The 72,089-nt window shown below is 38.2% G+C and overlaps 3 protein-coding genes across 3 annotated transcripts; 2 read left to right on the top strand and 1 right to left on the bottom strand.

The window, feature by feature from the left end:
• The first annotated feature begins 29,646 nt into the window (after positions 1 to 29,646).
• On the top strand, positions 29,647 to 31,228 carry LOC149155664 (lysM domain receptor-like kinase 3). Its single transcript, XM_089444491.1, has 3 exons — positions 29,647 to 30,565; positions 30,612 to 30,694; positions 30,777 to 31,228. The coding sequence occupies exons 1-3, from the start codon at positions 29,902 to 29,904 to the stop codon at positions 31,104 to 31,106; spliced, it is 1,077 nt and encodes a 358-aa protein (XP_089300617.1). The 5' UTR covers positions 29,647 to 29,901; the 3' UTR covers positions 31,107 to 31,228.
• Positions 31,229 to 39,756: 8,528 nt separating this feature from the next.
• On the bottom strand, positions 39,757 to 41,070 carry LOC149155663 (uncharacterized). The gene has a single exon (XM_089444490.1). It carries the CDS (start codon positions 41,068 to 41,070, stop codon positions 39,757 to 39,759), a length of 1,314 nt encoding a protein of 437 aa, XP_089300616.1.
• A 27,287-nt stretch (positions 41,071 to 68,357) lies between these two features.
• LOC149155662 (lysM domain receptor-like kinase 3) lies at positions 68,358 to 69,557 on the top strand. Its single transcript, XM_089444489.1, has one exon. The coding sequence runs from the start codon at positions 68,358 to 68,360 to the stop codon at positions 69,555 to 69,557; it is 1,200 nt and encodes a 399-aa protein (XP_089300615.1).
• Positions 69,558 to 72,089: the final 2,532 nt, after the last annotated feature.

The raw sequence follows: 72,089 nt of genomic DNA, 5'->3' as shown, positions 1-72,089 counted from the left end.
GAAGATCAATGGTCACATTAAATATCCTCCCCTCGGGGTTAAATAATTTTACGTGGATAAAATAAGAATCCCTTAGAAGAGAGTCAATATCCCATATGGTAACCTGAATAATAAAACTTTTTAAGAGAATCAGAAACTGACCAAACTCACAATAGCATCCCGTTGACAAGAAATTGACATAACCATCAGCGTAGGATGAAGTGTCCTACTCACGTGACTTAGCTTTAAATCTTGAAAAAAAAATTATAATCAACCTGGGAAAACATCGTTAACTTCTTATCAAAACAAGAGTCTATATTTAAATCATGAAATTTAGAAGAAGACCTATCTTCAAGATTATTGCAAAAATCTTAAATGATAACCATATCATTTTCTTGATCAAACGAAGATATACCTAAAAGATATTCTTTGATGATTAACAAAAACTCCATTTGGAATTGTTGCAAATCCAAACATTCATGCAAGGACAAAGATTCATCCATATTACTTGAACAATCATGACCGTATAATTTAAAGAGGAGAAAAGAATCAGGTTCATGATCATCAAAGGGTTAAATTTGATTAACGGGAAAGAATCGACTAAATTTGATTATCTTCCAATTTTATGATCGATTGAGGTTCAAAAAATGGAACATCAAAAGGGGGAGGGAATGGAACAAAAGGCAGGTCTAGTTCTTCCTCAGGAAGTTGATATTATTTTGGATCAGGAGGACATGAGTTATAAGATTCTAAATATTTCCTTGATATTTGAACTAAGAAACTAAATTTCTCACCTAAGAACTTTTAGTCCACATCCTCGTATAGGAACTCATAGCAAAGATGAAGGAAATTATCATCGAAATATTCAAGGGATTCATTGGCTTCCATTCTAAGTTGATTGATTTCATTAAGAACATCTTGATACTCATACATGTAAAAAAAACAACAAATATATTTAACCAAATGATTGGAATATATGATAGAAGAAGTGGGTAAAGAGTAGCACCATTTCTTTACACGACCATCCAATGAAAGGGTAAACAATCATGCAATAATTTCTTTAGAATAAATTCCACTAGAAAAATGAAATTGGTTGAGTTCAATCACGTAATTAAGGATGGTTCTCTTACCCTTTCTGTTGAATTTAAGATATGACAAGTTACATAAAAATTCCACGAGGTTTGCAATACTTTAAGCTTCGATAAAACACCTCGAGATTATGATTTTGGATGAAGCCATTAAAGTTAAGATATTCAAACAAACTTCAAAGGCTCAACTTGTCATCTACCCTCATTTTAGCACTAGAAATGTTGACGGTGATGGATGCCACCAACATTGTAAGGCAATATCCCCGATGTGAAGTCCCAATTATACTACACACCATCTGGTGTAAAAAGTCCCATTCGGTCATATAGTCTCATCACTATTGGAATAATTTAAATATATGTCTTGAGTACCAACCATCACAAGAGAACACACACTACGTTGGGGCAGCAAAAATGTGATCTTTGTGAGACATTCAATGTAATGTGTACAAGGGAGATTTCCATGTTGGTGATGGAAACAAGCCCCATGTTAGAAAATTAATAGTAATATCCTAAAGGGGGACCCAATAATATAGAGAAAGACTTGCTAAATACCTGTAGATTCAACATAGAAAAAAACAATCGTCAATGTATAATAGTGTTAATTCAATAAGAGCCATTGCTAAGAAACAAATTATTTCATTAACTTATTATGTAAATTAAGCAACATATACCATAAACATAACCAAAATAGTCAAACTACATCTACGATATATGTATGAAGGAATGTTGGCTCATTGAGCTTCTGATTAAAAGTGTGAGTTCCCAATTACACAGTTACATGAATGAAACACTGTATCGAATAGGGAACATGAAGCCACAACTTGTGTCTCCAAAGAATGATCTATCTCCTATGTCTTACAAGAGAAATCAAGGAAAAATTTTGAGAATCTAAAGCCTTCCAAAAGCCTTCTGCTTGAGTTATGAGGAGGTATATATAACAATTGACAATGGGCTTTGAGCTTCCTCACGACTCTTTGACATCTATGACTATTCATATTCTATACATGACTCATTACATTCTAATGTGCGGCTTTTCATATTCCAAATGTGTCCCTTGCACTCTATTACATAACATTTATTACGTAAGATAGTTTATAAATGAGGCGGTGGCCTAATAAGACAAAAATTACAATGGGACAAAACTCATTAAATGAATAAATCATTTTCTTCCTCATGGATTTCACTTGTAATGTAAATGTACCATTCTCTAAACTCCTTTGCGGTGGCTTCAACACGAATTGGCAAGTCTCCTTTTTAGAACATCTTCACCTCTATTTTCTCCGTGAGTATGTTCTTGGAGCTTTATTCCACAACCATAAGAGATTCATGTGTGCTTTTATTGGTGCAAAGGCGTATTGTTGGATAATGTCTTTGGTTACCTCCAAGCCTTCTCGTTCTGTTTCTTTCTTGATTTGTTCAATATATTCCCTAATCTTGTGGAAGATGACTTCTCTGCCTCTGACTAATTCAAGAGATATGATGGATGGCATCACATGTTTTGTGTTAGATAATAACACCTATTATGCAGTTGATTGTACGTAGCCATAGTACTAATTGAATATCCTCTAAGATTCTAGTAATTCTTTACGTGGATTATCAACTAAACCCTATCTATTTCTGTAGAAATCTTGTTCTTATTTTCCAAATGTTGTGGAGCATTTGGATATTTGGTAGTCCCCTTCCTGCATCTCGTTAACTGCTCTATTTTCTTTCTTTAGGAGTTTCACCACTTCCTATGCATTTTTCTAAATGCCAATGAGGGGAGCCATGACTTCCTATATAAGTACCATCTCATCATATAGTCACACCATGGTATGCTCCATTTCCCCATCTCTTCATTCATGGTTGAATGCCATTATACAATGTTTAATTTTTGTGATGATTGTCACTAGTTCTCTGCTGCAAGACATTTTTCCTGTTTCTTCACCACAACATGTTCTCTCCTCAACCTAGAATTCTCATTCAACGAGTACTCAGAGTTATCATGTGCCATTTTAGTCAATGCAACATTTGCCGTCATGACTTAGAATTCTTCTAGTGTTGGCAGTGGTCACCTTCTACGTCGACACTAAGGCTAGATTCTAAGGATACTTTCAGAAATATCCATTCCTCTGTTGCATAATCCTCTTCTTAAGTTGATCTAATTTTATAGTGCATACATCCATGACCTTGTCTGTTGGTGGAGGTGTGATCCCCATCTCTCCAAATGGAAGTTGAATGTTTGTGAGAGGATGTTCTCCTGGACTATTTGGTTCTTCTTCCATTGGCTAGATGGTATCTTCTTCCTTGAACTACTCCTCTTCTAACTTTTGAATCAATTATTCTTCCTCCAATATTTTTGTTACTTCCTCTCTTCTTCTTATACTTCTCCTCTCTCTTGCACTAGTAGGATAGCTCCTAAGTTTAAGGAGTGAGCTTTCCATTTCTTGTTCCTCTCGCATTTCGAAGAATATTTGATCCTTTTCCTGGGAGCTAGTTTCCTTGCTTGAGGTGTTACCTCCTCCTCCTCCTACACTTGCAAGCCTTGAGTTGGTGGATGGTCGGATGAACTAGTCTCCATTAGTGGATGAGTTTTCATGTTGGTATTGTACAAGTTCTTTACTCTTAGAGGTAGATAATTTATTTTTTGTTACAATTTAAAAGTACCAATCTATAGTTTCTCCTTTATTTTTATTCTGGTTCAAGTCTAACCCGTGTTTAAAGAAATTTTATAGCTACTTTCACTTCCTAGGGCACATAAATCTTTCAGGGATTTTCGACAACGAACTAGTATTTCTTCTTCTTCTTCTCATTGAGCACAAATAATTTTGTCTCCACCTCCCAGGTTGGAATATTTTCTTCCACTCTATTGCTTGACAATGCATGCATATAGACTTGATGTCTTTGTTCTAGGTTATCTATATAATTTTTATTGTAACCACTGAGTAAGCACCCAGATTCTAAGCTCAAAATGACTCACTTGGTCTTGGTGAGAAAGGATAATGTTTTTTAATAAGAACCTTGGTTCTAATTTCTTATGAAGTCCTTATGCATTATAAGGCTTTGACTTTGTTGTCTTAATACAATTTAATTTCCTTCCAATATCAGATAGATATACTTTATGACATTGTTGTTTTCTCTATATGTATGTTTCTGGCCCGTTGGGTATATTTGTATTCAATGACTATTTATAATATGGGACATTTGATAAATTCTATACTTGGCATTACCTATTAAAATGTTACTTATTTTTGTACATGTTCTTCCTCTATTTTCATAACATATGCATAAGAAGTGTAGAAATTTTGAATAATATAACACTTAGTCACAGAGATTATCTTGATTATACACTATTGCGGAATGCATGCATAATACATAACCTCCTCTATGTTGATCATCAATTTTGCGGAATTAAAAACAATGAAACATCAATCGCATGCGCACATTAACACAGTATGTAACCCGGGGAAAGCATACAGCTGAAAACCCCCAACTATCTGTATATTATAATGATTGAGAACATGTAACAATACATAGTACAATACTCCTCACAAGTACTTAGTACTATCTCCACCTGTTACACACAAAACTAGCTCAGATCTGAATCAATCACAGGTTCAAATCTCCTCTGCTGCTTGCCTACCTCCACTGCGCAATCCTGCATGAGAATGGCTGATCCAAACTCGTATTTCCCTTGGCTGAACCACGCAATCCTCATTGGCAATACTCAATCCATTGATTGTGCAAATCTCATGCACAACTATAGTCACAACTGACAATTGTCTTGCCCTTTCACTCACCTCTAACACTTGTCTCCACTGAACTTTCCATGCACTGAGTTAACTGATGTATTCTTTAGTTGATTTATGAGTTAATAATTAGTGAATTAATTAGAAATTAATTCACATCACTCATCACTAGTGTATTCTGCAGTTAGACTAAATACAACTAGTTCAACTAAGTCAAACTGAACACAACTCCATCAACTACTCAATCAACTCCACCAAACTCAATCACTTGAGTTCTAACTGAAGTCCATCATGTAATAGCTCAACTGACGCATAAGAAAAGTGTATTTCCTTCTGGAAGTTGCATGTGCCACATCCGTAGCTCGAACTGAAGTGCTCCAAGAGGATAAGATAATGCTTATAGTCCAAATATTATTAAGAGCTAATAATATTCGACTGTTCTATTTTTAGCCTGGCAGTCTAAAAATAGACTCCGCCCATATGTCTAAAAATAGAAGTCCATCTATTTTTACCAACATGACCAATCATCCACAAATAGCATCCTACAACTCATAGACCATGATCCATATGTCTAAAAATAGACATAGTCTAAAAATAGACTTTGCGCCAAAAATAGCCTGCGGGCCCACTTAGCGAAGGCGACTCCTTTCCACTAACCTCCATCATCTTGTTGCATTTTCAACACTCCCTCTCAACAAGATATGGATTATCTGCAACCCCTATCCTACAACTTTGGAATGTTCTGCATGCAACACATTTGCCCGGTCCACTTGCTCCAACAACACTTGGAATAAAAACACTCCCAACTGACCACTCTGTTGGGCTAGGAACATACTCTGATGTTGAAGCTCTACCTGCTGCTGACAAGTGCTCCCTCCCTGACATCTGCGCTACTACAACATCTCCATGCATCTCGCACCATTGCACACTTCTCTGTGCCACATAGCACTGTGTAAAACACTTGTGCCTCTCGCATTGCTGCAGCCTGCTAGCTATGGGATGTCCTGGGATTCCTTGCACTGTCGCTCTCTCTGCCGCTCCATCTGCATCTGTCTCTACCCAATCAGTCAGTTCCTGCTACTCCACATTGGGGCTCCCGTAGCAAGGTCTCATCCAAGAGGTTGGGTACCTCAAGGATCCTACCCCTCCTCCTTGGGACGATCAATCCACATCACCCCACCTCCTACCTGGAGGTATGGCTGCATGCGATCCCTCAACCCACCTGGCTTGAAGTTTCCCCCTACTAGAGGTCTCTGCATGAGTAGATGTCTCTACTCGATCTCCTCTCAGCTTCTCTTGTTGTGGCTGCTCCACAACCTCTTGAAGTTGCTGCACCAATCGTGGCTCCTCCACAATCATCTGAGACTTCTTCTGGCTCTGCATGTTGAGAGGTAATATACGCTCCCTCTCAACTACCAAGTCTCCATTAGTTGCCCTGCTGCTCAACGCTTTGCATGCATCTTGAACCGCAAGAGCATACAAGTTCTTGACCCGTGAACCAATCTGCTTCACCTGTCTAGTGATGATGTGTCTAAGGAAAACCTTTCCCTTACTGAAGACTACATCATAGCCTCTGTCTTCCAGTATTGCGATCGACACCAAGTTTCTCTTCAGTCCTGGTACATATTTGACATCGGTCAAGGTAAGGCGAGCTCCATGCTCCCTCTAAAAAATAACCGTGCCTACACCTGAGACACTATACTTCTCATCATTACCCATTGCTATGAGTATATGGAGATCATTCTCCTCCAAAGTACTGAACAAACTCTTGTCACCGGTCATGTGGAAAGAAGCTCCACTGTCAAGAAACCAATCACTTCCCACCATGGATGAAACCATGCATGTGAAGAGTGTGAAATCCAACTCAAACTGTGAAGCAAGTGCCTCACCTTCAGATCCTTCCCTGGATCCCTTCTTGGATTTCCTCCATGGACAATTTGCAGCATAATGGCCCACTTCATGACAACGAAAGCATCACACTTCTGATTTGTCAACCTTCTTCCCATCATTGGAAGAACTGGATTCGGAAAGAGAACCCTTCTCCTTCCCCTTCTTTGCTTTACTCACTAAAGCACGATTCTCCTCATCATGCATGCATGAAGAACTGTCTCTGGTGCTCCGTCTGATCTCCTCCTGCACAAGATCCGACCAAAGTCTCTTCCATCCTGGCAATTTCTCCCGACCATTGACAGAGTCTTGATAGGAATGCCAACTCTTCGGAAGACCAAGGAGAGCCAAGCTCACCAAGTCCTCATCATCGACAGTCACCCCCACACTTCCCAGCTCATCCTGGCATTGGGTGAACTTCGTGAGATACCTGGGCATACTGTCTCCGTTCTCACACTTAATGTTTCTGAGTTTATCCTTGAGCGCCAACTTCCTCTGGTCGCTCTTGCTTTGGAATAAATCTGTCAAAGCTTTCCACATCAAGTATGGAGAAGCCTTTCCATGCAGGCTGGATACAATGTGATCCTTCATGCCCTCCAACAGATTCCTTCGACACTTTGTTGTCTTCTTTTGCCAAACCTCAACGTGAGCAGCATTAGTAGGCTTTGGGACCTCAGCCTCTATGAAATCCTTCAACTCATTGTCATCTAACACGGCATCCATCCTGTCTTTCCATGCAATATAGTTGCCTTCAAGAGCATACTCCAATCACAATCCGTTGAAAGACATTTCAACTTTGACACCAAGAAAACACTTCTGCAAATTCGAATTCCACCAGCTCAAAACTCATCCGCTTCTGATGTAAAATTCGTGAGAACAAAGTATTTCTCGTACAGAGATTGACTGTATGGGCTTTTACTGGATATCTCACCTTCCAAAAGAAGGATGAATCCAGAGGCTACTTGGCCCAATTACAGACTCTGCCTGAAGAAATAAAATGTAATCACTTTCTAAATAATAGATCTGATGATCAACTCTGCTCTGATACCATGTAGAAATTTTGAATAATATAACACTTATTCACATAGATTATCCTGATTATACACTATTGCGGAATGCATGCATAATACATAACCTCCTCTACGTTGATCATCAATTTTTCGAAATTAAAAACAATGAAACATCAATCGCATGCGCACATTAACACAGTATGTAACCCGGGGAAAGCATACAGCTGAAAACCCCCAACTATCTGTATATTATAATGATTGAGAACATGTAACAATACATAGTACAATACTCCTCACAAGTACTCAGTACTATCTCCACCTGTTACACACAAAACTAGCTCAGATCTGAATCAATCACAGGTTCAAATCTCCTCTGCTGCTTGCCTACCTCCACTACGCAATCCTACATGAGAATGGATGAGAATGGCTGATCCAGACTCGTATTTCCCTTGGCTGAACCACGCAATCCTCATTGGCAATACTCAATCCATTGATTGTGCAAATCTCATGCACAACTATAGTCACAACTAACAGCTGTCTTGCCCTTTCACTCACCTCTAACACTTGTCTCCACTGAACTATCCATGCACTGAGTTAACTGATGTATTCTTTAGTTGCTTTATGAGTTAATAATTAGTGAATTAATTAACAATTAATTCACATCACTCATCACTAGTGTATTCTGCAGTTAGACTAAATACAACTAGTTCAACTAAGTTAAACTGAACACAACTCCATCAACTCCTCAATCAACTCCACCAAACTCAATCACTTGAGTTCTAACTGAAGTCCATTATGCAATAGCTCAACTGACCCATAAGAAAAGTGTATTTCCTTCTGGCAGTGGCATGTGCCACATCCGTAGCTCAAACTGAAGTGCTCCAAGAGGATAAGATAATGTTTATAGTCCAAATATTATTAAGAGCTAATAATATTCGACTGTTCTATTTTTAGCCTGGCAGTCTAAAAATAGACTCTACCCATATGTCTAAAAATAGAAGTCCATCTATTTTTACCAACATGACCAATCACCCACAAATAGCATCCTGCAACTCATAGACCATGATCCATATGTCTAAAAATAGACTTTGCGCCAAAAATAGCCTGCGAGCCCACTTAGTGAAGGCGACTCCTTTCCACTAAGCTCCATCATCTTGTTGCATTTTCAACAAGAAGAACTAGTTGTAAGATTTGACTATTATGTAAGAGTTGCTGCCAATTTGAGATTTCATTTACAACTTTATGTAGTATACCACCAATGGGGTTTGTCTATTTAGTTTGGCTACATTATATCAATACAAAAACATACAAACTGACATTAAGTGTAGTACCGACTACCCTTTCTTCTCTTACTTAGTTAACTTCTCACATGAGTGTTAATAAGTGGTATGTTTGGGTCTCTCCTTCTTTGGATTCTGGACGCATGGTCCTGAGTTCTGATAAGATTAATTTATCACTTGAGGCTCGATGTCAAGTAATAATATTAGTGAAACATCATAGCACATAGTTCGTTTTATTTCCTTACCTTACACAGTCATCTTCTATGATTTCCTCTCATTTTCATTCAATATGTATATTACTTCTATTATGATTTATTTTTCTTCATTTATATCTACTATTTCCAAAATCAGGGAAAATTAGTTAAATATGATGTTTAACATTAAGAAAAGATGACAAAATGTTACTTTTCTATCAAATAACTATAAGGCTCTATGTTTGTGATCCCATAAACAATCTCTTGATTTGATATGTGTATGCTAAGGAATTTACATAAATAATTTCTTTCTCAAGTCCTACTTACCTCTAAATGGACAAGAATGTATTCACTTAAATCTTAAAATCTAGGCTGAATTCCACCCTCTGGGTGCAATGTTAAGTCCTTAAGATCTACTATATGCCCACACGATAATCTATGATATAATTTAACACTAACAATATTTCTAGTACTTGTTGATTCCTTTCAATTTATATAGAAAATGATTTATCCTTAAATGCACCTAATTTCATATGTAAGAAATTTCACGAATATCTAGTTATTTCTAAACCCAGGTTTTCCATACATGCAAAAAGAAATCTTTATTCAATTCACTATAACATATTAGGAGGTTTGTATATTATGCATGCATCATTGATCCTCGTCGAAATATCTACGATGCTACCTTAAGTAATCTACATTCATCTACCAATAATTGTCAAGAAGTAATAATATAACATATAGGGTATGTATAATAGTCAACATTTTCTATTAATAAAGTATTATAACCAAAATTCAAATTGCAATTGCTTCTTAAGAAATATTCAGGAACCGAGCACATTCCTCGTGACCATGAATTGCCTTTGCTATTTGCCCCAAAGCTAAGATTTCTTGGCCTCAAGAATCAACCACCTCATTGATTCCTGAGTGGTTTTCTTTTATAAGTTTCCTTCCCATAATATTTTAGCAGTGTCCCACTTTTGGATTTGCCAACCCATTTACCTAGGCCTTTTTGTTTTTTCTTTTTCAAAACAGGTTCTTCCTTTTTTCCCTAAAGTCTGCCTTTTTCTCCCACAATGCTTTATTTCACCCTGACTTAGTATATTTATTCAACTAAGTGATTTAATAAGATCTTTCTCCCCAATCATATTAAATCCATTTTTTTCTTTTTAATATTTCCTCCCAGGAATTTTTAGGATGTTTTTAGGGAATACTAATCTTGAATTTAACTGCCAACAATTACTTGTAATGGGAAGAGAAATATTCTAAATCTAGTGCTCCTTTCCTGAGTAATTTCCAACATTATATTTTATTCATAATAACTGATTAATTACATCACAATAATTACATTAATCACATCATCTCACAAGTCTAAACATGGATTCTATAGCCATCCAATCTATAAATAGACCATGTCTAAAGATAGTTAACATTAATCATTAACAGATAATAGAGGGTTGTTACATATTACCCCACTTTTTATTCAATGTCGTCGTCGATGTTGGATGTCTCATTCTCTTCCTTTTGGAACAATTTTGGAAAGGCCTCCCACATTTTGTTCTCCAATTCCCAGGTGGTCTCCACAAGTGTAAAGCGCTTCCAATGCTCTTTAACCAGAGTGATGGATCAATTTTGGAGCAACATATTTCTTTGATCTAATATGTGAAGTGGTTCTTCCAGGAAATTTCCTTCTGGTTCCACTTTTATCAATTTCCAATCAATTATATGAGATTTATTATGGACATATTTTTTTTAAATATACCTGAAAAACATTGCGCACTTTTATGTGGCTAGGAAATGCTAGCTAATATGCTACTGGTTCAACCCGAACAAAATTTCAAAAGCCCCACAGAATCATGGTGCTCATTTAGCATAGGTCCCCATACTCAAGGTGATTTTTCTTGGTTCAACTCTTTTGCATACATCCTCTTTGAATTTAAATTCCTTTTGTGTCCTCCTTTGGTCAGCATAACTTTTTTGTCTATATTCTGTAGTTTTTATGTTCCATTTGATCTTTTATACCACTTCTTTCATTTCCCATAATGCATTAGGTCCCAATATTAGCATATATTTTAGTTGGCTCTAGCTAAGAGGTGTGTGGCATTTCCTTCCATTGAAGGCTTGAAAGGGACTCATGTTTATAGAAGCTTGATAACTATTGTTTAGACAAATTTTGCTTGTTGTAGGAAATCTTCCCATTTAATCGGTCTACCCATGACATACATTCTTTGCGGGTACTTTAGAGTCCCATTGATCTTTTTTGTCTAACCATCAGTTTGGGGTTGATAGGCGATGCTGAAATTAAATTGAGTGCCCATAACCCAAAACAAAGTCTTCAAAAATATGGTATTTAATTTTGCATCCATATCAAATATTACCATTCTTAGTAATCCATGCAATCGAGAAATATCATTCATAAACATATTTGCAACTCGACCATACCAAATGTAGACTGTATCGGTATAAATTTTGCTTCCTTTCGTAGTGTATCTACAACCACCATGATAGAATCATGTTGTCAACTTGTTCTTGGCACTTCTGCAATAAAGTCTAAAAAAATCACCTCCTATTTCCATTCGGGAATTGCCAGTGGATTTAACAGTCCAGCTGAGTGTTGGTGTTATACCTTTACCTTTTGACACTAAACATTTAGACAAATATTTTGCTACTTCATTTTTAATACTCGTCCAATAATTCTCCTTTCTTGGTGCAGTTGTCATCTTTTGATGTCTTGGGTGTCAAACATATGACTTCTTATGATGTTCATTTAATATCATCTATTTTAAAGCACTTTCATTTGTAATGTACAATCTGTTTTTGTAGGTTAACATTTCTTTTCTGAATTTTCAGCATAGCCCATAACTTCTTCTTGCTTCTATTTATGTTGAATTTTCTGATAATTTTGATCTTCCAGGATTGAATTCATGATATATTCTCTATAATGACACTTCTATCAGATATTTATATAAGGGAAATTGCATTTCTACTTAAAGAATCTTCCGTTTTATTTTCCTTACCCTTAATATGTTTGAGACCAAATCCAAATTCACTGAGAAAATCCACCCACCTAGCATTCTAGTGTTAAGATCTAGTTGCATAAAAAGTATTTTTAACTAATGTGATATGTCACCAATTTTCAATTTTTATCCAACAAGTATTGTCACCACATTTTTGAAGCATTTATTACAACAACCAAATCTAAATTATATAGCGCATTGTTATTTTCATGTGGTTTTAGTTTCCTAGATTCGTAGGCCATTACAAAATTTTCTTGTATTACGAGTCCACCTAAACCCTCGAAACAAGCATCTGTGCATACAAAAAATTCCTTGGCTAGATCTACAATTCTAAAAATAGGTGATATTGTTAACAAATATTTTAGTTTGTCAAAAAATTTCTAAGACTTAGTTCACTAAAATTTTGTTCCTTTATTTTTCTCTAAAGTGACACGATAGGCCGGTTTTGAGAAAACTTCAATGAATCTTCTTAGTATTTAGTAAATCCCATGAAGGACCGAACATCTGACACATCCTTAGGTATGGGCCAATTCAAAATGTCCCTAACCTTTTCCAAATCAACATATAGTTCCTCCTTCGAAATAACATGGCCCAACAAGTATATGGTGTCTTTATATAATTTACATTTACTGAATTTTTCATATAATTGATGCTCTCTAAAATTTTGTAGTACAAGTCTCAAATTTTCTTTATGCTCCTCCATATTCTTGGAATACACTAGAATTTCATCTATAAACACCAACATAAATTTATCAAGGTACTTCCTAAGCACACTATTCATTAAACACATAAATGTTGTAAGTTAATTAATAAGACCAAATGGTAACACTACAAATTCATAGTGACATATCTGGTACGAAAAATTATCTTATGGATGTCTTCATTGTTTATTGGTAACTATTGATACCGATTTCTCAAATCAATTTTTAAGAATATAGTTGCCCCTCCTACTTGGTCAAATAGATCATCAATGTGGGGCAAGGGTTATTTATTTTTAATGACTAATTTATTTAATTATCGGTAATCTATGCACATTATAAAGGTGTCATCTCTCTTCTTCAAAAATAACACTAGGGCCCCCCACGGTGAAACACTAGGTCTAATATAGCCTTTATTGAGTAATTCTTGCAACTGCATCTCCAATTCAAATAACTCTGGAATACTCATTCGGTAAGGTGCTCTAGAAAATGGGGAATCTCCTGACACTAGATCAAGGGATAAATTTATGTCTCTGTGGGGAGGTACACTTGGAATATCTTTTGGAAAAACATCCTTAGAATCTAATAATTGGGAATTCCTCTAGTTTTTGTTTTTTTGTTTGATGTTCATTTGCTTCAACATTCACCACAAATAGTTGACACCCATTTCTAGCACTCTTTTTCAATTGTAATGTTGAAATTTGTCTAATTGAAATCGGTTTTGGAATACCTCTTATTAATTGTGGTTGTCCTTCTTGATTTACACAGCTCACTGTTTTCTCTAAACAGTTCATTACCTCTCTTTGCCTTTCCAGCTAATCCATACCTGTTAACACATCATATGACCCTAGTTGAAGTATATTTAAATTTACATCAGTGGAACATGCATTTAAATATATGGGACAATGTTTCACATGGTTGATTATCTTCTATTTTGTGCCAGTTTCTAACTATACATGTCATGCATTCTTAAATTTTTCAGTTTTTAGCTTATATTTTTCCACAATTTGAGGAATAATATAACTCAAACTAGCCCCAGGGTCAAGTAAGATAAAGACAAAATGGTTCAAAGTAGTACCTTCGATCTCAATCATAGTGGATTGATGCTCTACTTGCCTATCCTCTAATGTTGCACTTATCTTTGAAATATTCCTTGTGATATCATTTACTGTCGTCGCTTCATGTATTGCTAGTATATTTTGAATAGACCTGGGGTTATGCAGACAATTCGTCAATAAATTAGGTTCCCCATAACCCTAGTACTTCAAAGTTTATCTTTCTTCGACCCCACCTATCTTTTTATTATTTAAATCCATGGGCTTGGACCCAATTTTAGATTGTGCCAACTGAGTTGAATTTCCTCTACTGAATTTCTTCCATCGATGATCTCTTCTAAAGTTTTTAATATATGTAGGCTTTTTTCCTCCTCTCCCCACTGTAGGTTTATTTTTATCCTTACCTTGCTAATATTTTGAGCCTTCTCCTCTATTTTTAAACAGTTGATAACACAATCTTACTTCACTTGAGTAACTTATAGTCAACACAACCCATCATTCATATACACGTCTTAATCCTAATTCACAATTCTACTCATAGATATATTCCAAATGTGTTGTTTCTCTGTAGGCCAAGTTTTGAAATTGGTGCTTGGATACCATATGTCACATACCCATTTTATTCACCCAATTTTTTTTCTTGTCCAATTTTACTACTAGAGGTTTTTCCACACATCTATAGGTATTTCTAATAATATAGAAGTCCACATCATCAAATATCGTAACTTGGTTTTTTATATGCACCTACAAAAGTTTAATGTTCAAATTACTATATGTGAATACCATAATCATGGTTCCAAAGTACACACAGTCAATTTTGTTGAAATAATTGGTTATGATATAAATTATCTTATAGACTTATCTAGCTTGTTGCATGTCAATTTCATCATAGGAATTCACTTCGTACGACTTGGCATAACATAATTAATTTATATTTTGGTCTACCTTATATGGGATTTTTTTATATAGCGTGACCAATTACTATCATGGTTCTTAAATTTTACACATTGTAACTCTATTAGAGGCAATTATATGTAATTGAATTAAACATTTAGTGGAGCCCATATGGAGTTGAATGATAGGTTGTGGATTTTGAGGCTATGGTGGTTTTCCACTTGTACGCAAGGGATTGGTTGACAATCATTCGCTCATGTTATATTCACATCCTATTTGTACTTGACCTCTGTCAATGGTGGAGATTATTGTTGTTCTGATCCGAGGGTTGAGATCTCTTTAGCCAAACCCTAGTTTGGCAACCCCTTTGTGTCTAATATTTTTCTCTTTACTCATTGTGGTGTTTTCTCTTGGCACCACGTAGGGTAGAGAATATTTCTCTTGACAAAGAGAGTATGGAAACCCATCAGACTTGTATCATCTATATTACAAAATTCATCGCATGGAGGTAGCGAAAAACCAGGTAATGGAAGTTTCCTCTTACAGTACAAAGTTTTTCCTCTTATTTCTGCCTCATTTTGTGCTCTATTTTCCCTTTTTTCTGATCATTTCTGAGAATGCCCAACTCCCTATCATTAATTTTGTAGCAAGTACCTTACTCCTTGGTGGAATCTGTGTGGAATAGTTAATTAGCAAAGGAAGGCTTTGCATTTTTTGTCTTTCCTTCAGCACTCATAACACCTTCGTAGGTTGGTTAGTCTTCACCATTTTCTCTTAAAATTTTCAAGTTTGGTTTGATTGAATGTGAGTTTTAGATTTATTTCGTTTTTTCTTATTATTCGTTTATAAATAGAAGTATCCTAGCTGCTTTTTCCACCTATTTTGGTGTGGATTCCTCTTATTTCCACTAGTGCGCCTACACAGGTAATTGTAAAGACTTTAGTTCTTATGTATGACTCGTGATGAACAATGTTTTCGGGAGTTAAGGGTGTGGCTTGTAGTTGTCCCAGACCAACTCCTTGTTTATTTTATCATCTGCCAAACTTCCTCATTGCAATATCGCTTCCCTTCTTTCTCCCTTTTGATCATTCAACACAAATCTAAAATTATGGGGTTATTGTAATGTTACACTTTTTCTAACAATATTCATTCCCTGGTAGGAATGGAGGCTCACAAACTGCCTCTTCTTCACAAGTGTGTGGTTTTTTCCCATACGAGTTGGGTTAATTTTTTTTCTTTTATTCAAGTGAAACCCTTCAGGGTTTAATCCCTCAAGTATTCCCTACATTAATGGATTCATTTTCCTTTTGGGTTCTAGCACCTAGTGACCTCGGTCCATGTGTAAGCGAACACATTGAATTATGTTACTTTCTAGCATTTGGGATAGGCTTTTTTTTTTCTTTCTTTCTTTGCTCGAAAAAGGTTCTTTCTTTTTTCCTTAAAGTTTGTTTTCTCCTGCAATGTTTTATTTCACCCTATTTCTTGACCTTTAGAATATTTTGGGTCTACTAACCCATTTTTCTAGGATTTTTCTTTCTTTCTTTCTTTGCTCGAAAAAGGTTCTTTCTTTTTTCCTTAAAGTATGTTTTTTTCTCCTACAATGTTTTATTTCACCCTGACTTAGTATATTTCTCCAACTAAGTGATTTAATACGATCTTTCTTTTCATCTTAAATTTAACCACCAACAGTTGTTTCCAATCGAGCAAGAAATATTCTAACTCCACTGTGCTTTTTTTGAATAATTTCCAACATTATTATTTATTCACAATAATTGATTAATTACATCACAATAATTACATTAATCACATCATCTTATATTAATGTAATTATTGTGATGTAATTCAAATTAAGTCCATCAAAGATCTTATGGAGCTCATCTCTAATTCCTACATTAATATGAGCACATTTATTTATGTTGAATTTTAATTGAATAGCAATGTAGTTTTATTCTTGGAACTTTAAGCACCAATTTATTTATTTGATTTTTTGAAGGGCATTTGTTAAATCTAACCATGAACAATCAACCATAAAACCATTAATGTATAGTCAGCAACGTTCATAATAAAAGGTTTTGGTGTCAATCACAACATTATGGTGACCAACATTACATAGGAGGCTCAAAATGCTACATGTTTACTAACTAGCCTCGAGAGAAAGAATATGAGGGAAATTGACATCTGAAGTGTTTTTACAACACCTAGCACTAAAACTTTTATGAAAATTTACACAAATACATTTAAAATGACAAAAACTGGGCGAGCAAAGGGGGAGCGATCTTATTTGGTATTAAGATGGAGATTCAAATTATTTCCATCAAAGATCTTATGGAACTCGTCTCTAAGTGTAAGCTAATACGCTGCATACCCTCAATGTCCTGTACGCTGCCATGGGCTCAAACTTGGAGAGCGAATAAATAGGAAGACAACTTAGCGGCATTGAGCGTAAGATGTAACTTAGCTCAAGGTAGGTAGGGTATTTTTAGGTTGGTGGTAGATTTTAAGAATCTGTTGAAATTTGATAGTGAGGAGAGAAGTCAATTTGATTGTGAAGAGAAAAGTTTTTTATATGTTTTGGAAATGTATAAAAACTTTAGTTGGATTGAATATAACTATCTAAAAGTAAGTAGGACATTTTTGACATTTTTATGTTGATTGTAGATTTTAGAAATATCATAAAATCTAACTGTAAAGTGGGAGTTCAGCTGTATATTTTGGAAAACTACAAACAACCTAATGAATTCAGTCGTAGGAATCTCACCGCTAGGTAGCGGAGTAAACTCATACAAATTCAGTTTGTCGGACTCTGAAGTTGGAAATAAGCAGGCTTTTCATGGCATAATGGAGCCATGGCTATGTGAATCTACAATGCATACAGGCATGTAAGCTCCCTTTATGGCTATTAACAGCTCCTCAACTGCCGCCGATAATTTGGAAACAACTGCAGTTATTTCCTTCATTTACTGAAACCAACTGCAGTCATTTCCTTAAATTACGGAAACCAACTGCAGTTAAATTAATTTTTTGTTGGGAGCTCCTGGAGTGGTCCATTACTCCCTCTGCAGTTCTCTACCATGATCTGTGGAACACTTGACACATAGCCAACAGAAGCTTGATGGAAGCTTGGCTATAAATACTTCTGTTTGGTCCCCAAGCTCACTAACTCAATCCCCTTCAGCCTTACACCATCAAGTTAGAGTGAGCAGAGCTTGGAAGTGCCACATGGATGAGAGATTTTGGGTGAAGTTCTGTTACAAAATATTTTCTTCCCATTCCCTCTTGCTCCCCTTTTCTTTGCAGTACATAGCATGAACTTGGTAGACATTCCGAGGAGAAAGAAATTAGTAAATCTGCTCTTCATCCTTTTCAGCAGAACAAAAGGCGTAGGAAAGGGGTTGCACATTTTCTTTTGGTTGAAACAGATTCACAGCTGATAAATTTCAAAGCATAGCTCCGAGAAACGCGCATAATGGTGTTTGATTTGCTAGAGATTACTTCAATCTTAACAAAATATCGGCTATTCGTGTCTATCCGAGGAGCTTGTTTTGTATGGTTTTGCTAGTTGATTGGACTGCGAATTAGCGAGTTCTGTGGGCAGAAATCTGATTCAATCTCATTGATCAGCAACTGATTAATACTGGTACCCATTTTATTTCACTAATTTGGGTACAGCGGAGAAAACAAAAGGGAAGTGCACTGGGTCAACCACAGCGGAAAGTCTGGTATCGGAGTGTGAGTAGCATCAATGGTCGGAGGTATGTTTTCTTGATAATCAAGTTTTTTACGATTCTTTACAATTCTTTTAAGTATTTATTCCACATTAAAGAATCATTATTTAGTTATCATTTGGTATCAGAGCTTTTTTTTATCTCTGCCTTGGTGCTTATAGACATGTTATGTTTGGCTAAATGTCATATTTTGATAATTTTCTGAATTAAGACATTTATTTGGAAATATGTTTAATTTTTGCTCAATATTTATGCTTATAATATTTATTTAGTTTAATTATATGCAATTTGGATAATTATTGTGCAAAATTGATTCATTATGCTCTTATTTAATTTGCATGAATTGATTATTTCTGCTCTAATTAAAACATGTTATTTTGGATGAGTATATGAGACCCATCGTTAAATGTTATGCATGAATATTATAGTTTTATTTATGCAAATTATCATTATTCTCATATCAAGTTAATTTTTATGTAAGAAATAATGTCTAGTGATCCATATAATTTTAATTGATTAGAGAATAGCCACAACATCTCTAATTAAATAATATTATATATTAAGTTTGATTAGGATTACTTAAAGAATATTCAGACATTAATTGTAATTAGTTATACTAAATATAATAAATTTTATCCCACAAGAATTTTTATTATATTTATATAATTAATTAGGATAAAATATTAAATTATTCATAACTTACCCACAAGAATTATGAATTAATAGTTTTATCATAAAAGTTCAAATCTAAGATAGAATTTATATCAAATTATAATCATAATATACCCTTTAGAATTATGAATTAAGTGAACAATTTGATAAATTCTATCATAAAGAATAATTGAATATGCTTGAATTGAAAACTTAGCCCACAGGCAATTTTTATATTATTAGATTCAATTTTAAGCATGGTTTACATTGGTAAAGCATGAAATTTTTTTTTTAGGCCTCAATTTTAACATAAGCATGCGATCTTTAATTTTATACAGTTGTACAACCTGCAAATTTCTCTGAAATTCGTTGTGATATCCCTGAACTTAAGGGAGATAACTATAAGGTCTGGGAGGAGAGAATTCTCCTTCATTTAGGGTGGATGGACATAGACTATGCTATTAGGAAAGATGAACCACCAGCACTCACTAATACCAGCGCTGCAACAGACATCACGCTTTATGAACGGTGGGAGCGATCTAATCGTTTAAGCATGATCTTCATTAAGACTAAAATTTCAACTGGTATTCATGGTTCCGTTGATCAGCATGAAAAGGTCTGAGACTTGCTGAAAGCCATTGATGATCAATTCGTCACTTCAGACAAGGCACTAGCAAGCACCCTAATCATGAAGTTCTCATCCCTAAGGCTCATCAGTGTGAAAGGTGTGCGCGAGCACATCATGCAAATGAGGGACACTGTGGCTCAATTGAAGAAACTCAAGGTTGAAATATCGTAGTCCTTCCTGATGCACTACATCCTGAACACCCTTTCGCACCAATACGGACCCTTCAAAATCTCATACAACACACATAAGGATAAATGGTCAATTAGTGAACTCATGACCATGTGTGTTCAAGAGGAAGAGAGACTGGTGATGGAACTGGGAGAAAGTGCAATGTTGGCAACGCGCGGAAAGGGCAAATCTCAAGCCAATAAGAAAGGGAAAGGTAAAGTACCTCCCCAAGCTGATATCAAGAAGGATTCCAAGTGTTTCTTCTATAAAAAGAAGGGACACATGAAGAAGGAATGCGCCAAATTTCATAAATGGCTTGCGGACAAAGATAATCCAATCTCGTTTGTTTGTTATGAATCTAATATGGTTAATGTCAATATTAACACCTGGTGGATTGATTCTGGATCAACAATTCACATTTCGAATTCCTTGCAGGGTTTGCAAAACCTAAGGAAGCCAGTGGGAAGTGAGAAAAACATCTTATCAGGAAACAAGATGGGCTCACATGTGGAAGCTATAGTAACATGCTATGTAACTTTAAGTAGTGGCTTTGTTTTAGAATTAGAAAAGACCCTTTAATGTTCCAAGTTTTTCTAGAAACTTGATTTTAGTTTCAAGGCTTGTACCTTCTGGATATTCCTTTAACTTTTCAGAAACATCCTTCAGTTTATTTTATAAATCTGATTATGTTGGGAATGATATTTTGTCTAATGGTCTTTACTGCATTAATTTACAAAACAATGTCACTTATGATTCAATGCATGTTCACACTAGCACTAAAAGATGTGTTATTAATGAAGATTCCTCTAAATTATGGCACCGGAGACTAGGTCATATCTCCATAGAAAGAATCAAAAGATTGGTAAATGAAGGGGTACTTAATACTTTGGATTTTACTAATTTTGAGACTTGTGTGGATTGCATAAAAGGAAAGCAGATCAACAAGTCAAAGAAAGGTGCCAATAGGAGTTCAGACATATTAGAGATCATACATACTGATATATGTAGTCCAGACATGGACTCACATGGTCAGAGATACTTCATCTCTTTTATATATGATTACTCACGATATATGTATCTCTACATGCTTCATAAAAAGAACAAAGCATTAGATGCCTTTAAGATCTTTAAGGCTGAAGTAGAGAAACAATGCAGCAAGCAAATTAAGATCATGAGATCAAATAGAGGTGGAGAATATTATGGTAGATACATAGAAGATGGACAAGCACCTCGGCCATTTGCAAAATTTCTTCAAGAGCATGGGATTGTTGCCCAATACACTATGCCTGGTTCACCCGACCAGAATGGTGTAGCAGAAAGAAGAAACCAAACATCATTGGACATGGTGCGGAGTATGCTTAGCAGCTCCAATCTTCCTAAATCCTTGTGGACTGAAGCACTTAAGACGATAGTGTATATATTAAATCAAGTTCCAACGAAGGCTGTTGCTAAAACGCCATTTGAATTATGGAAAGGTTGGAAACCAAGTTTGCGAAATATGCGCATTTGGGGATGCTCGTCTGAAGTGAGAATAGATAATCCACAAGAGAAGAAGCTAGACCCAAGGACCATTAGTGGGTATTTCATTGGATATGCTGAAAGGTCTAAAGGTTATAGATTTTATTGTCCATCTCACAGCACTAGGATTATGGAATCAAGAAATGCAAAGTTTCTTGAAAATGACTTGATCAGTGGGAGCGATCAAACCAGGAACATAGTTTCTGAGAAGGATCATTCAGAATCTCAACCTTCCACCTCAAGTGATAGATTGGTTATTGTTCACAGCACCCCTCAAGTACAAACTGGTGTTGAACAACCAATTGTTGAAGTTCCACAAGCTGCTGACGACATTCCAGTAGATCAGGTAGTTCAAGAGTTGCTAAGAACTTTTGAACAACGATTTGAACCACATACTTCTCAGGAAGATGATGGTACAACATTAAGAAAATCTACTAGACCAAAGAGATCAGCAATTCCTAATGATTATGTTGTGTATCTGCAAGAATCTGACTACAACATTCGAGTTGAAAATGATCCCAAGTTCTTTTCACAAGCCATGAGTTGCAAAGAATCAGAATTATGGTACGATGCCATGAAAGAAGAGATGAATTCTATAAAGAGTAACGAAGTCTGGGATCTCGTTGAGTTGCCTAATGGTGCAAAAGCCATTGGATGTAAATGGGTCTTTAAGACAAAGAAAGACTCATTGGGCAACATTGAGAGATAAAGGAAAGACTTGTTGCTAAGGGATTCCCTCAAAAAGAAGGAATCGATTACACAGAGACTTTCTCTCCTGTATCTAAGAAAGATTCCTTGCGCGTTATTATGGCATTAGTAGCCCATTTTGACTTGGAGTTGCAACAAATGGATGTGAAAATGACATTTCTCAATGGAGATCTAGAGGAGGAGGTTTACATGAAACAACCTAAAGGATTCCCCTCTAGTGATGGTGAGCAATTGGTTTGCAAGCTCAAGAAATCATTATACGGTTTAAAACAAGCATCCCACCAATGATATTTGAAATTCCATAATGTAATTTCTTCTTTCGGTTTTGTAGAAAATATTATGGATCAATGTATATACCTAAAAGTTAGTGGGAGTAAAATTTGTTTTCTTGTTTTATATGTGGATGACATTTTGCTAGCAACCAATGATAAGGGTTTGCTGCGTGAGGTGAAACAATTCCTCTCTAAAAATCTCGATATGGAGGATATGGGTGAGGCATCTTATGTCATTGGCATTAAGATCCATAGAGATAGATTTCGAGGCATCTTGGCTCTATCAAAAGAAACCTATATTAATAAAATTTTAGAGATATTTCAGATGAAGGATTGTTCACAAAGTGTAGCTCCCATTGTGAAGGGTGATAGGTTCAATTTGAACCAATGCCCAAAGAACGACTTTGAAAGGGAATGTTGGAACGATATTAGAGTGATCCAGGTTTAGACCACTAGAGAGCTGCAAAGAAAGTAATGAGGTACCTCAAGGAACCAAAAACTACATGCTTATGTATAGACGGACGGACAATTTGGAAGTAATTGACTACTCAGATTCTGACTTTGCTGGATGTGTTGATTCACGCAAATCAACATCAGGATACATTTTTATGATGACCAGTGGAGCTGTATCATGGAGGAGTGCTAAGCAGACCTTGATTGCCACTTCCACTATGGAAGCCGAGTTTGTCTCCTGTTTTGAGGCTACTTTACATGGTGTATGGCTTAAGAGTTTCATTTCTAAGCTTAGAATTATGGATTCTATCTCTAAGCCATTGAGAATATATTGCGACAATTCAGTTGCTGTTTTTATGGCTAAAAACAACAAAAGTGGGAGTCGAAATAAACACATCGACATTAAGTATTTAGCTATAAGGGAACGTGTTAAAGAAAAGAAAGTGATCATTGAGCACATCAGCACTGAGTTGATGATCGCTGATCTTTTGACTAAGGGCATGCCACCGTTTAAATTCAAGGATCATGTAATGAATATGGGACTTGGTTCCATTATGTAGTTTCTCATTGTATGGACAATGTTATTTTAATGAAATTCTTAATTATTGTGATGTTTTTCTCATATTTATGTGCACCTTAATTTGATTTCAGAGAATTCATCTGTGTGGGACCAAGAATAAACATAGGGTTTATTCATTAAGAAATTGTTGCCACATAAATTATAATAGAAATAAATACATAGTAATACATGAAAGATAATACTCGTCATCAGAGGACTTATCCCTATGATTCATATATCTATTACTTAATACAGATTATCAATGGATTTTAAAATGAGACATTAAGATTGAAAGTATGGACCAAGTGGGAGAATGTAAGCTCCCTTTACAGCTATTGACAGCTCCTCAACTGCCACCAATAATTTGGAAACAACTGCAGTTATTTCCTTCATTCACTGAAACCAACTGCGGTCATTTCCTTAAATTACGGAAATCAACTGCAGTTAAATTAATTTCTTGTTGGGAGCTCGTGGAGTGATTCAGAACATGATGAGCCCCAAAAATGGATAATTATATGGGCTCATTCAACCTCCTAATTCGACTTAATCCACCATTCTCATTAGTTTATTGCATGTTTTTTATTATATTTATGCTAATAGAGTGAATTGGGTTAGTCATTATGCCAACAAGCCTAATGGGTGCTTTGTGCAGATTTTTAGTCAATTTTGAGACAAAATCAAAGGTTTAAATGAGCACTTGACAGCGAAATTTTTGGAGAGGATTTTTAGGAAGGTGTCCCCTTCATTTATGGGCCCTTACCTCGAATTCTCCACCATCAGCTCGGAGTTCAAGGGCCACCAAATCGATTATCACAAGGGCAGCCGAGCAAGTGCTAGTAAAAGTGTTGTTATCTACAAGTTTTGGCAATCGAGTTCCTAAAGTTTAGGAGGGTTGTTGGGGTCCTCAATTTGTATAAATAAGAGGGCTTAGGGCCTCATTTCATTTAGTCACTTTGTAGGTATAAGTTAGCTAGTTTGTAGTTCGATTTTAGTCATTTTTAGGCAGTAGATCAGCTCTGCATTTCAGCACACTTTCAAGCTTTCCCTTGTGGACAGTTTTTGATGTAACTATTATTTCTTGCTCAATAAAGATGAATCCAGCTTTGCACCAGCTCTAATCTCTTTTAGGAGGTTGTAGCTCTTGGGGTTGGGCCCAACTCAAGTGCCCAGTACCTCCTTTGTTTACTGTTATGTGTTTTTTGTGCATTCTTAGAATAAAATATGCTATTTAGATTTAAATCTTGTTTAGTTATTTAGGTTTCTTTTGATGATTAAAAAGGTTTTTCATGTTCAGATTGATTTGATAGGTTAATGACAGAGAAGATCTTCAGAAAAAGGCTATCAAGCACCTCTGATCTCACCTCTCCCTCAGTGGGATCGTGAGCTGGGACAAAGGTGACTTTGCTGCCAACAAAAACACTTTCTTTGCTTCACCGTGCAACTGTTAGTGTTGTATTCTCGTTTGCAGAAGTTGATACCAGTTTTGGTTAGATGATCAGGTCAATGATTGCTTAGTTTGCATAGCATTTCACATTATTTCGTTGCAAATAAACTGCTCTTCATTTTCCTTGTTGTTCTTTAGGTCAAATTAGGTCAAGATAGCTAGATATTGGGTTTGCATAGTCTTTGTTTGGTCAGTTTTAGAAAATCGTGTGCAGATCACCTGTATTACCTCTTTATCTACCTTTCCTCCACCAGATAATCTACTCCAACCCTTAATCCATGATTCCTACCCTTCATTTGCCATACTTTTCCCACCTTGCCCTAATTTCTACATTCTTGTGCATTATCGCTTCCTCCATCCTCGAACAAATCCAATAGCTCATCAGCCCCATTCACCAGGTCCTAGAACCCTTAACATCATTATCCAACCTCCATTCCCACTTTCCCACCATCTTTCCTCCATCAACCCTCCAAAATCCTCTTTGCGGAACATCCTGTAGAATAATTACAGAACATCCTGTAGAAATTTCAGAACATCCTGTAGAACCTCTGCAGACTTCCTGTAGAAGCTCACGAAAGCGGTTTCTTGAGATACGATCACTGTGAAACTCTATGGAAGGGTGCTAGGGACCCCTTAGGCCCTCTTCTAACCTTCCCAACCTCCTGCAAGCATTTCCTTTTGCCAATCCACCTCTCCACAGTAAAAAACAGTTAAAGCACATGCACAATAATTCTGCCAACTTACTCAAAAATACAAAAAGATGTTTCTTTTCAGATGTTACTGTAGAAGTAGCTTAGACACATGCATTTTACCTTCCTAGAAGTCAATGGCATCTCTTTCTATAGCTTTCATCATTCTTCTTGCACCAGTAGGGTTATTCGGTAAAATTAAGGTTTGCTAGGGTTTGCGTTTCCTTTCCACTTTCAATTTCTTTCTGCAAGTAGATTAGCCTCCTTTGAGTTAGCTTTCATCCATCAGTTAAAAAGATTCTTCTAAGAGCTCATAGAAGTTGGCTTAAGCTCCTAGTGGACTTGTGCCAGCTGATCAAGTGACAGCCGCGACAAGAGCTAGTACTTGTGCATACAGCACCATCGCTTCCAAGTTTGTTACGAACTACCGGGTTGATAAAATTAAAAAAGGGAGTCTCAAGAGTTGCAGCATTATTGCTGCAATACTGGGGCCCACCAGAACACTTGACACATAGCCAACAAAAGCTTGATTGAAGCTTGGCTATAAATACTTTTGTTTGGTCCCCAAGCTCACTAACTCAATCCCCTTCAGGCTTACACCATCAAGGTAGAGTGAGCAGAGTTTGGAAGTGCCACACGGATGAGAAATTTTGGGTGAAATTCTGTCACAAAATATTTTCTTCCCATTCCCTCTTGCTCCCCTTTTCTTCGCAATACGTAGCATGAACTTGGTAGACGTTCCGAGGAGAAAGAAATTAGCAAATCTGCTCTTCGTCCTTTTCAGCAGAACAAAAGGCATAGGAAAGGGGTTGCACATTTTCTTTTGGTTGAAACAGATTCACAACTGATAAATTTCAAAGCATACCTCCGAGCAGCGTGCATAACGGTGTTTGATTCGCCAGCAGATTAGTTCAATCTTAACAAAATATCGGCTATTCGTGTCTATCCGAGAAGCTTGTTTGGTATGGTTTCGTTGGTTGATTGGACTGTGAATTAGCAAGTTCTGTGGGCAGAAATATGATTCAGTCTCATTGATCAACAACTGATTGATACTGGTACCCATTTTATTTCACTAATTTGGGTACAGCTGAGAAAAAAAAAGGGAAGTGGACTGGGTCAACCGCAGCAGAAAGTCTGGTATCGGAGTGTGAGTAGCATCAATGACCGAAGATATGTTTTCTTGGTAATCAAGTTTTTTACGAGTCTTCTTTATGATTCTTTTAAGTATTTATTCTGCATTAAAAAATCATTATTTAGTTATCAGGGCACACTGATAGCAGGCGATCCACTGACAGTAGGCGATCCAACATTGACAACAGACTTCAAAAATATCCTACTCGGTTGATGGTGTTGGTCTTCATATCTATATGTTTGGCAGAGCCCCATGGGCGTAATATAAAGTAATATAAATGCTTATCAAAATGAAAAGCAAAAGCCAGTTCCCTCTGCCATCAGAGAAAATGGCATTGCATAAAGAAAGCAGGTTTTCGCTTTTTACAAAAGTTATTTTTATTAAATTTTATTATTTTCAGAAAAATATAAATATAAAAGTTAATATAATTTTAATTTAATAAATTTAAAATTAATTTAATTAATTAATTAATTTTAAAATATGAAATGAAAGTTATTTTTATTAAATTTTATTTTAAATGAAAATAATTTAATTTTATGTTAAGCTCCCTGTTTGTAAGAGATGAAATTTTTGATTCGTACAAGATATAGATTAAATTAAAACATCTTTTGATATTCTATTTTTTAAATATTAATTTTTTATTATATTTATTATAAAACTTTTTTGTTTGATAAATTTAATACTTATTTTAAATTAAAAGAATTCTTAAAAGCCAAATTTTTACTTAATTAATATCATATATATATAGATCCTAAACATAATTTAATAATTTGTTGTGTAAAAAATAATAGATTTTTTTTTTCCATTTCCAAATATAAATAAAAATTATTTTTTCTTAAAAGATTAAATAATAAATTAAATCACGAATATTGATTAACTTTATCATAAGAGTAATAATAATAATAATATCTATTTTTAAGGTCACAACCAAGCCAAAAACCAAATTGGTGTATGAGACCCCCTTGTTTGTGGGACAAGGAGGTGGACCCACCTCCGTGCAGCAATTTGACTGCTAAGTCTACGAAGGCATACATACTCTACCCCCCTCTAGTTTTGAACCTGTGACCTCTTAGGAGGAAACACATGCTCTTAACCATTAGGCCCACTCATGCTCTATAAAGGTGTTAGGGAAAAAGAAAAGTTAGATAGTCTACCCTTCACATTATAATGACTGTAAAATTACTTCGAAAACATTCATAGATGCTTCTTGATTTTGTTAATTTGGATAAGGTAACATCATATGATGCCCTAACTAAAATGAGAAAATGACACTACACTAATAAAGAGAAAAAAAGCTTCTCCACTTATTAAATAGAGAGGAGATTTAGGAGGTAAATTTTGACTCATAAAACTAAAGAAAATGTTATGATTCCCATAAAGGAGTGGAAATCCTTCTTAAGGAGTCTTTAAGAATCCACAATTGTGATTGACAACAATCTAAATGTTCATATAGAGTATGAAGTATTTTCTATATAAGAAATAAACTTTGGGGTCAAGTGACTCATGAAAAGGAAATTTATGGAGAGTGAAGGCTACCAACTTGAAAATATTGAAAAGTGTAGGACTTATCATCATATCTCTTATGCATAACGTTTCTAATCTTGTAGTTAGGAAAGGATTCCCTAAACACGAAACTCAAAGCATCATTATTCATACCTTTAAAAGTCAAGTATAAGTAATTCATCTATGTATAGGATCGTCATGATTAGCACCATGTTAATCACAATCTATGGAAATATTGTGGGAAAATAAACAATCATATGGCTTGAAAGCCATAGGGAAAGTGTTAAAGGAGAAGTTTGATTAAGGGGATATCAATTCAATGTGGACCACCTTATGACATTGAGTATCATTATGGAAATCTTGCAATAATAAAATCATTTTTCTTTGTTGTTTCATTGATTTCAGAAAAGATTTTGTTACTATGCCGAGGATTATCCTTTGGAGTAGGTTGGAAGGGATAAAAATTCCTTATTTGTTGGCAATTGTTATGATAAGGCTATATGAAAATGTTGTTTCCAAGGTTATGAGTACTTAGGGGTGGTTAAATGAAATTAATTGTAATATAGGAGTTAAGCAAGGTTGTTCACTATCTCCTACTCATTTCAGCTTTTACATTGCAAAGTTATAATGTTGGCAGGATGAAGTTTGTTTTAATGGTACTACTATCATCGATATATAGCATCATCCTTATTTTTTATGTTCGTGATATTTTTTCTTATGGAGAAAAATATCTATGACCTTAATAGTTATCTAAAGATCATCAAGGTCTCTATGAGGATAAAGAAAACAAAGGTTATGTTAATCAAATCCTATAGTATCACTATTGACACTTTCATAGATCACAATTATAATTTGGTGGAAGTTCCTTCATCCAAATATCTTGGGATCCATATTTATCATAAGATTAATTAAAACTATTGTGTTGAAAAAAGGATAACCAAGAAGGTGGAAAGCTTATTATGGGCTTGGAAAGTGTATATTAATATATATTTAGCTTTGGAATAAGATAAAACTCCCATTTGATACATGCATCACTCTTGTTATCCTACATGGATGTAAAGTTTAAGGATGTAACATCTCTTAAAAATCCTCGCACGCGAGTGCATGATATGATGGTTGGGGCTGTCGGTTGCCACACTCCCCACCAGGTTTCGATCCCCGACGCTGCTCAACAGCGTTTATTTGCTACAATGTGATTTGTAATATATATGCTACAATGTGATTTGTAATGTGAATGTAAATTACAAAAAAAAAAAAGCCCATAATGCTTCTTCTGACCACTAACCCCTCCCTAAAAAAAACATCTCTTAAAAATCCTCGAAAATAATCATCATCGCTTATCGTGGCTCGTACGAAACCCCGTCCACAGCCGAACCGATGTGAAGTTTAGGGATGTAACATCTCTTAAAAATCCTCGAAAATAATCATGGCTAGTACGAAACCCCGTCCACAGCCCAACCGACCTAACCCATAGTGGAAAACACACACAGACGACCGACGGGATGCTCCAGGACAGTGAAGAAATGTATTATCATAATGTTCTGCCCAATGGCGCATAAGTTGGGTGTTCGTTTCTGTGGGGAATGGGGAGCTAGTCTGAGCAGGGTGTTTATTATGCATCATGTGCCGAACCAAACCCAAAATGGTGGCACAGCCAATTCCCTTAAAATCTCCAAGAAAACCCCATCATTCAGACGAGGTCCTTACCAGCAGGACCACGGACCCTGGAAGCTCCACCCAATTCTCAAAAGAATCCGGAATCTCTACTAGCAGTGCTCAATCTCTGGCCGGCCTGAGAGATTTGCTGCCAGAGAATCCCCACCTCTATCCATTTCATGAAATCAAGAGGGCAACCAAGAATTTCCGCTCTGGAAAGCTCGGGAATTCTTCTGTCTGGAAGTGCACGCTGAGAGGTAAATCCGTTGTCGTTACAGAAAGGAGCCGAACGGATTCGATTGATTTTAGGGCAAGATTGAAAGAAATCTGTAATCTTCACCATAGGAGCATTATTAATCTTTTGGGCGGGTGTGGGGAGGAGCGGCGTCTGTATCTTGTGTATGAATATGTAGAGGGTGCAAACCTGAGGGAATGCTTGAGGGGTAGCAGAGTTCCTGGATATACTGTGCTATCTTCATGGCTTTCTAGGGTTCAGATTGCCCTTGATGTAGCTCAAGGGCTTGAATATCTTCATCATTATACAGGTTTGCGTTATGTTCACAAATACATGAAATCCAGCAGTGTAATCGTTGTGGAGCCTGATTTCAGGGCAATGATTGCCCATTGTGGTACCTATAAGTTAAGCGGTGAATCCGCTGTTAGGGCATCTTCCAGTACAGAGATTACAGGGTGAGGGTTCTGGGGACACTGGTGGGGATTACTGGCGTTCGTCCAGTAAGAAAATTGTTGGTACACAGGTTTACATGGCTCCAGAGTATGCCTCAAATGGTGTTATTTCTCAGAAGACCGATGTGTTTGCTGTTGGGGTGGTGTTGGCAGGATCCTGTGAAATTACATTATGATGGGGCGAAGGAGGAGTACACGAGGGTGTCGCTCATCGAGGGTTTGTCTTCGATTGTTTCTGAGCCTGACTGTTTGGGCAGACTGAGATCGTGGATTGACCCTCGGCTTAAGGATTCTTACCCTGTTGACGGTGCTGAGAAAGTTTCACGACTTGCAGCGATGTGTTTGGATGCAAATCCCAGCAGTAGACCTGATATGAGGCATGTAGCTGGCGAGTTATCTAAAATTTTTCTGATATCCAAGAATTGGTCAGAAAAATTGAATGCCAATAAAGCAATCCTTACAAGCACATTTGAGGCCAGGTAGTGCAGCAGACAATTGGTTTTTCATATTCTAGCTTTTGCATAGCTATGCATTCAGCATGCTTCATCAAGAATCTCTTTTTAACTTTCATTATTTTATTAAATGAGTAGCTTTCAAGAATCTCTTTTTTGGCTTATTTTATTAAATGAGTTGGCTGATAGGCTTGGCTAAATTTTGTTGAATACCTGTATATCACATTTCAAAATATTATTGAAATTTACAATCAAAATAAGAATGGTTTGTTCACTCTTTCAAATGATTATTGGTGGTTCAAATTAGAGTTGTACCTAATAGTTTAAATTAGAGGTTCAAATTAAAGTTGTATCTAATAGTTTAAATAGTTTAAATTAGAAAATTCTAATGGGTGGTTCAAATTAGAGTTACAACTAATAGTTTAAATTGGAAATTAGAATTGTCTTGAGTACGACTTTTCAAAAAAAACCACCATTGAAAAAATTAAACTATCCTAACAACCTAACTCAGTAGCTTGGCACAATCATTCCTTGCTGCTCAACCTGACTGGAAAAAAAAACACATGGTGACCATTCTAGCGATTGCGGGTCCCATTTCTGATGCAGTCACACCGTTGTATTATATTTTGATACAGTTAAGAGTCACATGATGCAAATTCAAAAGCAGAGAATTATTTTATGACCACCCAAGGATTTGTGTAAATGGATTTTCAGTTTTGATTTCTGTAAAGGATTTTCAATTTCAAATCGTTAGTGGGAGTGTTTTAAAATTTATATAAAAAGTTTGTATTTTTTTTTTTTTAATTTATGTATTTCAGATTATATTTAATATAAAAATATATAAAATTTAAAAGAAATAATAATATATTATTTAAATAATTTGCAAAATAAATATTAAAAAAATATTTAATATATCCAAAAACTAGAATAATATAAAAATTAGTATGCTTTCGTAATTAATTTTTTTTAATCAAAATTAAATTCAGTTTTAATAGAAATAATATTAATATGTTAGTGGTAAAGTCAACTAATATTTTACAACTACTTCATAACCTAATAATAATAACACTTCACAACTTAATAATAATAGACCATTTTTCCATTTTGATCAAGAATATTTATATAATATATGCAATATTAGTATGTAAGTATTATTTAATCACAATTAATAAAGATTGTGTGGTATATTTTATGGGAAAATTTAATTTGTGTAATTCTTGAAATTAAAAAAAATATATGGGCATTGAGCAACCTTGATGCACGTGAGGGATTATGGTAATGTGTATGATTTATAAATGGTACATGTCATTTATGGCAATGAGTAAGAGGGAACATAGTTTGGTCATACTATTGTAAACAAGGAGGTCATGTGGTTTTTGTCAAACCCAAGCTCAGGGAAACGTGCAAATCCTGGAAATGAAGGACCAAGAGGCTTCACATGGAATCACTAACTAGTTTGCACACTGCTAGTTGTTCGTTTAATGCTTGGGTTGAAGGAGCACGTGATTCAAATGGCTCCTCAAACTACTCGTGGTTGGATTTTGACTGTTCTTCTAGTATGCATTACTGGTCGAGAGGCAAGGGAATGACCCACCCATGACATTGGGCATTTCTATGACTACAAATCGAAGAGTCTCCATGTTCAGGTTCAATGCTTGGAAGGTTACCATTTTAGGGTTCATTTCTTTGTGGCCTTCACTCATAGAATTGTTCATTATGCCACATGATAGGCAAGTTAGGAAAGGTTGACATGTAGGGAGACAATTGACTCATTACCAAGCTTGCCAAGGCACAAAAATAGTAGCAGAGATGTATTGGGGCCAAATTCAATGAAATGTTCAATAAGAGATTGAGTTCATGGAGGAGGAGGCACCACTAGAGCATGGATTTATCCATGACACTGGTAGTGATGAGGAGATGAGGGATTGGGTACTTGATACAGGTAGCACTCATGCCTGGGAAATCAAATACCTCGAGACAATGAACCTATAATTGCAGTTGAAGACCATAGTTTGTAAAGTGTTGATGGAAAGAAATGAATCATATCAAAAAATAATGTCGTGGTTTGATGATATGTAGCTCCATCTCAAAGCCACGGATGCCAAACTCATAACCTTAGCTAAAAGGCCCATGGCTTGGAATCTATTGCTACTTAAAACAATCTAGGATAACACACCTCCAATACCTCTATTTGCATCACCTCAAAATGATTCTCGACAAGTTTAAGTTCCTTGTCTTTTTGTTTTTATATCACAACATTAACACTTAATTTCATATAGGTTTGGCTTTAGTCATCTGAGCAATTTAGTTCTACAGGAATTTCTAATAGACAATATGAGTTATTCAAGATGGACTAAAGATCTTTTTTTTTGGATGCTAGTATAATTTCTCAAGTGGGAGACCAATAGACTCAATTTATGTACAATTTCTTATGTTTTAGTTTAATATAATTCTTGTGCTATCTTGAAATTTTTTTAACCAATCTAGTAAAAAAAGCTAGATACTTTACAATAGACTTTTTCAAACTTTTAAATACTTTTAATGGCATTCTAATACCATCGCTAAATTCCATGGACCTATAAACCACACCTATTTCTGTTAGAAATATGAAAGAGAGCTCGATTAAACACAACACCAAACAAAATATTGTATTGATCTTACGAACATTACATATATAGGAATACATGATCTTTCTAGATTCGAGAATGGTGGATCTAGATTACTAAAAATAGCTAGTATACCTATTAACCTAGGAACTCACATAATACAACTCAGGACAACTTGGAAGTCATGGAAGCAATACTTCCAACACCCTCCCTTAATACTTACATGTAGAAAAAAAAAACCACATTATAACAATAGATAAATCTTTATCAAATTTGTTTGATATGGTCATCATCAACACCTACATCCACTCTGGAATCTCGCAAACTCCACTCCTTCAGCACCACATCTTTGAGTTGTCACTTGACCTCCATTTAAAATGTAACCGCCTCTGACCATCGTTGATGATGCTTCTCAACCTCCCGAAGCACAACGAGTCAATCTTGATATTAAACCATCCTATGGAACTGCCACCATCTGTGAATCCACGACCCTCCGCAGCCTTCATCAGTATCTAGGATAGCATTCTGGGTGCAGAATGTCTTCAGCAAACAATTCTACAACTTGACCTTGTATAAATAACTTGTACTGAGGCTCCTGGAGCACGACGGGTCAAACCAACTTGAACTTATTAAGAACTACCTATGACTAATGCTCCTGGAACATGATGGGTCACATTAATCTGTTGAATAATTGGCATGTTCTTTGCAGTTCTGCATCATTTGATTCTTACCAACAACTCCTTTTTACATTAAAATTTCTACCCACAATTACTCCTTTTTCCATATAAATTAAAACTCCTCACACCAATCAAATATATCTCAAACCAATTATTAAAATAACCTTAAAAAATAAAGGTAAAAAAAAAGGTAACTATTTCACAAATCAAAAGAAATGTGCCCAATTCATGCGTTTGTCTTTAAAACAATATCCCAGGAATAAAGTTTTTAAATCAATCTTGTCGTATTCCACACCACCCCTGGCTCAGCCAAATAAATCAAACGATCCACAACTATATGCCGCAAGAATCAAGGGGCTAATCACCACTCTGCATGCACAATCTGAGACTGATCGACCTGTTGTCCACATGAAATGTCGGAAGAGGAACTCTCAAGCTACCTGAGAAAAATCGGCTAGTTAATTCAACAATGGAAAATAATGAATTTTGATTCCACAAACAGGGTAATCAATAAAATCAGCCAACCTTTTAAATATATCAGATCTGAAAAACAATGCTCGCACATAGATATAAATAGGAAAAAATAAATCTCACTTATATCAGATCTGAAAAACAACACTCACACATAGATATAAATAGGGAAAAATAAATCTCATAATAGAAATCAAATGTAACACACTTATATTAATTTATATATGTACAAAACAATAATACTCAAGACTCTCTCACATCTTCTTGGCTTTCCTGTGAGGGAATCAAGCCAGATTTAGCTCTGATACCATGTTAGAAATATGAAAGAGCCAAATCTAGCTCTGATACCATGTTAGAAATATGAAAGAGAGAGATATCGATTAAACACAACACCAAACACAATATTTTATTGATCTTACAAACATTACATATATATGAATACATGATATTTTTAGATCAGAGAATGGTGGATCTAGATTATTAAAAATAGCTAGTACACCTATTAACTTAAGAACTAACACAATACAACTCAGGACAAATTGGAAGTCATGGAAGCATTACTTCCAACAATCTCCAAAATTTCCTATAAACCACACCTACATCCTTCAAAAATTATTAACCAATTATTCAACAATAAAACATGCCCCATCAACTAAATCTACTTCTCAACTTTACACCAATCATTTATCAAACTTGAAACACATCAATATAGATCTTATACCAATTTACATGTGATTAACTTTTTTTTTTTTTTTCTGTAAATCAGCTTGTTATATTAAAAATGTACATAGATTACAAAAATTCTGCTCGTGCAGACAACAGGCTGCCAAACCACATTGCAAGACCCCACAATATTACCAAAAGAGTTCACCTTACGACCCCGAGCACACCACGCAGGGTGGCAGAACAAAAAGGTGTTTGACTCAGACCATTTAACTAAACAAACACCTAACTGAAACATCAGATAGAGACCACTATCGACATACCAGGTAGAGAGCACCAATGACCACCCAAAAAACCAACCAAAGCAGAAGCCAAACCAATTACTTCTTGAGCACAGTATGTTTCTTGGAAGCTTCCGGAGCTGATTCAGTCATCGAATTGCCTGCCTGCGCAGGCATGGGATGATTGCTCTGAAAGTTGCCCGCGTGGTCGTCCCTTCTGTTCTCAGCCAGCCTAGCATCCTGCTCAATGGTTTGCCTTAAGAGTTTAATTAGGACCGTGAGCTTCTTCGTGATGGTTTCAACCTCTTGTTCCAGGGCACTTATCTTGAAATCCAGGCTCTCTAGGATAGCTATGTGTTCCTTAGACATTGCCTCAATATTATGTTGGATTTGACGCAGTTGGTCTTCATAGCTTCCCTGCATATTTAGGGCTTTGGCTAACAGAGTTTTCATTCTCCAACTTTCAGCTTGCGTTCTTACAAATTGGATGAAGCGTGTGGTAACAGAGCCTGGATCCTGGATCCAGTCCACCTCCTTCTCCAGTTCTTGCTCTTTCAGATTCCTTTCCTCTTCAGTGACCTTAGCCTCCAGGTCTTCAATCTTCCGCTTGTCCTTCCGTGAAGTGCAGGCCTCATATGCCTCCCTGGCTTTCTTTAAGTCCCTATTGGCAGAGGCATTTCAGCTTCCTTCCCCTTCCATGATCTTACTAACACACAAGAGCGCTCTAAGTTCTACCAGTGAGAGAGACGGGTTCAAACTTACAACATGATAAAATAATACTTTTACCCCTGTCTGTTGTTGTGACTATATAGATGTCGAAGGAGGAGTTACCGACAGAAGACCGTTCCTTCCCCTTTAGCTTGCACGTCTTGTCATCATTACTTCTGTGCGGTGACAGTTTGTTTTGGTTATGTCTCGAATTCTTTCCCTTGCTATCACCTCCTCTCTCCTCCTCCGGATCATGCCAAGTGTCCCATTGCTTGACGGGGCGTCGGCGGCGCAAATCCTTAGTAATCATATCTGGGATGAGCCTCCCTTCCTCCTGCTTGAGCATTGAATGCTCCTGATCTGCTTGTCCTTCCTTAATAGTGTCTACGGTACGCACAAATCTTTTCATGGAATGACAAGGTTTTAGAATACTGACCCAACAGCCTCATATTTCGTTGGCCAAATCCTGCCTTGAGAGCAAGGTACACTTCTCTTTTAATTCGGGGCATGCGACGTCCTGCCAACGGCTGTCCCACATGCTAGTTGGGTGCTCAATTCCATAATTCGCCAGATGGTCCGCAACCATATTGGCTTTACGTCACACAGCCTGAAAAATCAAGCCTTTCAGCTCCCCCAGATGTTCTGCTATGTTTTCATTCACCTTGGCAAGTCTCCAGTGTTTTGTTACCTTGCTTGCTTTTGTTCCCGCATATAACTTTCTTGCCGCTGTTATCGCCAGCTGAGAATCTCCCTCAACCACCGCTGCGCCACCCTGAATCTTTCTGAGAATTCTGAGACCTTGCTCCATGGCAGCGAACTCCATCTCGTTGTTTGTTCCTTCTCCTAAGGCTCTGCTGTAGATATGTTGAATCTCGCCTGCACTGTTCCTAATGATGCCCCCGATACCTGCCAGACCTGGATTGCCTCTTGACGCTCCATCGAAGTTTAGCTTGAGAAAGCCTGCAGGAGGTCGTTTCCAGAAAGTTGACGTGGTGTTCGGCTCCTGTTGACAGTTCGTTGTGACCATGCTTCTTCCATCATCCAGTTTGAAAGCTTTTAAAATACGTAAGTCTCTAACCGAAACTTGGTTATCTTTTTCTGCTTTGCATCTGACCAGAATTAATTGTCTCACATTTTGGGTTATTGTTTCTAGCGAATGATTTATGTCTCTGTGTTCGCTTAGAAAAATTCTTCTATTCCGTTCCTTCCAAATTGTCCAGGTAATAAATCCTGGCAGTGTTCTCCATATACTGTTGATTCTCGAATTGCTGGAATAAATGCTTCACCAATTCATAATGGAGTCCTGGATAGAGTCTTCGGTTCTGTCTGTCTGTTGCATTATGTTTTCCGCCCAGTTCCATAGGTGACAAGCCCAAGCGCATGTGTTGAAGAGATGATTCATCGATTCTTCAGCCAAGTTGCACATGGGGCACCTAGATGGGCCGTGAAACCCTTTCTTACGGAGATTTTCCCAGGTGAGTGTTTTTCTACGCATCAGGAGCCAGAGGAAAGTTTTAATCTTGGGCCAAAACAAAGAATCCCAGACTTTGCTGCTCCATTGAACCTCCTCAATTAGGTTATCTCTGGCTTCTTTGAGCGTGAAGTTGCCACTTCCTTTCTTGCCCCATCTTAGTTGGTCTTTGTCCTCAGCTTTCCTGATTTTCCTTTTGTTTAGAAGGTTAAGCAGGTCCCTGACATTGTTGTTCACCTCAGTTGTGTTTTCTGTTTCGTTAATCATCCATTCTCTCCATTCCTGGTCCCTGCTACTGTGGTTCCAGTACTGATTTACTGTGGTTTTCCCCATCCCCTGACATTGTCTTTGAAGGTTTGCAAACTCGGGTCCTCCCAGCTTCGGGAATTGTTGCCAGGCATCCTCCCAGAATAAAGCTGTCTCCCCATTGCGAATTTCCCAGAAGCTATGTTCCTGAACAATTCCTCGATTTCTTCTGGCAAGGTTCCAAATTGGAGAACCATCTGGACTTTCCTGCATTCTGATTAAATCTTGATTGCTGTACCTTGGAGCATACTTTTCCTTCCAGTGTTTTGCCCACGGAAGATTGGGTTCCTTCAGCCATCTCCACCAAAGCTTGGCACCACAAGCTCTGTTGATCGTAGACGGGTCTAACAAATTTAAACCTCCCAAGTTCTTAGATTTGCACAACTTATCCCAAGCCACTAGTGCCCATTTTTTCTTCTCTGCATTGCCAGACCATACGAAGGATCTTTGAATTACTCTCATCTGTTGTAATACTCCTTTTGGAGCAGGGAGTATGGAGAGCAGGTAATGGGGAATGGCTTGCAAAACTGCTTTTGTTAGGACAAGCCTCCCTGCAAAATTGAGAGCTCTGTGGGTCCAGTGTTGACATCTCTTCTCCATATTAGCTAGAATCTTCTCCCAATGCTTTTTTTGCCAGGGTTTATCTGTAAGTGGAGCACCTAGGTACTTTGAGGGGAGATTTCCCCTGCGGAAGCCTAAAATTCTAGACAGATTTTTTTGAACAGCTAAATGCGTATTGAAGAAAAATATGGTAGATTTAGAAAGATTAATTTCCATACCTAAAGCTTCACTGAATAGATTGAGAATCTTTTATAAAACCCAGGGCTTCTTTGACGGTCGGTGACCCGTGCAGCGTTGTATCATCAACAAACTGCTGGTGAGTAGTCGCTGGAATTGACGGTAAAGGCTGTAATCCTTTGATTTTTCCTTCTTCCTTAGCTTTGCAAATGAGTCTGCTCAGACCTTCCATCAGGATCACAAAAAGGAAGGGAGAAAGTAGATCTCCTTGTCGAATGCCTCGGGAGGGGGAGAAAGGATTGGCAGGGGAGCCGTTGACAAGGATAGAAAACTTAGTGGATTTAATCAGTGCCAAGATCCATTTGATCCATTGATTGTCAAAACCAAAAGGTTTCAAGATGGCTTCAAGGTAGTTCCAGTTGACCTTATCATAAGCCTTAGTTAAGTCCAATTGCATCATTATCCCTACTGTTTTCCTGGTGTGAAGAGTATGAATCATCTCCTGGACCAGTAATATATTGTCCATAATCTGTCTTCCTTCAACATACCCAGATTGCTCTTCAGAGATTAGGCCAGGAAGAATGGGTTTCAATCTGTTGGCAATAACTTTAGAGATGATTTTATAAATTACATTACATAGAGCGATAGGCCTAAATTTCGCTGGGGTGTTGGCTTCTGCTTCTTTGGGAATCAGGGCGAGGAAGGTAGAATTTAGCGATTTGAGAATCGATCTAAATCGCCGAGAGTCTTCCACCACTTCCTAGACATTCCCAGCATGCTTTATAAAAGTTGATGGTGAAGCCATCAGGCCCAGGTGCCTTGTCATTCGCATGCTCTTAATAGCTACTTCCACTTCCTCCAACGAGATTTCCCTCACTAGAGCCAGGTTTTGCTCATTGATGATTGTTTTAGGAATGGACTTGGTAAGCTCCTCAATTGCTTTTGTTCTGTCTACTTCCGGCTCTTGAGCTATGTTATTGAAATGATTTGTTAGCAGGGTAGCCACTTCTTGATGATTCTGAAGAGTTCCTCCTCTTTCGTTGTTGAGACTAAGGATTTTGTTGGCCCCTCTATAATCCAGAGCAGACCTGTGAAAGAACTTAGTGTTCTGTTCCCCTTCCTTGAGCCATTGTATCCGGGACTTTTGTTTCCATAGTGTTTCTTCCTGTTGACAGCGGAGTTGCCATTGTTGCATTAGGATTTTTTCTTGGTCTGCTGAGTCTTGGTCACTGTCCCCATTCGTCCAACCTTTGTGAATTTGTTCTAATTTCTCCTCAATTATGGCTTTCTCCTTGAATATGTTCCCAAAGACTGTGACATTCCACTCCTTGATTCTGTTTTTGATGTATCTTAATCTGCTTTCTATTTTGTACATTTTGGTTCCTCTTAAGTCCGTCGATTCCTGCCACCACTTCTCCACAAGTTGAATGAAATTCGGGTGATTAAGCCAAAATTTCTCGAATCTAAATGGCTTGTTTCTAGGAGTCCCCTGGATAGCAGCCACAAGAGAGATGGGCCAATGATCTGACCCCCCAGTTGGAAGAATATCTGATTCCACTGTTACTCCCTCCAACAGTATGCTTTCAGAAACAAGAAACCTGTCAAGCCGAGAGGCTATCTGTTTCTCACCTCCTCTCCTATTATTCCAGGTGAAGGCTCCACTTTTTGGTAGGATGTCCACTAGTTTGGCTGAACCAATGAAATCAGTGAAAACTTCCGAGTCCTTGTAGAGTTTTCTAATCCCTCCTTTCTTTTCCAAAAGCGAAGTTATCATATTGAAATCTCCACCCATGATTGTCTTCGTACTGGGATATCTGAGCTTTAAATTTGTAAGAGAACGTAGGAATATGAATTTTTCTTCTAGTTTTTGAGGTCCATAAACGTTGGTGCATAGAAATGTCTCAGAATTGCCAATCAGTTGAGTTTCTATAGCTATAAAGGATCTGGTCGCTTCTGCTGAGAGAATGTTGATCACCCGGGTGTCCCATAGGGTAACTAGACCTCCCTCCCAGCCATGACTGGCTGTTTCCATATATTTTATATGTTTACCAAGCCTTTTGCTGATAGTCTCCATGGTGTTTCTTACACATTTGGTTTATTGTACAAACATGATATCTGGTTTCTCTTTTTGGATCTTCCTTTTCAGGAGTCTTTGTTTCGCTTGGCTATTGAGCCCTCTAGCGTTCCACGAGATGACCTTCATTTAAAACTAAAAAGATTATTGGTAAGGAGGGAAAGCTTCTAGAGCTTTCATCTTACCAGAGTTTATCATTAATATTCCCAGGTCCTGCAGTGTCTCACTATTTGTTCTGCGACCTCTCCTTTTCCTTTGTATCGAGCTGGTTGATGAATAAAGTGGGCTTTTTGTGTGGATTCCCAGTCCTTTCGCTATACCCAATTTCTTATTCTGCCTATCCAGCTCTGCCTTCTGCCTTGCAATAAATATATTATTGATTTTTCTAATCTCCTCTTCCGGGACGTTTTCCATTCCTTGCATTTTCCAGTTTTCTGCCATTACTGGTAGGTTAACACCTTCCTGTTCCAAAACCTCATTCAGTTCCATTTCCTCACTTCCAACATCACTAATCATCATTTCTGCATCTTCATCTGGCCCTTCTGTTATTCCTTGCATATGAACTTCTGCGTTGTTAAGATGCTCCTCCACTCTTTTGGTTGTATGATCTGTTGTTTCTTTATTTCCTTCATCAGTATTTGGTTCCTTATTTTGCTCTTCTGATTCTGTTTCCGTATCTAATATTTCAAAGGCATTATTGGTGTTGCCTTGTGCTGTTCCTATTCTGTTTGGTCTTTTTCTGTTTGCTCTCTGTCTTGCTTTGGGTCTTATGAAGGTATCCTTGTTCTTTCCTACCTGCTCTCCTCTAGGTTCTTCCTCTTTCTTGTTTAATGGACATTCTCTTATTAAATGTCCATGTTCATGACATTTTCTACAGCGAAAAGGGATCTGCTCATAGTCAATAGCTTGGAAATAGTCCTCATCCCTGTATTCCAACCACAGTCCCTCATGTAAAGCTCCTGAAACATCCATCTCCACACATATTCTAGCACAGGAAGTGTACCTTCTCTGCAGCGTGGCTTCCGAAGCTTTTATGAAAGTTCCTAGCTGATCTCCTATCTGCTTTAGAGCTGCATAGCCCCAATAGTCTATTGGTAGGGAGAAAAGGCGTATCCAGACTGGGACCTGAGTGAAGGTTTCTCTTTCTGGCACAAAGTTGGGTTTCCAAGGTCTCATATAGAGACCTGCCGAAGCAAAGAAGAAAGGTCCCCCATCAAATATTCTATCCTTATCTTCTAGATTCGAAAAAACAACAGTAAAAAAACCTTTAGCTCCTAGGTGTAATCTAACATCACCTTTGGGTTTCCATTGCTGTTTGATCCATTGACATAGTGCTCTTTCTGTTGGCCAGAGTCCCATGAACTTGCAAATCACTGCGTGTTCAGCCATATGTTCTCTGTAGGCTTGAATTTTCGAATCTGTGATCACCACCCTCAGGGCCTCTGCTTTTTTGGGTTTGCAAGTTCCCCGCGTTGTTTTATCGTCGCTGGTATTTGGTTCATTTCTTTCCTCCTCTCCTTCTTTTGTCCGGTCTTCCCCCTCTCCTTTCTTCTCCTTCTCTATTTGTTTAGTTTCATGGACAATATGATTCTGCCCTGCTTTTCCTTCCCTTCTGTTGTTAGCATTTTTGGTGTTCTCTTTTCCTTTCATTTTTGAATTGCTGGTTTCCTCCTTGTTCTCCTTTTGTTTCCTCTCCTTGCCTCTGCCATCTTCTTTCAGTTGCTTTCCATGCCCTATTATCTTCACACCTTCTTGTGCTGCTTGTTTCTGCATGACTATTTGACTGAAAGTTGGGGTCCCTATGGACCCCTTGTTTACCATCTGTCGGGTCAATCCCTGTCCCCTCCTATGAAGTTCCGCTATTCTGATCCTATGCGCCTCCAGTTCCGCCCCTGGTTCAGTAAGCTCTGAAAACTGAAACCCTAAGCTTCGAACTAGCTCCCCGCCATCCCCTTCTTTAACAGTAGTTCTACATGTGATTAATTTATATTAAAATAAAAATATACAATATAATTTACTATTTTTAAATTTCTAGTCTATTTCTTAACTTTACATCAATCATTTATCAAATTTGAAAATATATATCAATATAAATCTTATACCAATTTACATATAATTAAATTACATTAAAATAAAATATACAATATAATATAATATTTTTAAATTTCTTGATTAATACTTCATTCTTATACCAATTTACATATAATTAATTTACATTAAAATAAAAATATACAATATAATATAATATTTTTAAATTTCTTGATTAATACTTCATTCAAGATTCTTGCACTCAACCTCCAAAAAAACAAAACAATACCCTGTATCATTTTTTATTTACTGAAAAAAAAATTATAAATATATTTATAAATATAAATAAATTATTAAATATTCAAATTTAATTTAAAAAAAAAACTAAATTACTTAATTATCGAAAAGTGGATTATTTTATTTATTTATTGAAAATGTCTAAAACTCAATTTTTTCTGGCATCTTTTTTTCCAAAGAAAAAAACTAACTTTTTATAATCATAATAAAAAGTTGCATATACATGCCGCAACTACCTTTCGCTGTATGATAGAGCATCATAATACCTGTTGGAAGGCTATTCTACCTTCCTTTAATTGAGTGGTATGGGTCATTCTGAGCGTAAGCAGAGCCTCCTCTAGAGAGGAAAACAATTCCCTTCCTCAGTGTTATCAAAAAGAGTTAATAGTTTAATGTTTATGGTAACAAAAACATTTACTGGCATCTTTCCCCGGGTTTCCTCTATCGAGGAAAACAACCCAAGACGAAAAAGAATGCACAACACTATCATAAAATACTAGAACAGATTTCAATAAGCAGACTTTCCAACTATAAACAAAAAGAACCTAGAATGACCAGCTCTACTATGTGCATAAGCATGCAAACTACACATAAGGAGGCTGGTCCGAGAGGTGAGTGCCTCCATTGTTTTCCTCCACTATTCTCCAGCTGCCCATATCTTGTTGTAGACCTTCTTTAGAAAGCTTGTTTGCAGCGTCATTGCATTCCCTGTAGATGTGATGAATAGAGAAGGCATTAAAACATAGTTTTAAATGTTGAATATCTTCTAATAAAAGATACAATATGTAATTTTGACATCTGCTTTGATCATTTGCCCATTTGATAACATTTGATGAATCCCCAAAAATCTGAACTGTGAAGATGTTCCTGTGAATCAGCCAACATAGGAGAAGCTTAAGAGCATATAATTCTGCATAGTTATTCGAGCCACTGCCCAATCCTACAAAAGCTTTTAGAGAATGTATTTCAGTTATATGGATGATTAGACCTGCTCCAGCTTTGTTATTTTGAGAGGCTCCATCAAAGTAAGCCCATGGCACTCCTTCCTTGATTTGTTCTTCTCTAATCTGCTTGGGCATCCTTTATTCCTCTGAATCCGGTATATTTGAGTAAATTGAATTACTCTGAATGGTAATTGATTCCACCGAAGTTTCCTTTTCCTGAAAGATGACTCTGTTTCTTGCAATCCAAATGCCCCAACAAATAATAGGCGGCAGATTTCTTAATTTCCAAGTTTGATTTGAGTGCCACCATTTGTGCCAAGCTACAGATATATTATCCCCTTCCCAGGCTATCGGTAAATGAATTACCTTCTCAACCTCTCTCCATACTTTGTTAACTACAGGACAACCAATAAAAAGGTGCGTTATGGTTTCAGAGTCATTTTTTTTTCTGGCATCTTAAAAAAAACTTCTTTTAACTTTTATTAAATGCATATGCCATATTAAAAGTATAATTAGCGTATTTATTCTATAATTTTTTCAAAGTGGATTCTATTTGTAGTTGAATCTTATTGTATGGTTGACAAATAATATAAGAAGTTGATTTGCATAAATCCAAAATGGTTACTCTCTGCAATTAGGAAGGATTTACAGATTTGAAATAACATTTCCTTGCGTTGTGATCTTTTGCTTTGGGATGATATAATGTGGGGATAAAATTGAATTAAATTAAAAATGAGATTCTTCAAATAAAAGTAAATATATATTTTTATTTATTTTGGTTAATTTAGTTGAATAATGATGGAGTGATAATTATATCTAAGATTATCGTGATAACTATGGCTTTGGCTTTGTTGATCATTGTAGCATGTTTTTTTTGTATAATTGCGAGATTTGCAATCCATAATGGTGAATACACGCATATTAGAGGAGAAATCAATTAATCTTGAAGAAATGGCAACTAGTTCTACAAGTCTTCTTCAGGGAAATCAAGCTAGGGTTTCTTATAGTGCCGCATTGAAATCTGGAAATGTCCTTTTGATTGTATGTGAAGCACCTACTTTTAATGTCCCTATGGGGGATGAAGTCCTTAACAATGAGTCGTATTTTTTAGTTGGTTTGATCTGCAGTTTGAATGGCTTTTGGCTGCGGTTGATTGACCTATATAAGTGGATTTTTGACACGTGAAAACCCATTCTATCTCAAGATCTGAATATTTTCCTCATGGCTCAGGTTTTATTTGTTGTTTTCTTTGCAAATCAAAAGGATAAGAAGATCATTTGAGATTCTAGGCCCTGGTTCTTGGGTAGTGTTGGCCTCTGTATGCAGCCTTGGTCCCCTTCTTTTGACCCAATTACAACGACAATCTCCTCGGTTCCAGTGTGGGTAATGCTTTCAAACCTTCCCCTGCATCTTTGGAATTTCTCTATGTTTATTGCTATTGGAAATGCAATAGGAAAATATTACTGTTGTAGCCCCAACTTAGAGCATTTCCCTAAATCCATGTATGCTCGAATATGCGTGCAGATGGATTTCAACAAGGGTTTTTGTGCCGAGATCAATTTATATACACTATATTATGTATGGTTTCAGAAGTTTCATACAGAAAATGTTTCATTTTGATGTCGAGCATGTTATGGAATAGGACATGTAATCAAGAATTGTCCCAGGAGGATGCAGAATAAAGTAGTTCGGAAAAGTAGTCGGAGGCCCAAATGGTGGGAAGGTGCGCAAACAAAACATTGTTTTGTTCACAAGGAGGAAGAAACTCAAGGCATGGAGGAAGTAAAAGAAACTCAGAAGAAGATAAACAAGATTCACCAGAGGAAGAAAAAGACAATACAAAAGAAACACAAGTCAAAGAGGATCCACCGAATTCAGAAACAGAGAAGGACCAAGTCCAACAAACACTGTGAATTCGGGATCCCCCATTGAATTCTCAAGAAATAAGCCTAAAAAGGAAATTTCTTGGACTGATGGGGCACATGGACAAAGTAACAAAGATAGAAAAGACCACTCTCAGTAGAGAAACACTACAGATCCATTAGAATACAAAAACTGGATCCAAATTGGAAAAAAGGGAAAAAATATCTCACCAAGGAAAATGAGAAGTCAATCAAAATCCAAACGATAAGTTGTAATGGAATGTAAGTTCATTTGGATTCTGGGAGTTTTTTGGAAAATTTTCAGTTGGAATGGGAATAAAATTATTGTATTGCGGGGATCTTGCTTGAAGGTTTAGATTGATTCACCATGCTCAATTTCAAGCCCACGAGGGATGCTAGCAATTCTGAAGAAATATAATGGTTCTGGGTCGAATCCTAGGTTTCTATTTTTTTAATAAAAAAGTCATGTCTGCTCCTTTGAAAAAAAAGATAGTCAAACCTACCTTCGGGTGGAGTGTTAGAGGTGTGAGAGCGCTCAAACATGAGGCACTGTCAATGCACCACATCGCTTGGCTTGCAAATCGATGGGACAAATGACTGTGTTAGAATAATGATTTCACTGAGGGCGAGGGTCAATCAGTGTAGTGGAAAATATTAACAAATTAAAAAATTTCACAATTGATCATGATTGTAAACATATCAGTGCATCAATAAAGACCATCATTACCTCAATACATGAAAAGACCAGATGTACGTGGAAACCCTTGTGGGAGAAAACCAAAAATATGTTATCTTCTTCAATTTTTAATTACATCAATTTACAAACACCAACTTGTTGGAGGCACTGACCCACAAAGATTGCAAGCACCAACTTGCTGTAAGCTCCAACCTGATTAAGGCACCAACCTCTGAAATATGCAAGCACCAACTTGTTGTAGGCTCTAACTTGATTGAGACACCCGCCTCCTTCACCAAAACATAATGGGCCACTTTTCACAATCTTTAAAACTAGAACCATAGGCTCAAGGAAAATTAGATCATTTCAATTCAACATGTTCTTCAATATTCGATAGTAGCATATTCTCCTTTTCTTGTACTTGCTCATAATCCCAAAATATTTTGACAAGAACAAAATAGCTTCTTGCTCTAAAAAACTTATCCTCATGAATTTTCATTTCCCCCTTTCAGATTACAAAAAAATTATTGCCATTTTCCCCTTTTCAAAAATTAATGTGCACCTCAAACTGACCCATAAAACATTATAAAAACCAATTGATAAAAAAAGTTCACTTTTTTGGGGTGCATTCGATAGAATGCACTCTGCTGGTTTAATTAAAGATTATGGCATAATGCGCTTTCGATTAAATAAAAAATATTTTATAAACCTAACAAGTTTCGAACCCATGACCACCCATAGTGTAACCAAACCAATTACCAATTCAGCTACAATGTTCCTTGTTCATTGTCATTCATAAAAAATTGCTTTAGTTTCCGATCAAGCCATAGGTCGAAAGTTTCACTTGGACTCGAATTTGTGACAAAACAAAAAAAATGCATCTAGGCTAAACCATAAAGCCGAGAGCCACACTGTGTATATATTTTAGACCAAATCAATTTGTTTGGATTTAAACTCATGGCATAAGCAAATACGCCTTCAAGATTTAGCATAGAGCTAAGAACCATGCTATATATATCTCAGAACATATGAACTTGTGATATAACCAAATACGCCTTTAGCTTCTCCATAGAGCCAAGAGCCACACTATTTAGAACCAAATATGCCTTTGAGCCTCATCAAAGTGCTAAGAGCCACACCATATATATCTCAGAAACAAATACACCTTTGGGCTTCATCACAGTGCCAAGATCCATGCCATATTTATCTCATAACCAAATATGCCTTCAAGCTTCAAAACAATGCCAAGAGCCACACCATATATCTGGGAACCAAATCAATTCACTTGAAAGTAAACCAAATAGGCCCTTGGGATTGTATGCATGTCTCAGACTTTATTGATCGATCAATTGATTTTCTATGAGTCCACCAACAAATACACACATGTGTGTGTGGGTTCCCTTAGGCTATTGTTAGGGCTAACATCAATTTGAATTTTGGGTTGATGATTATTTGAGTTTAGGGCTAATGTAAAACTTCCATATGACTTGATTTTGGTGCCTGGACCGTGATTGGGGTATTCCCTAGGGATTTCTAAATTATCCATATGATCGTGCCATGTGACATGGTACTTAGGGGTCCATCGTCAATCTAATGTTGATGTCAACATGATGTCATCATGCGACATAGCACTCTCTGAGTCATGCCATGTGTCACTCAGATTTGGATCGATTGACCACCCAAAACTATTGATTAGACATGCCACGTGGCACCTTGCCGTGCTGCTACATCATCATCAACCATGTGTACTTGTGCTACCACTTGTCACCACTATTGTGTTGCCACATCATCACTCTCCTGGATAATCGTGTCTTGTCATTGAAGGGTCCACATGACATCTAGTTGAAGATCCACTTGGAAATTGGCATGTGTCATGTGTCCATTAGTCCAATTTGGTGTCAAAAGACACGGGCAACACAACCTCCATTATTTGTTGAGCAAGTTTGTGCTCCATCTACCATTCATTTTCAACAAATCATCCATAACTATCGAATCCGCTCGGAGTTGCACATTGTTTAACATCATTAAACAATGCATATGTCTACGCACCAAACTATCATTTATTACTCACCTAATCATGGATTTGTCCTGAAGATGTATAAACGTTAAGAAATTTGGTGTTTTTTATAACAAATTTGGTGCTTTCACCATGTTACTTTCAAATTCACTTATCTTTTCATTCGAAAGGATTTTAACCAAGTGTAATACAACATTGGAAAGGTCTTGGAGATGGCTATCCAACTAGATCATCTACATATTCACTTGATTGTCATAACTTCAACAAAAATTCTCAATAATATCTAAGCCATCATATCTTCTTGACATCAATGATAACATTATGCCCGATAATCTGCTTCCTTTGGAAACCAAAACATCGTACCTCCTTTGACATCAATGACAACATTATGACAAACAATATCCCCCTCTTTCATTGATGGAAACACCACTAAATATTGATGGCCATTGATGGCAATGGATTGAACTCCCCCTATCACGTTGTTGGTCCAGAATTTGCTTCCTCACCCATTTGTCAATGTTTGATTTTTCTCTCCCTTTGACGTCAATGGAAAAGGGACCTACTGAAAATGACTGTTGGTTTAGGAACTGCTAATTTCTTAGCCAAAGTTGCATAACTACTCATGTATCTCCCTGTGGACCTGCGCCCCCTGTGAAAGAACTCTTCCCCTATGGATAAAATATCCTCTTGTAAATGCTTCCTTTCATGTGGCTACAATCATACTCCCCTTATTGGAAGTCATCCCTATGTTCCTTTGTTTAATTTAGTGAGCCATTCCTTCCAGTGGGGAAGAAATTAAGACTCCCACTTTCTATCTAAGATATTCAAAGCTTTCCCTTGGTAAGGTTTAGTAAATATATTGTAGAAATTTAGTATGTAGATTCAAAAAATTCTCATGAAATTTATTAGATCACAAGACTTGAAGCTGCTCTACTCATATGTGGAAATAAAATCACGATCTAGAACAAAAATCATTAACATGCATCAAGATTCAACACACATAAACAATGATTTATCTAGGGGAAAGCAATTTCTCAAAACCCCTTACTATTTGTATTGCAGTAATCAAAGAATATGTATGAATACAATATGCTTTTCTCAAGCTTAAGTTCAACCTACACCTATATCTTCTATCCTCTGGCCGACTAATTGACCTTGGCCAATACTTAGCCAAAATTTCGAGCCTCCAAGCCCCTATTTCCTTGCGATTTTCCCTTGGGAATTAGACCCCTATTAGTTAGGAAATTCTCCAATTTGGATTGCACAATTCTTATAGGTCCTTCTCTGACTGCATGCATGACTTGTACAACTTTAATTAGTTTACAACTGATAATACACTTCCCTTGAAATCCAATCTCAACTGGGTAACTCAAATTATATGCATGCATGAGTTAATTTAGGTTGATTGATCAGTTAATTGGATTATTACTCAGTGTGAAAAAAGTTACACACCCTTGACAGAACCTCCACTAGTTCTACTAACAGTTCGCGGTTCCATTTGTTAGCGACTAGTGTTGAGACCCTCTACCATGGCGCTTTCCTGGTGTGTGAAAAATATTATCAGTTTGCTCGTGAAACTAGATGTTGCGGAGAGGTGATATATAAGCAATAGAATTGTTGAGCGCCAAGGGTTTGTTGAACAACCCAGATCTGAAATTCCACTGCGAAAATTGGTACTTCGAAAAGGAGTTTGAAAACTATCAACAGTTGGTATTGCATGAATATCTGTGGGATGTGAACGAGGTGCATGATCGAGCCAAAGTTACGATTTTCATAAAGTATGCAGGTTCGAGCCATTCTTTGGTGGCAATGACGTATACATTCAAATTCCTCTACCTCCCTTTGATTGTGCATTTCACTATTGTTTTGAGAGAAGTTGTTATTTAATTGGATATTTGTGCGAGGATATGATCCTTGAATGATTCCATTGATCTAACCGGTCTCTGTGGGAAAGAACCAAATGTTGGATTCCTGTATCAGAGTATGTAGTTTTATTAAATATGCGTTGGCTTCTTATTGCCCGTCGACTGGAATTTGAGTCGTGGATGGGAAAGAGCCTGAGCGTTGAGTCATTGACTAGAATTTGAGTTCCGATTTGTTGATAGTAGCCTATGGAGCCAATGACTACGTGCTATGTGAAGAGAGTTATTGTCATGCCCCTACACTGGCGGTACTCTTCCAACCGCACTATAGCGAGGTGCAGCACTACCAACCGTTTTCTTTTCACCAATACTTACGATTGTAGACTATGCCTAACATTCCATACTTAGTTTAATTTTCATTACCAAGTATTATCTTTGTCCTTTATACAGTGAAAGCCCATAACATTCACATAAACAACATTATACAATAGAAATGCACAACAGTATAAAGGGAGGGGCAACTCCCTGCAATATGAGTCTGCCCGAATCAATATATATAATCTTCTTTTATAAGTACAAGTTAAATATTGGGAAACCCCAAATTTACACTTAGCCAAATTTCCCAAACTCGGTTGCCCAGCTCGTCGGCGCCTCCGCACGGTCGCCGCACAACTCACCAACCCTTCGTTCACCTTGTCGCACGATCGTGTTGTTTTCCCAACTTGGGCGTGCCTCGTCGTAACCAAGTTGCCACACACGGGTGCCTCCGCACGAGTCACACCTTCATTCACAACCTCAACACTTCACCGTTTCCAATGTTTCGTCGTGCACGACGCGCCCTACCCAAGTCGCCCATCCGCACGATTCTTCGTTTCCACGTGCACGACGCGCCCTTGCCCGGTCGCCCATCTGCATGTCCACCCAAACTCGTTCACCTGAACAACTTCACCTGAGTCGCCACACGACTTCGTGCAGGTCGCCACACAACTTCACCCGATTCACCCGAACGACCTCACCCGGGTCGCCACACGACTTCACCCGGTTCGCCCGAATGACTTCACCGGGTCGTCCGATGACTTCACCCGGCTCACCCGAACAACCTCACCCGGTTCGCCTGAACGACCTCGCCCGAGTTTCCTGCCCGAACGACCTCGCCCGAGTTTTGCTTGAACGACCTCGCCCGAGTCTTGCCTGAACGACCTTGCCCGAGTCTTTCCTGAACGACCTCACTCGAGTCCTGCCTGAACGACGTCGTCGGAGTTTCCTGCACGGTTTTTCTGCACGATTTTTTCGCCCGAGTTTCTCACCCGACTTTTCTGAACGAGTTTTCTACCCGAGTTTCGCCCGTCGTGCGGGCTCATCCACGCACCGCAGAACTCCTTGTTCGAATTCATGATGGTCGAATAATGATTTGCCTCCACAAACCATCCACTAATATATACGGGCGGGTGGCGGGTTATGTCACCCGGTCGACCCACGCCCAATGCCCAAGCTGACTCGTTCAACATGTTGCCTTCACCTGAGTGGAGGGTCAGCCCACCCAACTCGTGGGACCACCCTCTCAACTCGCCCAACATCGTATAAACTCGCCCTTGGCTCGTTCAATTCGCATTTCACACGAGCTCCTCGCCCGTCCTTCGCACGGTGAAGGTGACCCAGACTGCAGGTCCATACATCCTCCCCCACTTGAAGTCATTGTCATCCTCGACAATATCTCATCCCAGCAACCATTTGTCACCAAGATATCCATACCAAGGCATACACCCCATCGGTATGTCATACACCAAAAATCATCTCAATCCATGATCATCAACCACCCTGTCACAATGTCCACATGGTTCTCCCCATCGTGGAAGGCTAGCCCCTTCATTTCAAGCTACATGCTTCCTGCAACATATCGTGTTGACCTCATTATGTATCGTCCTCATGTGAACTGCTGCCATGATACTCCAACATAATGCTAACACATCTCTATACACTGACGTCCCCCATGTCTGAACTAGTTGGGTAGCTAATCCAACTGTCACGCTCAAACCATGAGAATGCACATCCTCATGCCACCATCAGTTGTTTCTCAGAACATCCCATCACATCATCAACTCGATCAAGATCCCATCTCCATATAAGTGTAAGCCATGCTCAAGTCCATGAAGTAGTCTCCATCTCATCTACAACATGTTGTCCATGATGTTTTCTATCCAACATCATCATCCATCTGCAAAACATCCATCTCCTCAAAGTGAAGAGATTATCTCATCAAACTCCAACTCTCGATGTGCCACATCCAGGTCCATGAAGCAACCTCCATCATATCTGCAATGTTCCATCCCTCAAGTCTGTCATAGAAACAAGTATACACCTATCTCATCTCTCCATGTGCTGCCCATGATCATAGATCAATCAGCTCCCATGTGTCAAAAGTGGTTAAGTCTCGGCTCAACCCATGCCCAAGTGTTGCCACCAAGGCATCTCCATCATTGTAACTCCCTAAAAGTCACAACCTCATGTCATCATGAGCTCCTGCATAATGTCCCTGCATAGACTGCCACGCTCCATGTCTCCAACTTGATGTCCATGACTAAGTTGCCCATGTAGTCCAACCAAGTAGACCCATCACAACAATCGGTCCTCCTCATCCAAGTCTGCAATCTTCGGTTTAGTGAACTTGGTCACCCAACCATATCATCATCACATGAGTCTCTCCATCATAGTTCCCCCACTAAAGGTTCTACCAAGACTATCTCTTGGTATCGGCCATGATAAGTCCACCCAAGTATCATCATATACAAGTGTGTGCCCTTCAATCTGTCCATGAGTCATGCCGGGCACTTAGACAGTTCTCCATGTGGCTAAAGCATGACCCAATCCTTCACAACGATCATCATGTTCCTCCCTTGTCACGGGCCTTTGTACCTTCTACCATAAGGTCACAAACAACCCCAACAAGTCCTGCAACAGTCAACAATCCTTGCTTCTCCATACAAGGTCTCATTGTAGACATCCATGGTAAGATCCTCCCTAGCATCGACAAACTGATTTTGCCCTTCCCTGCATACGATCCATCTACCAAATGCTCAAATGAAACACAAGTATCAATAGTACTTACATCATCATCATGATCATGAGGCTCCTCCATGTGAGTATCCCCATCCATCCATGTCTGCAAACTGCACGATCCTGGTCCAACTTGATCAACCTCAAGTTCATCCTCCATCATTGTCATATCTGCAACATCTTCAATCTTCACGGCTTCCTCTTCCTTGTTAGCACAATCTGCAACTTCATCCTGCTCCATTGTCCAACCAAGTTGAAGAAGTTCGTCTTCAACATTCTTTTCCAAGACTTCAAGTTCCTTTCGAATCTGGGGGTTCTCTTCTTTCAACCGCTTCAACTTGTATAAGGTAAGCAAGAGCTTCCCTTCGCATTCTTCCAAACCTGCCATGCCTTGTTGTTCAGCTTGGCCCAAGCACAAAGCTTCTCCTCTGCTAAACCTGTTTCACCATTCACCTGAATCACCTTGATATTCCACTTGTCACCTGCAAAACTTGAACTCCCTTTCAAGTCTTTGGTCTTCGTAGAATCAACTCCTTGATTCAGTTCACCAAGTTTCCTGCAAAACTTGGACCAACTCTGATACCACCTGTCACGAAGTGCAGGTGTGTATCAGCTTCAATGCTTCAACACCAGCACCAGCTCCCCGGCACTAGCTCTGATACCACCTGTCACGCCCCTACACTGGCGGTACTCTTCCAACCGCACTATAGCGAGGTGCGGCACTACCAACCGTTTTCTTTTCACCAATACTTACGATTGTAAACTACGCCTAACATTCCATACTTAGTTTAATACTTAGTTTAATTTTCATTACCAAGTATTATCTTTGTCCTTTATACAGTGAAAGCCCATAACATTCACATAAACAACATTATACAATAGAAATGCACAACAGTATAAAGGGAGGGGCAACTCCCTGCAATATGAGTCTGCCCGAATCAATATATATAATCTTCTTTTATAAGTACAAGTTAAATCTTGGGAAACCCCAAATTTACACTTAGCCAAATTTCCAACTTCGGCAAACTCGGTTGCCCAGCTCGTCGGCGCCTCCGCACGGTTGCTGCACAACTCACCAACCCTTCGTTCACCTCGTCGCACGATCATGTTGTTTTCCCAACTTGGGCGTGCCTCGTCGTAACCAAGTCGCCACACACGGGCGCCTCCGCATGAGTCACACCTTCGTTCACAACCTCAACACTTCACTATTTCCACCGTTTTGTCATACGCGACGAGCCTTACCCAAGTCGCCCGTCTGCACGATTCTTCGTTTTGGCGTGCACGGCGTGCCCTCGCTCATCCGCACGTCCACCCAAACTCATTCACCCGAACAACTTCACCTGAGTCGCCACACGACTTCGCCCGGGTCGCCACACGACTTCACCCAGTTCGCTCGAACGACCTCACCCGGGTCGCCACACGACTTCACTCGGTTCGCTCGAATGACTTCACCCGGGTCACCTGATGACTTCACCGGGATCGCCCGAATGACCTCACCTGGTTCGCCTAAATGACCTCTCCCAAGTTTCCTGCCCGAATGACCTCGCCTGAGTTCTGCCTGAACGATCTTGCCCGAGTCTTGCCTGAACGACCTCGCCCGAGTCTTGCCTGAATGACCTCGCATGAGTCCTGCATGAACGACCTCGCCCGAGTTTTCTGCACAAGTTTTCTGCACAAGTTTTTCACCCGAGTTTCTCACCCAAGTTTTTCACCCGACATTTCTGAACGAGTTTTTTGCCGGAGTTCCGCCCATCGTGCGGGCTCATCCACGCACCGTAGAACTCCTTGTTCGAACTCGTGATGATTGAATAATGATTTGCCTCCACAAACCGTCCACTAATATATATGGGCGGGTGGCGGGTTATGTCACCCGGCTGACCCACGCCCAACGCCCAAGCCGACTCGTTCAACATGTTGCCTTCGCCCGAGTGGAGGGTCGGCCCGCCCAACTCGTGGGACCGCCCTCTCAACTCGCCCAACATCGTATAAACTCGCCCTTGGCTCGTTCAATTCGCATTTCGCACGAGCTCCTCGCCCGTCCTTCGCACGGTGAAGGTGACCCGGACCGCAGGTCCATACAGTTATGCTCCTGCCTACGGTGCCTATTACGGTGTCTGTCGATTCATTTGAAGTCTGGAGAAGAACAAACAGTGTCTACGTGAATTTTTAATTTGGCATTTTTTTTTAAAGTCAAATGGTGAAGACATTGTGAGTCGTTCTTGCAATCGGTTTGTTTAGTGGTCGTCGGCTTCGTGTTAGACGATCGCAGGACCCAGCCATGGTTGTGAGAATTTGACTATGCATTCCCTGTGGTTTGATCTGTCTAATGAGAGTCGACTGTGGTGCAACTAGAAAACTATAGCCAACTTCCAACAAACCTGATAACAACGTCCAACAAATGGTAGAGGTTCCCCTCTCGTAGAGCAACTGGTGATGATCGAGATGGAGGGCTAGAGCATTGGAAACCTGATTAAGGAGAATCTTGTGACCTTGTTAAGGAGTTGCGTTGAGGAGCAACAATGTGCCACATCAAAGCCCATAAGACAAGCTGCAACATTAGCAATTTTTTTTGTTTTATGAGAGGTAAAGAAACACGAGGAATAATCATTCCACATGGGTGAATATGGAACCAAAACTTCCACTATGTCAAAAATTAGTATATGCTTTGATGAAATGAATTGTCTTCTTGAATTCTTTGGGTTCTGCAACTGAAAAATGTTGAGCGTGATAAACTTAACATGTAAATGCAATTTCTTAGAATTGACCACTCTAACATCTGCAAATTGAAGTCAAAAATATTCAAGATGAAGACACTAAGTTTGTATATGCTTTCAGAAGAATTTTGCCAAAGTGTGATGGTGGTAGTGGATATTAGTTGGTTGAAGCAACAATAGATGGACAAACAAGGTAAAGGATTGTGTGTTGAATAATAAAGCAGACTCAATATTATGTTGTAATGTGAATCACACATGTATTAGTAAGCAAGTATGATGTTTTGTAGTGGTCTTTGGAAAGTATGTACCTAGTAACTCCATGAATTGGAGTGTGTAATGTAAGCATGATGAGGCATGTGTACCCCCATAAAGTTCATGGTAATATTAAAACCACTTTGGAAGTGTAGGTTTGTGGTAAGCCGGAAAACACTTTGTAGTGTAGGTTTGTGGTAAGCCAGAAACCACGTGTGAGAGTGAAGTGGATAGGGATTCTTGTAGGCATGGTTTAGGGTCAGTTGACAAAACCATGGGCATGGTTTAGGGTCAGCCGAAAAAACCCTAGGCATGGTTTAGGGTAAGTCGATAAAACCCAGAGCATGGTTTGTTATGAAACCAGCTCAAGAAAAGATAGAAAAGATAGATCAACGCCTTAGAATTCAGCCTCTTTGAGGGGGCAACCTCCTTTACATTACATAAATGAACAATTCTTGGATGATACAAATGAAAGACCTCCTTTCTATATATAGGAGTCTAAGGGGTCATAACATAATCAGAGCCGACATAACAATAATAACGTAAGGGCACAATAATAACAATAGTGGGCTTCTATGGGGCACAATAGTAACAATATGGGCACTACATGGGTACATCAACATAATAAGTGGGTTATACTATTAACAATAAGGGGTTACATTAGTAGTATAGGGGCCTAACATGCCCCTCTCCTTCAAAAAGCGTTGTCCTCAATGCTTGAGTAGTTCTTGATGCTTCTGTATAAAATTCTTGTCCTCCCATGTGGAATATTCAGCGGGTAAGTTCTTCCACTTGATGAGATACTCTGAAATTGATTGATTTCGTAGTTGTCGGGTTCTTGTTTCTATGACTGCTCCAGATTCCAATATGATTTTTCCTTCCTCTTCAATTTCTGGCAATATTGTTTGAATCGGGATTTTTTGCAACTTTTGAATAAGTGGCCATACTTCTTCGTCCTTCTTCCATTCATCCCTTGCTTCATTTATCCAATCTGGTTGGATAATATAAATAGCACAAAACAATGCTTTCACATCCTCATCCTTGAAGAGTCTTCCCATTCGGTAAGGTCGTCATTTTTTAAGTGCATGTAGTATTGCCAACATTTCCTTCTCATAAATAGCTTGCTTGAGATGTAGCAGTAAAAATACCCAATCACCTCCATTAAAACATTTTTCACTATGATGTTGATCTACCTGTTGTTTCGTTTGATTTTGCACCGAAGTGGCGTTATCCTTTAAAAGTTGGAGAACTTGTTGTTGATGCTCGATGTGATCTTTCACTGCTTGAACCTTTTTCTTCTTGATATGTCCTTCTATCTTTAGAGTTTGAGGAGTGGTAATTTCTTCCAATCCTTTACAAGATATGGTCGGATTCATTTCTTGATGCTCGATGTGATCTTTCACTTCTTGAACATTTTTCTTCTTTATATGTCCTTCTATCTTGATAGTTTGAGGAGTGGTAATTTCGAACAATGAATTACAAGATATGGTTGGATTCATTTCTTCTTTCTCGATGTGATATTTCACTTCTTGCACCTTTTTCTTCTTGATATGTCCTTCTATCTTGAGAGTTTGAGGAGTGGTAATTCTTGTAAAGGCCAATGCTTTACAAGATATGGTCTGATTCATTTCTTCTTTCTCTGGGGTGGGGTCCTGGCATATATCTTCTTCTTTTGATGTTTCTTGAACCTTTTCTTCCTCCTCTTCATATTCTATGTAAAATAATTTCTTCTCAGCACACTTATGACCTTTAGTGCATTTGCTATCACAATTGTAACAAAGCCCTTTTTCTCTTTTTTCTTCCAATTGTTGTGGTGTAACCCTTGTAGGTTGTGGAAGGCTAGGAGAAACAACACTTCCATCTTTATAGTTGTGAGGGGTACACTTCCTAGTTTCCATAATTTTGCTTTCCGCTATGTCACAAAGCCCTTTTACTCTTTCCAATTGTTGTGGTGTTGCTCTAAAGAAGGTGTTGCTCTTTGTATCCTCATAATGTGCTATCATTTCCTCCGTGAAAATTGACCATGTAACAAGTTGTTTACGAGAACAAAGCCCTTCGTACCATAAAAATTGATCTGGTTCTAAATATGAAGATGCAATACATACCTTTTGTAACAGTTGTACACCATGTAGATCAAAATATTGCTCCATCTGAAGTATCCAATTTACCAGATCCTTGCCATCAAACTTCCTCATCTTGTTTTTTCTTGATTTTAGGAGCTCGACCTTGAAACGATTGTAACTCTGTACTTTCAGATCTTCAAGTTCTGAAACTATGACCTTTAGTAGCCCTCTGTGTCCTCTTTCCAATGCCACCAGTCTTATCCAAATTGGATTCTCTAAGAAAGAGTTATGCACAATCGCCCAAGATGACCTGATTATAGACCTTTCCAGAAGAGCGAAATTGTATGAAGTGCCACGTGTCACTGGTTCTACCTTTGGATCTGAAAAGCTCATACAAGAAACTACAGTCCGTCCTCTTTCTGTACCTTCTTACGAAATTTCAATCCGATCCCCAGAGAGAAAGTTATGACGATTTTCCCCAGGTCACCTGTTTTGAATGTAATTCAGGAGTCTGCAAAAATACCAACTTCCTCAGATCATATCTCCGCAAATATCGCATGAAACGCTCTAAACTTCGGACCCAAGGTTCAGCGAGATTTCTTCTCAAATGGGTTTTTTTTGTGACTTCTGAAACGTCACAGAAAAAAAGTTATAGCGAAAATGCCATGATGACCTGTTTGGAGCAGCGAAACCCTAGAATCCAAAGCTCTGATACCAAATGTTATGAAACCAGCTCAAGAAAAGATAGAAAAGATAGATCAACGCCTTAGAATTCAGCCTCTTCGAGGGGGAAACCTCCTTTACATTACATAAATGAACAATTCTTGGATGATACAAATGAAAAGACCTCCTTTCTATATATAGGAGTCTAAGGGGTCATAACATAATCAGAGCCGACATAACAATAATAACGTAAGGGCACAATAATAACAATAGTGGGCTTCTATGGGGCACAATAGTAACAATATGGGCACTATATGGGTACATCAATATAATAAGTGGGTTATACTAATAACAATAAGGGGTTACATTAGTAGTATAGGGGCCTAACATGGTTATGGGTAATCCAACAAAACCCAACCCATGATGACGATGATGGAGGGGGATTTATAGGTACAGGTAGAAGTATGCAGATAATGGTTGAATGAACTATGTACATGAAGGACATCCTAGTTGATTGGAGGTTGTAGCAATTGGTACTCATGCATTCTGGTAGATGGTTGTTCCTTTATATGGAATTCAACAATTTGATGATGTCTGCATGAACAAGGTACAAGGCGTGATTTCCAGATTGGATCAAATGTAGATCTTGCTGATTGAGATCGAGACAAGTAGTTATTAAGGGGTTGACTTGGAAAAATACAATTCCTACTTGTCTTTGTTGTGATTCATTCTATGTACGGGAGTCTGATCCTAGTATTTGGGAGTTTTTTGAGGTGTAGTTGGTTGAGAGTTTCTCTCCACCTAGTCAGCTTCCTAGATTGGTGTGTGGTTCATATATCCACTCAACCAAGAGATTGTATGTCCAAGATATACTAGCTGTCACAATCCCACACTAGTGTTGGTTCAATTTCCACTTGTGGGCACGGTACAACACAAATCAACCCTTTCATTTCACCACTACAACGGTTCTCGAACTACGCCTATCCAACACTTAGTCAATTTTCTTCAAGTATTCTTCTTAGCCATACATATACAACAGAAACAATTAATCTTCATTCAATTATCTTTCATTAGCAGTAAAATCATAAACATCATCAAAACGCAATGTACAACAATTATAAATGGGAGGGGCAACTCCCTGACAAGTCTACCCAATCACTTTACAATTCTGTAACTTCAATTTTACAAAATTCAACAATTTACAAGGTCGTGCAACCGCTACACGTTTATGTAGAAAATATGATGTCGGTTAACCTAATAATGCAATATAAATCAAAGAAGAATACTATAACCTACTTCTACTATCAATTTGCGGAAGTTTTAAATATCGAGCTGAACAATATAACCAGAAGAAGGAGAATCAATCGCATAATACACATGAAAATACTTTGGGAAAAGCCTCATCTATAAACCCCACACTATTGTATTATCATACATGATGGAAATAAATAGGAATTATACAAATCCTTATCTCTCACAGCTAGCTAGCGCTCAGTACAATCCTCACAGATGCTCACAGGCAATCTTGGCTTCTCTCCAGCCTTCCTCTCTGCCCTTTAAGCTCCTACTTCCTTGTGTTGTTCCTTGTGGATGATCTCCTATTACCAAGTGGATGACCTCTCCTCCAAAACTACGCAATCTTCAAGGATTATGCCTTGACTGCATGCATGAGTTTTCTTTATAAGAAAACACATGCAACTGATAGTACATTGTCCTTGAACATTTAACTCAACTGGGTCTTTCTCAGAATAGACATGCATGAGTTTCTGATGAGGGAATCTTCAGTTAACTGGAGTAGCACTAGTTGAGTGCATGCATGCATCAACTGACTGTTAACTCACTATTAGTTCCTCAAACAGTTTGGAACTAATTTAACTAGACTTAACTCAGTAAACTGAGTTAACTAATTACAACTCAAATATAACTCAATCTTATCTCCTTAATTTAAGGGATAACTCTTGCATGACTTCAGAAAGACTTCAAACTTGAATTTTTCCAACTAATTAATTTAAAATTAATTAATTAATTATTTCCAAGTAGCTGTTAAGACTAAATTCGATTTTAATTCTCATTTTAATTCAAGGACAAATTAAATTGGAATATTCTTGTTGCCATATTTCAACACTCCCTCTCAACAAGAAAGGGATTATCTTACTTTGTCTTTCAAAGTATCATTGAATGATAGCTTTGAAACCCAAATGAGCGCGAGACGCCGCAGAGGCTAGGGCTTCCACCGTCGACGTCGCAGAGCTTCCACCGTCCACGACTCGCAGGCTTAGGACTAGCTAGGTTGCGGTGCGGGTGCGGAAATTATTTCGGTTCTGGTCTTTAATTTTTTACTCTGCGTGGGGGCGAGGTGGCTGCCCTTGCCACCTCTGCCCCCAATCTCGCCTCTGCTCTGGTTGGTGCTTTTCCTTTGCAGCGGCAGTTGGTGTTGTTTTGGTCACTCGCGAGCTTATCCATTTGGAGCGTTGAGGGAATAGGGGTGTGGAGGTTCTGACTCTGCATTGTTTCGTGCTGCATCAAATGGCTGGTTTCGCTGGAGTTTTCTGCAGGCTGTTGAGGATGTATGGGGCAGTTGTTCTTCCTCTGGATTCGTCTGCTTCTGGAGGAGAGTTTTGAGGGGGCAGGGAAGGAGTGGCTACCCTGGCTGCTCTCTTCCTCATTTCGTGCCTCTCCTTCTTGTCTGGGCAGCCTGATCTAGAGCCTACTGTTCTATTTTTCCCTCCACAAGAGCTTTTTCCGCTTGTGGTGCATTGGTGTCGGATCTTCTTTCTGGATGCTGCACCTCTGCTCTTTTTTGCTATTTTTTTGTAATAGGTTTGGGTATCCTCTTCAGGTCTATTTTTAGGGGCACAATATTGGCCATTTGGGGTTAATTTTTGGGCACTGTTGATGCAGATTTGTTGGGGTTTACATACCCTTTTGTTTGCTGCTATGTTGAGGGATTTTCTAGGTACTTCATTTGGAGTATTGTTTTGTAAGTGGCTCTGCCCACATTTCTGCATATGCTTCAAGCATCTACAATATGTAAGCTTCTGATTAATGAAAATTATGAATTTTCTCCACAAGAAAAAAAAAGAAAGGGATTATCTGCCACCCTGATCTTGTCTCTATGGAACTCGAATTTACACTTTGACAATGCCTTTGTCAAAATGTCAGCATCTTGCTCCTCTGTCGAAATATACTGCAACAACATGATCCTCTCGACCTATGAAAAGCCACAGGTATCAAATCTTTCCTTATGCTTCTCCACACTACCATCAGCAGCTTGCTTTACCTTGTAAAGCCAACGGGAACTCACAACTGACTTGTTCTCCGGTCTCAGAACCACATCCCAAACACTGTTACGAACTATGGAGTCATATTCCTCCACCATAACATCAACCCAAATCGGCCACTGCACTGCTTCCTCAAAGGAAGATGGCTCAGTCTCAACACATTTCCCAGCAAGGGCCATGTATCCAGTGTATCTCTCAAGTGACCTCCTCTGTCTGTGCTGAGTAGATGGTGCTCCCACATTCTCTCTTGCATCCTCCAACAATCTGTCAGCTTCTTTTGTACACTTCCGTCCATCTCTGGAAGACTCTACTTGAGTGGATGTCTCCACTCCTGGAACCTCTGCATGCGGCTGCTTTGCATCAGTCTGAGGCTCCTCCTCATTAGGAACCAACAGTTCCTCCACAGCCTGTAGTTGGAGCTCCCTCTCAAGGGAAACTCGCATGGCCTTCTGCTCATTAAACTTGAGATCTCTGCGAACCACTATCCTCCGATTGGTAGGCAAGTACACCTGATATTTGTGAGGTGTATCAATGTACCCCACAAGTATCCCCAACTTTGCTGTCAGCTCAAGCTTCTTCCGTGCATCCTTTTTCAGATGGCAATATACCGATGAGCCAAAGATCCTGAAGTGACCCACATTTGGTCTCTTACTAGAGAAAGCTTCCTCTGGTGTCTTCATCCCAAGTAAGAAATACAGGCTTCTATTATGAAAATAGATTGTTGTGTTGCATGCCTTAGCCCACAAATGAAGTGGTAGGCCTTGGTCATGCAACATTTCCTGTGCTGCCCCTACAATAGTTTTATTCTTCCTCTCGGCCACCCCATTCTTCTGTGGCTTATGAGGTGTTGTCAACTCTCGTTTAATTCCTTCCGCTGCACAAAAGTTCTTAAACTCTTAAGAGACATATTCTCCACCGTTGTCGCTTCTCAAGGCCTTGATCTTCTTCCCTGACTCCTTCTCGACCAAAGCTTTGAACTCACAAAATTTTGTGAAGGTTTGGTCCTTTTTCTGCATGAAATAAATCCAGCACTTACAAGAATAGTCATCAATGAAAATCACATAGTAACTTTGCTTCGCGGTGGATACCATCGAGAATGGTCCACACACATCAGTGTGAACTCACTCTAAGATAGCCTCTGCTCAACTATCTCGATCATGAAAGGAAGACTTGGTGTACTTTCCCAAGTTACAACCTTTGCATGTGTCAACTTGCTCAAGTTTACCTTTGGGAAGTATTGTAGATATCTGTTGCATTATCTTCAAAGCCCCATGATGCAAATGGCCCAACCTCTTGGGCCACAACTCGCCAATGTCTTGGCTTTGCACCAATTCTACTTTCATACTCAATGCTGCGCAATCATCTACCTCTAGTTTATAGAGATTCTTCACCCGAATCCCTATCCTCTTGGTCTGACCTATGGCTATGTGTCTTAGGAATGTCTTTCCTTTACTGAAGACAACATCGTAGCCTTTGTCCTCCAATATCACGACCAATACCAAGTTCTTCTTCAGTCCAGGCACATACTTCACATCTATCAAGGTGAGAGGAGCTCCATGCTCCCTCTTAAAAGCAATCGTGCCCACTCCTGAAACACTATAACTTCCGTTGTCACCCATCTCTATGCACATCTTGAGTTCTTCCTCCTCCAAGGCACGTAATAAATTTTTATCACTGGTCACGTGGAATGAGGCTCCATTGTCAATATACCAGACACAACCCATCATCGATGACACCATGCATGCAATGAGGGTAAAGTCCATTCCGAACTGAGAAGCTAATGCCTCACCTTCCGATCCTTCCGAGGATCCCTTCTTAGACTTCTTCGATGGGAAATTAGTCGCATAATCTCCCATCTTGTGACAATTAAAGCATCTTACTACAATTAAAGCATCTTCATCATCATTCTTGGATGAAGAACCATCTCGTGTGCCTCTTGATCTCCTCCTACATAAGATCCGACCACAGTCGTTCCTAATCCGACAGTTTCTCCCTTCCATTCATAGAGTCCTGGTAGCTATTCCAACTCTTTGGAAGGCCAAGGAGAGCAAGGCTCACCATATCATCATCGATAGTAGTTATTCCCACACTGCCAAGCTCATCTCCGCGGGTGGTGAGCATGTTCAGATATGTGGAAATAGTATCGCCCTTCTCCATCTTGATTCTTTGAAGCTTATCCTTGAGCGCCAATTTCCTCTGGTTGTTATTGTTTTGGTAGAGGTCCTTCAATGTCTTCCACATTAAAAATGGAGTATCCTTCCCATGGAGACTCGAGACAATATGGTCTCGAACTCCCTCAAGGATGATCCGTCTCACCTTCACCACACACTTCTTCCACTCAGCCAACTCTTGTGCATTAGTTGAAGTTGGCTTTGGGATTTCTTGATCAATGAATTCCTTCAAGCCATTGTCTTCTAATACAACCTCCATTCTATCTTTCCATGTTATGTAATTCGAGCTACCTTCCAAGGCATACTCGAGTCTCAAGCCATAGAACGCCATTGGCCAACCTTGAAGTATGATATGAATTCGATTTGCACCTGCAACCCCGAACTTCAAACTTCGAATTCTCTTCTCAGTATATTGTTCACAGCTCTGATACCATGTAGAAAATCTCTACAAATCTAGCTCTAATACCATGTAGAAAATCTGATGTAGGTTAACCCGATAATGCAATATAAATCAAAACAGAATACTATAACCTACTTCTACTATCAATTTGCGGAAGCTTAAAGATCAAGTTGAACAATACAACCAGAAGAAGAAGAATCAATCGCATAATACACATGAAAATACTTTAGGGAAAGCCTCAGCTAAAAACCCCACACTATTGTATTATCATACATGATGGAAATACATAGGAATTATACAAAGCCTTAGCTGTCACAGCTAGCCAGCTCTCAGTACAATCCTCATAGACGCTCACAAGCAATATTGGCCTCTCTCCAGCCTTCCTCTCTGCCCTCCAAGCTCCTATTTCCTTGCATTGTTCCTTATGGATGATCTCCTATTACGAAGTGGATGATCCCTCCTCCAAAACTGCACAACCTTCAAGGATTATGCCTTGACTTCATGCATGAGTTTTCTTTATAAGAAAACACATGCAACTGATAGTACATTGTCCTTGAACATTTAACTCAACTAGGTCTTTCTCAGAATAGACATGCATGAGATGAGTTTCTGATGAGGGAATCTTCAGTTAACTAGAGTAGCACTAGTTGAGTGCATGCATGCATCAAATGACTATTAACTCACTATTAGTTCCTCAAACAGTTTGGAACTAATTTAACTGGGCTTAACTCAATAAACTGAGTTATCTAATTATAACTCAATCTTATCTCCTTAATTTAAGGGATAACTCTTGCATGAATTCAAAAAAACTTCTAACTTGAATTTCTCCAACTAATTAATTTAAAATAAATTAATTAATTATTTCCAAGTAGTTGTTAAGACTAAATTCGATTTTAATTCACAATTTAATTCAAGGACAAATTAAATTGGAATATTCTTGTTGCCATATTTCAACAGTTTATGCCCAAACGCTACCCAACGTGCAGCCCACAACAACCCATGTTCAGACAAATATGACCTGTAGCCCTCATTCAGTCCACAATGTCCGTCGTGCGACAAAGTGCGGCCTACGGCCCACATTCAGCCCACAACGTCCGTCGTTCAGTAAAGTACGACTTGCGATCCACGTTCACCTTGCAGCGTCTGTCATTCAACAAAATGTGGCCTTCATTCAGTTAAGTGTGGCCTGCTGCCCACCGTTCAGCTAAGTGCGGCCTGTGGCCCACGTTCAACTAAGTACGACACTGCGAAAACCCCAAGTCCCGATCCTCCAAAGTTTGCCTTTACTTAGCTTGCCCGCCCTACGGTCTCATGCCAAGTTCTCTCTTTTCTTATCCTTTGAACTCTTGGTCAAATTGATTGTTGTCCAAATGAGTGGTAGCCTCTGTCCATATATACACTTCGCTACCCATCGAATAAACCAAGGGTCGCGTCCTTTGGGTTATCTTCATGGGTTAGCCTGCCCATATTTTGCCCAACCAACCTGTCTGCATGCCCAACACATGTCTCCTCAATGTTTCTAAGTCATGCGGATGACCTACATTCAGTCAGGTGGACGCCCTTGCTCATCTGCACACGCCTGCCCATTGCACCGCCAGGTCACCCAATGCTCGTCGCACTGCCCAATCGCTCGATGCACATCGCACTCTCCCACCGAGTCACCTTTGCTCGAACACGAGTTGTCTTTAATCGAACTTGGGCACCCGTCATTACAATGCGCCCGCTACTACGTCCACACGCTCGTAGCACAACTCAGGCGTGCCCGTACTCACATCATCGGTTTTTCGACTCTCTCGCCCGTGGGTGGTTGACTTGGGCACTTTCCAACTCGAGACTCTGACACTAGCTATCTCAAGACATGACTGGATATATTTATATTGTATTATTATTTTCATGTGAATATAATTTTGATTACATTTAGAAAATCTTTATGCCAAACTATAAAATTATTTTAAATCCGCACTTCGCTGACCTTTAAATTAAATCTTAAGCCACACCTTGCAAAGCTTTAAATTGATAATGATAATAATAATCACCACCACAATGTTCCAATAGATTCATACTAGACTTCGTAAAGATTCAAAAGTAGAACTAATGATAGAAACAACAAAAGCAACAGGTGAACTCTCAAGTACTGTTTTCGATGATCAAAGGAGGAGTTTGAGTTTGCAAATCAAAAATATCTGCCAAAATTGTCATTTCTTTGGCTATTCTTCCACTGCTAGAAAAATATGTATTGCACCTGGAAAATAAGAAATATGTGCCTTCAGCCCTTAAAATTGAATTACAACCCTTTATTTAGTTTTAAAAAAAATCCTTTAAGATTTACACCAAACCTGTCTTTTCTTCTGCAAGAAATCAATGGGCAGAATCAACTCGACTGAGGTTGAGTTTCCCTTATCTCGAGTTTGCCTTCAGTAGGTCATAGCTGAATCGAGATCACCTTGGTTCCAAGAGGGGGTTCTATCTCGTTTAGACATCAAATTTTAAAAGAGTCTTGTACACCAATTTGATGTTTGACCATGACCTTAAAATAAGATAATTATAGAATGAAATTTTTTAATCCTTTTAATAAAATTATAATAATACTCACTGGTTCTATTAATAGAAATCTTTACTTTATAAATAACGAGTAAAATAGCAGCTAACTGCATTAGAGCATCGCATTAATAATTAACTCATGATAAATGCTTCGCCGGTTAAACGAAAATATTTTATCATATAATATAATATGAAAGACAATATCCGTTTACAAACCTATTTCTTAAACCTGGCTAGTACGAATCCCCGCCCACGGCCCAACTGACCTCACCCATCGTGGAAAATACAGGCGACCGACGGGATGCTCGAGGACAGTGAAGAAATGTATTATCATCATATTCTGCCCAATGGCGCATAAGTTGGGTGTTCGTTTTTGTGGGGAATGGGGAGCTAGTCTGAGCAGGGCGTTTGTTATGAATCATGTGTCGAACCAAACCCAAAATGGTGGCACAGCCAATTCCCTTAAAAGCTCCAAGAAAACCCATTCATTCAGACGAGGTCCTTACGAGCAGGAGCACGGACCCTGGAAGCTCCACCCAATTCTCAAAAGATTCCCGAATTTCTACTAGCAGTGCCCAATCTCTCGCAGGCCTGAGAGAATTGCTTCCAGAGAGTCCCCACCTATATTCATTTCATGAAATCAAGAGGGCAACCATGAATTTCCGCTCTGGAAAGCTCGGGAATTCTTCGGTCTGGAAGTGCACGCTGAGAGGTAAATCCGTTGTCGCTACAGAAAGGAGCCGAACGGATTCAATTGATTTTAGGGCAAGATTGAGAGAAATCTGTAATCTTCACCATAGGAGCATTATTAATCTTTTGGGCGGGTGTGGGGAGGAGGAGCGTCTGTATCTTGTGTATGAATATGTGGAGGGTGCAAACCTGAGGGAATACCTGAGGGGTAGCAGAGTGCCTGGATATACTGTGCTATCTTCATGGCTTTCTTGGGTTCAGATTGCCCTTGATGTGGCTCAAGGGCTTGAATATCTTCATCATTATACAGGTTTGCGCTATGTTCACAAATACATGAAATCCAGCAGTGTAATCGTTGTGGAGCCTGATTTCAGGGCCATGATTGCCCATTTTGGTGCCTATGAGTTAAGTGGTGAATCCACTGTTAGGGCATCTTCTAGTACAGAGATTACAGAGGAGGGTTCTGGGGACACTGTTGGGGATTACCGGCGTTCGTCCAGTAAGAGAATTGTTGGTACACAGGTTTACATGGCTCCAGAATATGCTGCAAATGGTGTGATTTCTCAGAAGACTGATGTCTTTGCTTTTGGGGTGGTGTTGCTGGAGCTTTTATCTGGGCGGGATCCTGTAAAATTACATTATGATGCAGCGAAGAATGAGTATACCAGGGTGTCTCTCATCGAGGGTTTGTCTTCGATTGTTTCTGAGCCTGACTGTTTGGGCAGACTGAGATCGTGGATTGACCCTCGGCTTAAGGATTCTTACCCTGTTGATGGTGCTGAGAAAGTTTCACGACTTGCAGCGATGTGTTTGGATGCAAATCCCAGCAGTAGACCTGATATGAGGCATGTAGCTGGCGAGCTATCAAATTTTTTTCTGCTATCCAAGAATTGGTCGGAAAAAATGAATGCCAATAAAGCCATCCTTACAAGCACATTTGAGGCCAGATAGTGCAGCAGACAGTTGGTTTTTCATATTCTAGCTTTTGTATAGCTATGCATTCTGCATGCTTCATCAATGTTGTCTGAAGAATCTCTTTCTAACTTTCATTTATTTTATGAAATGAGTTGGCTGATAGGCTTCGCTAAATTTTGTTGAATACCTGTACATCACATTTCAAAATATTATTGAAATTTACAATCAAAATAAGAATGGTTTATTCACTCTCTCAAATGCAACACATCTGAAAAAGAATGGTTTATTCACTCTCTCAAATGCAACACATCTGAACACAGTTTTTGTACTGCGATGCCATTTCAAATTTGTTACTTTCTCAAATGCAACACATCTGAATACAGTTTTCAGTTTTTCTACTATAATGTCATTTCTTTTTAGTTCTTCTCATGTGGTAATATAATAGTTCTTTTCATGTGGTAATATAATGGCTACCAGGTCATTAGTTCAAATTGCATGTTTTATGGGGAGAGGTTAAGTATAGAAATCAGCATTGAGGAAATTAAACTATCTCAAAAAAGTAACTCAGTAGCTGGGCACAATCACTGGTTTAAACTTTATGAGAAGGGTCAAGGATGGGAGCCATCATTGAGGGAACTAAAGTATCCTAAAAAAATAACTCAGTAACTTGGCACAATCACTGGTTCAAACTTCACGGGAGAGGTCAAGGATGAGAACCACCATTGAGGGAAATAAACTATCCCAAAAAACTAACTTAGTAGCTTGGCACAATCACTGGTTCAAACTTCATGGGAGGGGAAAGGATAAGAGCCACCATGGAAAGAATTAAACTATCCCAAAAAAGTAATTTAGAAACTTGGCACAATTACTGGTTCAAACTTCATAAAAAAAGATAAGGATAAGAATTACCATTAAGAAAATTAAACTATCCCAAAAACTCTGTAGGTTGGCACAATCACTAGTGAGAAAAATAAAAAATGAGAACCACCATTAAAAGAATTAAACTATCCTAAAAACATAAAATCAGTAACTTGGCAAAATCATTCCTCCAGGCTCAACCTGACTGGAAGGAAAAAAAACAAAAAAAACACATGGTGACCATTCTAGCCATTGCGGGCCCCATGTCTGATGCAGTCACACAGTTGTATTATATTTTGATACTGTTACAGTCACATCATGCAAATTCAAAAACAGAGAATAATTTTATGACCACCAATGGATAAAGGTAGTAAGTTTTATTATTTCTTTCTCATCGCTTGTGCATAAAGGTAGTTAGGTGACAGGTATATTGTTTCTTTAACATCACATGCACTTGAACATAGCCTCTTTTAAACTGCTTGAGACTTTTTTGTTATTTCAGTTTTGATTTCTGTAAAGGATTTTCAAGGTGAGTGTTTTAATTTTTATTTTATTTTATTTTATTTTTTATTTTATTATTATTATTATTATTATTTTTTAATTTATGTATTTTAGATTATATTTAATATAAAAATATATAAATTTTAAAAAAATAATAATATATTATTTAAATAATTAAAAAAAATTAGCATATCCAAAAAATTAGAATAATATAAGAAATTAGTACACTTTGTAATTTAAATTTTTCTCATCAAAATTAAATTCAGTTTTAATAGAAATAATATTAATATGTTAGTGGAAATTTCAATTAACTAAAAAAAATAAAATATTATGTTAGTGGTAAGGTTAACTAACAAAAATAATATTAATATGTTAGTTGTAAAGTCAACTAACACTTCACAACTTAATAATAGACAATCTTATAATTTTGATTAAAAATATTTATATAATATATGCAATATTAGTTTGTTAGTATTATTTAGTCATAATTAATAAAGATGATGTAGTATATTTATAAGAAGATGATGTGGTATATTTCTATGGGAAAATTTAATTTGTGTAATTCTTGAAATTGAAAAAAATATACGGGCATTGAGCAACCCTTATGGTAATGTGTATGATCTATAAATGATACATGCCATTCATGGCAATGAGTAAGAGGGAACATAGTTTGGTCATACTTTTGTAAACAAGGAGGTAAGGTGGTTTTTGTTAAACCCAAGTTCAGGGAAAAGCACAGATCATGGAAAGGAAGGACCCAGGGGATTCACATGGAATCACCAACCACTCGCACACCGTTAGTTGTTCTTTTAATGTTTGGGTTGAAGGAGCACTTGACTCAAAGGGCTCCTCAAAGTACTCGTGGTTGGATTTTGAGTGTTCTTCTAGTATGCTTTAGTGATCGAGAAACCAGGGAATGACCCACCCATGACATTGGGCATTTCTATGACTACAAATCAAAGATTCTCTGTTCTTTTAATGTTTGGGTTGAAGGAGCACTTGACTCAAAGGGCTCCTCAAAGTACTCGTGGTTGGATTTTGAGTGTTCTTCTAGTATGCTTTAGTGGTCGAGAAGCCAGGGAATGACCCACCCATGACATTGGGCATTTCTATGACTACAAATCAAAGATTCTCTATGTTCGGGTTCATTGCTTGGAAGGTTACCATTTTAGGGTTCATTTCTTTGTGGCCTTCACTCATAAAATTGTT

The sequence above is a fragment of the Pinus tabuliformis genome, chromosome 9 (genome assembly GCF_031772625.1).
Source record: "Pinus tabuliformis cultivar Carrire ecotype Pingquan chromosome 9, CPIR1, whole genome shotgun sequence".
Taxonomy (NCBI): domain Eukaryota; kingdom Viridiplantae; phylum Streptophyta; class Pinopsida; order Pinales; family Pinaceae; genus Pinus; species Pinus tabuliformis.
The sequence above is the reverse complement of the archived record's forward strand: the minus strand, read 5'-3'. Positions and strand labels throughout refer to the sequence as shown.

Bases quoted from the DNA above. Each gene is read 5' to 3' on its own strand.
- LOC149155664 (XM_089444491.1), top strand. From the start codon at position 29,902: ATGTGCCGAACCAAACCCAAAATGGTGGCACAGCCAATTCCCTTAAAA. The intron at 30,566-30,611 runs GTACCTATAAGT...GGCATCTTCCAG, and splicing joins GGCAATGATTGCCCATTGTG to TACAGAGATTACAGGGTGAG. The intron at 30,695-30,776 runs GTTTACATGGCT...TGGTGTTGGCAG, and splicing joins AGAAAATTGTTGGTACACAG to GATCCTGTGAAATTACATTA.
- LOC149155663 (XM_089444490.1), bottom strand. From the start codon at position 41,070: ATGGAGACTATCAGCAAAAGGCTTGGTAAACATATAAAATATATGGAA.
- LOC149155662 (XM_089444489.1), top strand. From the start codon at position 68,358: ATGGTGGCACAGCCAATTCCCTTAAAAGCTCCAAGAAAACCCATTCAT.